At 45.0% G+C, this 72,089-nt stretch overlaps 1 protein-coding gene and 1 long non-coding RNA gene across 12 annotated transcripts; both read left to right on the top strand.

Moving 5' to 3' along the window:
• Positions 1–21,452: 21,452 nt before the first annotated feature.
• Positions 21,453–39,033, top strand: LOC311134279 (uncharacterized protein). 11 transcript variants are annotated; one of them, XM_084167909.1, is made up of 13 exons: positions 21,453–21,508; positions 22,271–22,385; positions 22,702–22,892; positions 25,469–25,555; positions 25,641–25,834; positions 25,982–27,613; positions 27,847–27,912; positions 28,031–28,171; positions 29,237–29,371; positions 29,817–29,918; positions 30,852–31,045; positions 31,198–31,258; positions 38,706–39,033. In XM_084167909.1, exons 6-9 carry the CDS (start codon positions 26,781–26,783, stop codon positions 29,310–29,312), a joined length of 1,116 nt encoding a protein of 371 aa, XP_084024035.1. In that variant the 5' UTR covers positions 21,453–21,508; positions 22,271–22,385; positions 22,702–22,892; positions 25,469–25,555; positions 25,641–25,834; positions 25,982–26,780; the 3' UTR covers positions 29,313–29,371; positions 29,817–29,918; positions 30,852–31,045; positions 31,198–31,258; positions 38,706–39,033. The 11 variants fall into 11 exon arrangements, with proteins under 11 accessions (XP_084024035.1, XP_084024036.1, XP_084024037.1 ...); XM_084167910.1 differs by lacking the exon at positions 38,706–39,033 and adding an exon at positions 31,359–32,178; XM_084167911.1 differs by lacking the exon at positions 31,198–31,258.
• A 66-nt stretch (positions 39,034–39,099) lies between these two features.
• LOC311133221 lies at positions 39,100–40,834 on the top strand. Its single transcript, XR_014613568.1, has 3 exons — positions 39,100–39,765; positions 40,028–40,344; positions 40,588–40,834. It is a non-coding gene; the product is annotated as an uncharacterized lncRNA (long non-coding RNA).
• The last annotated feature ends 31,255 nt before the right edge of the window (positions 40,835–72,089 follow it).

Below are 72,089 nucleotides of genomic sequence, written 5' to 3' on the forward strand. Positions count from 1 at the left end.
ACAGAATGGAACTGACTCAGAAGTTCAAAATGGCCAACTACCTAATGAGACATAAAGATGTCTATGATAAAGTAGTGGCAGCTATACAAGACCACAAAGGTCTTGGCCTAGATGGTAAACTGACAGACAGCATTGCCATGATGAAAAGGAAGCTGAGGCCTGATATGAAACACCCCGAGAAGCTGATCCATATGATGGAGGCCTACCTGAACAATAATGTAGCCTGGGATGTTCTGGTCCACATACTCAAAAGGCACAACCCTGACTTCAAAGTGTCGGATCTCGAGGCTCACGGCCTTGAGAAACTTGTGAAGTATGATATGCGTTGGAACCCGGCGATAAAGACATCATTTCAAGACACAATGTGGATCCTCAGTGATGCTACTGTGAAACGAGTGAAACTGTTGCTGACATGGGAAATCATCAAGGGGTATGAGCCTATTCCCTACGGACGTAGTGAGAGGCTAGACGTTTGTGACCTAGCAGACATGATTGTATCCCATCACCATAAACGCACATTGGTTGTGATGAGTCTGATCTTCACCTATCTCGAGGAAATTGACCTGGTTGTGGAACTAACCTCAGCTGCGGACAGATCAACAACACAGTGATCCCGGGTGACTACACTGATTTTAATGGAGCTGCAACGACACCGCACACTGTTAAAAACATGGACAACACTGAAGGCTATTTGCTTGCAATGCGGTTCCAATGTACTGTCACGATGTATGTGCCACCTGTGTATATTAGAATGAAATAATTCCTTATATACTAATAGTGTGTGGCGAGTGGTCATTGTCAAAGCGGACATAAAATAAACAACTGTCAGTGCAGGTGTGGGGTTGTCTAAACTACTAACAATCGGTGATTGTAAAAAAAAGTATATGTCTAGGGCATGATATTTGGATTCTAGTAAGCTACACAAAGTAGTGGGCTCTCACCTCTTCACAATAGTTGACACAATGGTTGACTACTACGACTACTACAGTACTAAGTCTTGGTGGAGTAACAACAAAGACGGGTGGCTCAAAATCAGCTTGATCGGGGCTCCATTGTTAATTGTTTTTGGGCTGGTGTTGATCACCTACTGGACCCGTAGCAGACGGTCCCGTATTTATAAACCATGTTCGAGTCCACATTCACCTTTGTACCACCCTGTGTACGTTCCCACGACTTGTTCGTTTGGCGATACGAGGTATGATGTGCCAAACATGCAGGAGGACGTACATGTCATCTGCGCTACAGATGTGTCGGTGATCGGAGCTGTGGAAAGGGGTAAGGACATCTTACGTTCGTACATATAAAAGCAGCAACTGTGACGAGTGGTCAGGTTACGGTTGTCTCACTCCCACTCTGTGTTTCACTCTACAGAACCTGAAAAGATCGTGTGACACCGAGACCCGTGGTTAGGAAGACAGCGTTCGGCCTAGCCCTTCTACACCCTGGGACTTTTCTTCTTCTTCTTCTTCTTCTTCTTCTTCTTCTCACCAACACAACTGTCGGATGTACATACAATACACTATATACAACATATATCTGTAATCATCATGTCCTTGCTGTGTTTATATGTGTGAGACAAAATAAATGATGGAATACCTCACTACACATAATGCCTGTGGATGTTTATTAGCCGATGATGCATTGAGTAACCACAAACATTATACAAGTATGCAATTGGCAAAGGTGCTGATATTTCAGCAGAGGTTGGGTACATCCAAGCTCACGGCTCTTGTATCCAAACAGGGGTACCTCTACTAGACCATTCATCCAGACATGGGGTATATATATATGAATGATTAACGCATTACCACATATACATTCACAGTCACACATATGAAGGAGTAACCCCTTTACCACATATACATTCACGGTCACAAAACAACATCAGCCTGTATAATGGAGTATCGTAATACATTGGAGCGGTTCAAGGATGACATAGCAGAGAGGCATACAGTGATCGGAGGTACCGTTGAACAAGTCCTCACACGATACCCGGATGGTGGGGATACACTCAGGTCATATGACAGTAAGACCAATAGGGTCACGACGATGTACAAGTTAATCGACCACTGCCTCAAGACCGAGGAACGGGCATTTGGATTCCTCGAGGTTATACGTGAGAGAGATCGCTACCTATATGATGACCTGTTTATGTGCGGACCAGGGGGAAAATTCGGTGAGTGCAAACAACTGTACTGTGAAGTCAAGGCCTGGATATGTTGATCATGACTCGCTCTTAACTTAAGGTACTCTATGTGTCTGTGTGTCTGTTTCAGTCAGGAGGGATCCTCCCGAATATAACCTCACAACCCAGGTGCGACGCGCACTTGGTGGTAGAGTCAACGATATACTGTCTATGCCTGCGATGTGTTCCTACATCCAGAGGATCACTTGTATCTTGCCCGCAATAGAAGTACTGATTGATCATGGTCAACTGCTTCCTGAAGAAGAATCAGAGTTCCGTGTAAACCGAAAAGATCGAATGGCATTGATTAATACACTGGAACAACTGTTCAGGGGCAATACACCCTTCACTACGGTCCCTGAGCCCAATAGGAGTTTCATCTCCTTGGTAGTGTTTTCGTTTAACATGCATGTGTTTGATGTGCCAACAATGTCTATGGAAGATGTCTTTGTGTTATGTAGTGCCTGACTAGTAGAGCTGAGTCCTTTACCAAACCAACCAAGATCTGTGTACTACAAACGAAATAAACACCTGTGAGTGGAAAGAGTGAAACACCTGTGTCTCCTTGTTCATTTCAAGGCCAGAGGGTTACATCCATACAATTATTCCATTGTCAAAGGCAGTCTAACAGTGGTAAGTGGTCTGATATGCCAGCCTATCTTGGGTCCATCCTCGCTCATATATCCAAGCATGGGTATGTGTGCATCTACTACACCATTCAGACCATTCAGAGAAGATGTTATTGCATGTGCACGTATACCTTAGTGAGTATAGTATATCCTATACATATTGTCATATGTATGTTATCATATGTTGTCCTCATTACTGTCCACATTAGGGCACATGTGGTGCACATTGACAAGGGCCCCGTGATGTTCCAGACCTTATCAAATGACAAGCTTTATAAGTAAGAGACTAGAGTAAGAGACTAGATGTATTTCAGTCAGATAGGTATGATAGAGTTTATTGTATACAGCATAACACACTTCGTACAGACAGACCACAGTCACCTCACATCCTCTGCTGTCCATATAGAACAGCATGTAAAACATCATCATCACTGCCTCAAGGTTCCATTTCATTAGAGGTGTCACAGTCAAAGCGGACTATGCCACCGCCGTCGTGTACAGAGAACCCATAGTTGGGTCCGGGTCTAGGCCTCTCCAGGTTCCACAATTCCCAGACATATTTCATGGTCTTAGCCATTAATCCGCAATTCAACTCTGTCCAGTACCTAGACCGGGTCTTTGTTGGGATCTTTGTGATATCAGCCAGCTTCATACCCATAGTGTGATAGTCACACTCCCGAGGAGATCCTGCTCCCCACAGTAGCATCTTCACCTCTTTGCACCAAGACGAAAATGACTGGTAGTTGGTCACCACTCCGGTCAGCAATCTCTTCATCCCTAGTCCCATAGGAACGATGTTATAATCGGTCCCACATAGAATGATGAAAGCCAGCTTTTCCGTTCGGTCTGTCTCGTCTCGGAGTACATCTCCTTTCACGCGCATGTAAAAGTGGGGCCCTGATCGGTTCAACCTCAAGAAACATCCGTAACTGCCCCTCGGTATCATCCCGTTCATGTACGCTTTACTCAACCGCTTGAGGCAATTCATTACATGTTTCTGTTCTTTCATCAGGACCACCTTATATTCTGCGTCTTTGTCTAGGTAGAGGTCGGGGACTTGGTGTCCCTCGACACAGGAGATCGTCCTCTTCTTGCCGGTAGACGGGGGGTTATCCGATTCGGATCTCGATAGCGGACTCTCGTCAGATGTGGGGCACAGGGTTTCGAAGATATAACAGGCTGTTTCGGCACAGAGACGGCCGTTGTTTACAGCCAGGGCCAAACCGTGCAATCTGTTCCGGGCGGTTGACTCAAAGAACCTATACAGAAAGATGCAGTAGAGAGATCCCCTGATCCCGCCTAGGTAAAGGTACCTAGCTAGTTTCTCTTTAAAGTTGACATTGCCGTGATCATCCAGAATGACCTCCAAAGCGTCGTGTTGTTTTCGAGGCGCCGGGAGCAGGTATTCTTCCTCGGCTGAGATGTCGGAAAGCACTCGGAACCTATTCTCGCTCGAACCCAGCTCCCCAAACGCCATGTTTCTTTGGGTGCTGTGTTCGGGAATGGCAAACAGCAGCTCTCCAAAGGTTGACATGTGCATGTCTCGATCCTCATGGTAGCTCTTGTTGTCTAGCCTCATGGTAATGCCCTCGCGGCCGCAAGCCGTCAGCACGGCCACCACATCTGAATCTCCTGTGCACACGGTCACACTACCCTTCAGAATGTTTGCCAACTCCACGAGCAGCGTGTCGGCCTCTGTGGTGGTACACCGTAGACACGCGTCCCGCAATACAGACACTTGTATAGTCTCGGGGTCCGCGAAGGTCGCCACAAAGACGCCCTCGAGTCCCTCGGGTCTGTCTATCGAGCCGTCTGCGGGATCTACGGCGGAGAGTTGACACTCTGCGGGCATCAGATCTTCGAAACGGTCGAGCATGTTTGCGAATAACATGTCGTCCTGGCACTCCCGGTACTCCAGGTACTTCTGGTGGAAAGACACCAGGTTATCGACCGAGGTTCCCTTTAGGAGCTCGCCCTCGGAGGAGTCTCCCTTGGCACCGGTCACTAGAAACAAGTCGTTTTTCATACCCATGTCGGCCAACAGCTTCATCATGGTGTATTCTATGGCGCACAGATTACGCTTACAGAACTCTATGTGAGGTACAGGGGTTCGGTTGAGTCTGAGCTCCCTCACGGATGGTTTCTGGGCCACGGAGCCGTCCTTTACGAGCACTACACACAGGCTGGCTGCAGTCTCAGAGATGTAGCAAAGTGCCAGAGTTCTGGCCATGTTCACTATGGACGCCTGAGAATCACCCTCGATGTAGTCACTTTCCTTCACTTTGTGGATTACCATGAGATGGTCTATCAGAGTCCAATCCTGTCGCTTGCAGGGTCTGTCGATCAATTCGAACGGTGCCAGGTGAGGGTTTGCGAGCATTGCGTGGATAGCCTTGTGTTTCAACCCCATTTCGGTTCAAAGCGTTATCCGATCGAGTAACAGCCAAATGGAGTAGGTCTATAGTCTGTGCACACGGACAGTCTAACCTGGCCCACATTTAAGCCCAGTGCACACCTTGGTTGGATGTGGTTATGCACCCTTTGACAAATGCTCTAGGCTAGGGGCCCGGGGTTGGTCAAATGAGCCCTAGTTGGGCTACACGCTCTACGTGTGGAGACGTTAGTCCTGGTTCGGTAAGTGTTTTCCTTGGTGCTTGGTTGCTGCTGTGGTGTTGTGGCGTAGGGAGAGTCCTGCTAAAGGACTATACAAAGAGAACATGTAAAATGTACACCGCATGTACGTTTTTTATTCCTCTTAGCCGTGATCTTCCTTGTCGTGATCTTGGTCGATGTCAACACGAGAGACATCATCCGAAACCCAGGTCAATGGCCCATCTACAGTCTTCCTGTTTTTATTTTTTTCCTGGTTGAACATTATGTTCCTATAACACAGGTCTTTAGGGTCTACCCAGGATACCCGTCTACTTGCCGAGGAGGCCAGCTGAGTTTCGACTCTCATGTTCACACACATAGGGGCTAGACAATTAAGCACCTGGGTGCAGAAACAGTTGAGCCACGGGAACTTGCTGCGTATACTTTTAGATATCGTGGGCCTTAAACAACTCCGTATGGTAACCTGGTTGGTCCCCGGTCTGATTATCACAAGGTATGCGGCTGACCGCTCTGCCATGCTCGGGTACGTGAGCGAGAACATCACCCAGGTCAGCCACAGCTGAGTGTTGTATCGCCACAGGGTAGTCTGGTCGATAATGTCGTTGTTCCTGGTCTTGAGCTCCAGCAGCGCTATGTTGTCATTTACTGTGTCGTGGGCAACAAGGTCCACCTCGGTGTAGGAGCCCCATGTGTCACGGATGGCCTTGCAGCCTCGCGTACAGCCGTTGTGATACGTGTAGGATCCGGGTTCACCGAACATATCGGGCGTGGGCAAACCGGCAACCTTGAGGCCTGCGCAAATGGGAGTCAGGCACAGGGCCTCGAGCTGTGTGAGAATGAGGCGAGACACGGGCCCCACGTCACTTGTCTTCTTCTTTCCGTTGAACACGTCCTTGCACTGTGCGTCTACCGCAACGCCTATACCGGTGGACATACGGCTCCTGTCCCACAGGCGTCTGCAGGCATCTGGGGTCAGGGCTTTAGACCTCACCAGTTGCAGCAGGTCTTCCGTGAACTTGGTGCCCTTGGACTCGGGAGCATTCAGGTTTCTTACATACTCAGGCACCCACTGGAGCGAGCTCTCCGGGTTGGCGTTCAGGTCCTTTACAACCCTGGTGAACAGATCCATGCTTATCATGTTGTGACCGGATGACCGCTTCCTGCAGTACACCATGGAGTGTATGGGTTTGGTGATACCCTGAACCTTGTACCAACGGTGGTCGCCTGTAGACTTCGCACATCGTTCACCTCCTGAGCCTAAGAACTCGATCACGGGGTCTTGGAGCTTCATTGTATTAAATGTTCAAGGATTGGTAGGCTGATACTATAACCGGATCCCATTGATAAACAAAACCACAGAAAAGAGGACCGTTCGGGTACTCCCAATCTTGCAACGTGAGTAAATAAGGAAGGACAAAGAGAACCCGGGTAACCTAGGAACCCAGGGAGGAGGCCAGCGATTCCCTAAAACAGATATGAATCGCAAGAAACCAAGCCTTGGAGGCTTCGAGTCATTGATATCCAAGAGCAAAGATCTGTTTAACAGCAGAATGTCAGCGGTACCTAACGGCCCCATGCTGAGCAAGGTCCGTTTCAGGGGCAAGCTGGGAGGTGCCATTGCAGTCATCACCTCTCTCATCGTGGGATTTCTCACCATTCCCAACAACGTTCTCTACTTCATTGACAACAGGCACGTTACCAGGACCACGGGCCGGCTGGACTCAGCCGCAACGCAGTCGCCTCCTTCCGAAGGCAGACCCGAATACCAGCACGCTTACATCCACGCGGGGATAGCCCTCATCACGCTCGGTTGCCTGGCCATGGTGGTGAGCATAGTGCTCAGCTACTTCGCAGCCAAGAGCAAAAGGAAACTGGACGACTCCGAGGGCTCCTACGGGGGTCCGGAGTCTACCAATAGCACCAGGACCGTGCTGACGTGCCTGATCATGATGAACATTGAGCTGTTCATGGCCGTGATCGCAGGCTGCATGGAGTTGCTGTACCGACCTCTGATCAGCAACCAGCAGAGGTTGCATAACATGGAGTGCGCTATCGCCGTGTTCAATATCATAATCTACCTCATGTACGTGGTGACCATGGTGCTGACATCTACCATCCTAAAGGGGAAGCACGAAAGGATCCCGGTTGATTGTCAGAGAGACATCCCGGATGTGGTGACCATACCCTCCTCAGCTCGAGACTACATGAGCAGCAGAAACGTCAACCCTTACAATTCGCAGTCCAGCTTCATGTAAGGACCTCCATCCATCGTCTCTGTAATCTCCACCTCTGTCTGAGCTGAGAACCGAGGGGATGGTAGCGCTAGACCTTACCCAGACCGTTTGGTATGGCTATAGTAGTGATATTGTCATGGAACCCAGAGTATGTTGAGCGTTGTGCACGGTGTTGTACGTTGTGTTTACAGCCCCAGTCCCCGGTGTAAAGATCTGCATCGCCCGAAACACAAAGCTGTCTACAAGACCCGGAGCTTCAGAAGGAATGCAAAAAACAATCTTGACACTGTCCCTCATGGATAGACCCTAGGTCTCCTTACAATGTAAAATCAGTTGTGTAGCTTAACACATGTTGTCCCTATTGTGCCTTTGTTACTTGGTTGTTGGCGATGAACATTACGTGTCCCACTAGTGGACTACCCTCCCGTGTGCATTTCAACCTGAAATATATATGTGATTTTTGTGGTGTGAATGTGAGTAAATGACAGTGAATAAATGACAAGGAACAAATCGTCTTAGCCTCTGGTGTATCCTTTATTGACACAGGTTCATCACTTCAACATAACAATACTATGCATAGGAACATAGACAACATTCACAGGTGTAGGTAGGGATGATATGAAAGCGTACATGAGCTGGGTACATATTACCGACTCACGCCACTTCTTTATTCCAACCGGACAAGCGTGGCAGATAGGATAGTGGTAGACTGTGTAAAGACCTTCACTATAGGGCTATGCGTGCAGTGTGTACGGACATATATATTTACATGCGAATGGCACACATTAATACATCTCACACCACACTACATCACCCATACACACACACACACACACACACACACACACACACACACACACACACACACACGGATCCCATAGACGCTACAGTATAATAATCATAGAACCGAGTCATTAGGTTTCGAACAGCATACATGATGTCTCACGAGGCCAATATCGATACACACAGACCTAAACCCAGACCGATTACCAAGAAACGGTGCTCGGGGCACAACGATCACAACCTCTCTACCGAGACAGCCCAATCCTCCATGACATCCCAATGCAATTCCCTGTGTGACGTGCAAAACGAGTGCTCAAATCACGAAAGTCCTCCACGACGCAGACGCCGAAGCGGACGTTACCAGGTACCGGGCGAGGATGAAGTGGAGACAACCGTGAATGAGAAGAACAACAAGAAGCAACAAGACCAACACCGCAGTGTACATTTCAGCAAGCCCATAGCCCAGGTACAGTTCGTGTCCATGTCGGAAGACTCCAGGGAGGCACGCTCATCATATTGGTGGCGGGTTGCAGTCAATACCAAACGGTTCCGAAGGAGGATACGTCAGTTAGAGCCGTCAATATCTAGATGTCTAGACGAAAATCACCGGGACCGCATGAGGAACTATATACGGGTTAGGCTCGAGAGCGATTGTCACTGAGCGCTCCTCTGGGGAAACCTTATCTGGGCACAGCAAACTCTGCCCAGTCGATCACTGTGACAACAACTCGCTCTGCGCTCTCATCAAACCCACCTCGGATAACCCAAGCAGGCCTCCTATACACTCCTACATCGCCACCAGTAATCTACACCAGGATCACCCACCGAATCGACTAACGCAATGGCCTCGTGGTACAACTGTCTCCTGTTGAAGAACAGGACCCTGACAGATCACGAGAAGGAAACCCTGGACCGTGTCAATGTGAAATCCCTCAGCCATGACGGAGTCAATGCAATGATAGGACCCAAGGACAGTCCCTTCACAAGACCCATGTACCTAGAGTTGACACACTACCACCATCTCGACTCTCTGTTAGCCATGCTTGCGAGCTACGTCGACCCGTCAGTGAAAAGCTTGTCTGACTACCCCGTGAGACACGTGCAATTTGCAGCACCGCAGCAACTCCTAGTCCAACCTTCACAAGACTAAAAGTAAAGAAGATGACAGGGGCAACAGTCATCGTTGGAAACAACCAACACCACAAGATTTCCTGGACCCTGGATTTAGCAAGAGCTGAGGCCGATCGATAATACCAACCCCAGTTCCATACCCTCCTCAGCTCGAGACTACATGAGCAGCAGAAACGTCAACCCTTACAATTCGCAGTCCAGCTTCATGTAAGGACCTCCATCCATCTTCTCTGTAATCTCCACCTCTGTCTGAGCTGAGAACCGAGGGGATGGTAGCGCTAGACCTTACCCAGACCGTTTGGTATGGCTATAGTAGTGATATTTTCATGGAACCCAGAGTATGTTGAGCGTTGTGCACGGTGTTGTGCGTTGTGTTTACAGCCCCAGTCCCCGGTGTAAAGATCTGCATTGCCCGAAACACAAAGCTGTCTACAAGACCCGGAGCTTCAGAAGGAATGCAAAAAACAATCTTGACACTGTCCCTCATGGATAGACCCTAGGTCTCCTTACAATGTAAAATCAGTTGTGTAGCTTAACACATGTTGTCCCTATTGTGCCTTTGTTACTTGGTTGTTGGCGATGAACATTACGTGTCCCACTAGTGGACTACCCTCCCGTGTGCATTTCAACCTTAAATATATATGTGTTTTGTGGTGTAAATGTGAGTAAATGACAGTGAATAAATGACAAGGAACAAATCGTCTTAGCCTCTGTTGTATCCTTTATTGACACAGGTTCATCACTTCAACATAACAATACTATGCATAGGAACATAGACAACAGTCACAGGTGTAGGTAGGGATAATATGAAAGCGTACATGAGCTGGGTACATATTACCGACTCACGCCACTTCTTTATTCCAACCGGACAAGCGTGGCAGATAGGATAGTGATAGACTGTGTAAAGACCTTCACTATAGGGCTATGCGTGCAGTGTGTACGGACATATATATTTACATGCGAATGGCACACATTAATACATCTCACACCACACTACATTACCCATATACACACACACACACGGATCCCATAGACGCTACAGTATAATCATAGAACCGAGTCATTAGGTTTCGAACAGCATACATGATGTCTCACGAGGCCAATATCGATACACACATACCTAAACCCAGACCGATTACCAAGAAACGGTGCTCGGGGCACAACGATCACAACCTCTCTACCGAGACAGCCCAATCCTCCATGACATCCCAATGCAATGCCCTGTGTGACGTGCAAAACGAGTGCTCAAATCACGAAACTCGTCCACGACGCAGACGCAGACGCAGAGGTGGAAGCAGACGCAGACGCGGACGTTACCTGGTACCGGGCGAGGATCAAGTGGAGACAACCGTGAATGAGAAGAACAACAAGAAGCAACAAGACCAACACCGCAGTGTACAGTTCAGCAACCCCATAGCCCAGGTACAGTTCGTGTCCATGTCGGAAGACTCCAGGGAGGCACGCTCATCATATTGGACGCGGGTTGCAGTCAATGCCAAACGGTTCCAAATGAGGTTACTTCAGGTAGAGCCGTCAATATCTAGATGTCTAGACGAAAATCACCGGGACCGCATGAGGAACTATATACGGGTTAGGCTCGAGAGCGATTGTCACTGAGCGCTCCTCTGGGGAAACCTTATCTGGGCACAGCAAACTCTGCCCAGTCGATCACTGTGGCAACAACTCGCTCTGCGCTCTCATCAAACCCACCTCGGATAACCCAAGCAGGCCTCCTATACACTCCTACATCGCCACCAGTAATCTACACCAGGATCACCCACCGAATCGACTAACGCAATGGCCTCGTGGTACAACTGTCTCCTGTTGAAGAACAGGACCCTGACAGATCACGAGAAGGAAACCCTGGACCGTGTCAATGTGGAATCCCTCAGCCATGTCGGAGCACCAGCTGAGGCCGATCACTAATACCAACCCCAGTTCCCCGTACAGCATGTTGTATGTCAATGACACCGAATAAACGTAAACAACTAAACATGTCATTGAACACGTCTGTGTCTCTCATTTCATTGTTTATGTTTATTTATCCTTTAGATCTGTCTCTCCGTTATTGCTATCATATCCGAACTAGCATATTCATTACACTTGTATCAGATCATTGCAGCCGCTATTGCCTATGCCTGAATAGGTAAGGACACTATAGGAACGCTAGGGGGAGACGATGAGAATGCACACACAAGCACACCTAGGTAAATGTGCTCATGATCATTGCAAGGCTCAGTGAAGCCTAATCTAGGTTCCATTCAACTGTCCAAGGACAGCGTGTTAGAGTGAAGATATTAGAAAAGCATCGTTGCAGCCGCTATTGCCTATGCCTGAATAGATAAAGACACTATAGGAACGCTAGGGGGAGACAATGAGAATGCACACACACACAAGCACACCTAGGTAAATGTGCTCATGATCATTGCAAGGCTCAGTGAAGCCTAATCTAGGTTCCATTCAACTGTCCAAGGACAGCGTGTTAGAAAAGCTATTAGTTATTAGAAAAGCACAGTCCACAAGCCGGTGAAGCCCCCCTTGCGGTTATGCGTTGTGTTTGCATGTGTTTTCGTTCACCCTGTATGTTGTATGACCACTAGATGTCGGCATTGTACCGCTGTAAAATGATAGGTCTTTGATAACCCTCCCGTTGTCCTGTCCGGGTCAAAAAGACCCAGGCTACGTGTTAGAGTGAGTGGCTGTGTAACCCCTAGCGTTGCCCTGTCTTGTCCGGGGTCAAAAAGACCCAGGCTACGTGTCAGTGCCTATGTGTTAGAGGGAGTGGCTGTATATCCCGTGCCGCTGTCCTGTCCTGTCCTGTCCTGTCCTGTCCTGTCCTTTCTTGTCCGGGGTCAAAACGACCCAGCCTACGTGTCAGTGCCTATGTGTTAGAGCGTGTGGCTGTATATCTCCTCCCGCTGTCCTGTCCGGGTCAAACAAAAATAAAAATTAAAATAAAAAGACCCAGGCTACGTGTCAGTGCCTATGTGTTAGAGCGAGTGGCTGTATGACCCCTAGCGTTGTCCTCTCGTGTCCTGGCTGGGGTGAAAACGACCCAGGCTACGTGTTAGAGTGTTAGAGCGAGTGTGTGCTGTGCTGTGAACGGGACCCTTGCAAATGAAATTAAATCAACTTTTATTGGTCACATTGTAGGTACAGACATTACAGTGAAAAGTTGTACTTGGTAAAGAATCTGGTGATTCCCTTGTAATATTGTAGGTGTGTGTGTGTGTGTCACTAGTCGAGGACAATGCTGGAAACCCAAGATAACCATTTCCTCGACAAGTGAATATATGTCATCTGCTCTTCGGCTTGCTGACAATTGAACATCTCCGCACGTGTTTCATTCTGACAGTCTGTCAACTTGTAGACTTGCGGTACAACATTTTGGGTTTTCGTGAAATCACAAGGTATGCCTAGGCTCGCACGGATCCCCATCATGGCGTGTTGTTTGGGGCCAACAGAAAAGCCTTGAAATATCCAGGCGACTTTCTTCATCAGAAGTGTCTGTTCCTCATCTGAGAGATCTGTCATGTGGACACCGCTACACACGGATGAGATGTCGCATGGCATTTGCCGATATGTCCGATAATATGTCAACAAATGGTCTCGGACGTGGCTGTGACGAACGTCCATGTCCCACATGTCGTAGTACAAAGCACAAGTACAAGACTCGCTGTCGTCGAAACCGGTCAACGTTGCAGCACAGGGACACCATCCCACAGCTTCACGGTGTATCTTCTGCACATGGTCCCGGTGTGTCACCATGATGTGTGACACTGCACCGTGGTAAAACCACAAGAGCAGAGCCTGTCCTACGACCCGAACGAGCCACAGCTCATACCTCAACAGACTATATTTGGGTTCGACAAATAGTCTCACCTCCAGTTTGTTGTTGGGCATGACCGAGAGGCTTTTCACCGTGTAGCCGAGAAGTATGGGTATGTTGTTCACTACTCGATTGAACGCAGAATAGATGTCGTTGAAGTTGATGGTGCTCAGATTCAGTCGAGTCGACCCTCCGATGCCCAGACCGATCACGGTGCCGACGACGGTGGTATTGTCGGTAGTAGTAGTAGTAGTAGTAGTAGTAGTAGTAGTAGTTACGTGACTGGAGTCCGACGTGTGTATGTCAAACACTGCAGTGATGCAGCGAGAATCGCCCTTTGCCTTTTCTGTGTTCTGGAAAGTCGACATAGCTTCGATGGATGGATGTTGTTTGTCTGTGAGACACGAACCTGTTATATTGTGGATTCAATGACCACTCCCATAAAAATAATACATTATATTATATTCATTTATTTAATTTTTGTTTGGTTAATGTTAGAGCCTAGGTGTTACAGCGAGTGGCTCGCTGTATATCTCCTCCCGCTGTCCTGTCCTGTCCTGTCCTGTCCTGTCCTGTCCTGTCCTGTCCGGGTCAAAAGGACCCAGGCTACGTGTCAGAGCCTAGGTGTTAGAGCGAGTGGCTGTATATCTCCTCCTGCTGTCCTGACCGGGTCAAAAAGACCCAGGCTACGTGTTAGAGCCTAGGTGTTAGAGCGAGTGGCTGTACATCTCCTCCTGCTGTCCTGACCGGGTCAAAAAGACCCAGGCTACGTGTTAGAGCCTAGGTGTTAGAGCGAGTTGCTCTATGTCTCCACCTGCTGTCCTGACCGGGTCAAAAAGACCCAGGCTACGTGTTAGAGCCTAGGTGTTAGAGCGAGTTGCTCTATGTCTCCACCTGCTGTCCTGACCGGGTCAAAAAAGACCCAGGCTACGTGTCAGTGGCCTAGGTGTTTGAGCTAGTGGCTGTATAACCCCTAGTGTTGTCCTGTCCTGTCCTGTCCGGGTCAAAAAGACCCAGGCTACGTGTCAGTGCCTACGTGTTAGAGCTAGTGGCTGTATATCCCCTCCCGCTGTCCTGACCGGGTCAAAAAGACCCAGGCTACGTGTTAGAGCCTAGGTGTTTGAGCTAGTGGCTGTATAACCCCTAGCGTTGTCCTGTCCTGTCCTGTCCGGGTCAAAAAGACCCAGGCTACGTGTTAGAGCCTAGGTGTTAGAGCGAGTTGCTCTATGTCTCCACCTGCTGTCCTGACCGGGTCAAAAAGACCCAGACTACGTGTCAGAGCCTATGTGTTTGAGCTAGTGGCTGTATAAGCCCTAGCGTTGTCCTGTCCTGGCTGGGGTCAAACGGACCCAGGCTACACGTTAGAGGCATAAGCTCTGAGCCAGAGGTACTAGGTAAGCCGTAAACAAAAAAAAAACAGCAACACCAAGAACAACAACTAGAACTACTACTACTACTACTACTACTACTACTACTACTACTACTACTACTACTACTACTACTACTACTACTACTACTACTACTACTACTACTAATATTGCCTCTGTGGCATGTCCGGACACGTGCCGAAGAGAGAGGTCTTGGGGACTTCCCCAGCCTGGGTGCCGAAGCTATTATGAGTGCTGTGCGATTCACGGCCAAACAGGTCCTAGAACAGATATTTTCCAATGACTCTGACTGCGACGAGGATGCGGACGAGGAAGCCTCCGAAGAAGAAGACGGGGAGGAATACAACCCAGAGGACGAGGAGACCACAGAGGACGACGACGACGACGACAACGACTACGACGCCGCAGCCGCTGCCGCTGCCGATGACGAGGACAATGTCCAAGTAGAACAAGGTCAAGGCATAGAAGACGAACGAGACGATGACGACGACGACGACGACGACGACCAACAAGAAGAAGAAGAAGAAGAAGAAGAAGAAGAAGAAGAAGAACAAGAAGAACAAGGGGAAGAACAAGGGGAAGAACAAGGGGAAGGTGAAGGAGAGCGAAGAGAGCGAGGAGACCTCCGCAGCTGCCGCAGCCGCCGCCGCCGCAGCATCAGCCCCAGAACACAACACGATATCCCTCGAGTGGAAAGAGAGACATTCGTGTCGAGAAACGGCCAAATCCAATGGTGCTCGGTGCCCTGTGACAACAATCGGGGCGTCGGAGGGGCCGCAGCAGCGGCAAAAAGTAACAGGCCGGTTGCTGAGGTAACGGAGGACATGAGGCCCGGGCCTACTAGGCAGGCCGTAGGCCAAGCCCGCGACATCCTCTCCACGTTTCGCTTGTTTTTCACACCCGAGATAGAAGACATCATCCTGGAGATGACCAATCTGGAGGGCGTTCGAAAATACGGAGCCCGAGGCGACGGCGACGACGACGACGACGACGACCACCGCGACTACGCCGATGACCACGAAAACCACGAAGACCGTGACCGTGACCGCGGCGGCGGCGGCGGCCGCTGGAAAGCGATGGACTCCACAGACCTGAGAGCCTACGTAGGGCTGCTCATCCTAGCCGGCGTGTACAGGTCCCGAGGCGAAGCGGCCTCTAGTCTCTGGGACGCCGAGAGCGGAAGGACCATTTTCCGCGCAACCATGCCGCTCAAAGTCTTTCACGCTTACTCGAGACTCCTTCGCTTCGACGACCGCCAGACCAGAGCCGAGAGACGCGCAGCAGGCGGCGGTGACAAACTTGCGGCCGTGAGAGAGGTCTGGGACAAGTGGGTCGAGAGGCTGCCGCTCCTCTACAACCCCGGGCCCGACGTGACGGTGGACGAGCAACTGGTCCCTTTCAGAGGTGTGCCGGGGCCAACAACACCGTACAAGAGCACAACAACAACACTGAACACAACACTGAACACAACACTGAACACAACACAACACAACACGCTAAAGCTAATCTCTTGTCTTTCCTCTCTCTCTCTCTCTCTCTCTCTCTCTCTCTCTCTCTCTCTCTCTCTCTCTCTCTCTCTCTGTCTCTCTCTCTCTCTCTCTCTCTCTCCTCCAGGCCGATGTCCTTTCCGCCAGTATATCCCAAGCAAGCCGGCCAAATACGGCATCAAGACATGGGTGGCCTGCGACTCCAAATCCAGCTACGCCTGGAAGATGCAGGTCTACACCGGCAAGGCCACATGCGGAGGCCCCGAGAAGAACCAGGGGATGAGGGTCGTGCTCGATTTGACGCAGGGACTCAGGGGTCACAACGTCACCTGCGACAATTTCTTCACCTCATACGAGCTCGCGCGCCAGCTCCTGACCAGGAACGTCACCGTGGTCGGCACGGTCAGAAAGAACAAGCCAGAGCTCCCGCAGGCGCTGCTCGCCTCAAAGGACAGGCTCCTCTTCTCCTCCAAGTTCGCCTTCACTTCCACCACCGCTCTGGTGTCCTACCTGGCAAAGAAAAACAAGAACGTCTTACTCCTGAGCACGCTGCACACCGAGGCTCACGTTAGCCGTCGCCAGGACAAGAAGCCGGCCATCGTCCTAGACTACAACAGCAACAAGGGAGGTGTGGACAACCTAGACAAGGTGATTGGAACCTACAGCTGCAGGAGGATGACCGCGCGCTGGCCCCTGGTCATCTTCCACAACATCCTTGACGTGTCCTCTTACAACGCTTTTGTCATATGGCGAGAGCTCAACCCCACTTGGATGCCTGGCAAGCGAAACAAGAGGAGGGTGTTCCTCGAGCAGCTGGGAAAGGCACTAGTGACTCCGTTCATACAAAGAAGGGCCCGTCTCCCTCGCACCGAAGCCTCTGCGGCGCTCGTCAAAGCTGTTCAGAGGGCTACGTATCGTGATCAGCCCAGGCGGGATCACGCCCCAGCAGCACCGGACCACGCAGCACCGGCCCAAGCACCCAACCCCGCACAACCCAGTAAGAGGAAGAGGTGTCAGGTCTGCCCCACAAGGAAGGACTGTAAAACACACACGGTGTGCACCAGGTGTAACAAATACATCTGCAAAGGCTGTTCGCACCCATACTGTCCCACATGTTCCAACTGGGCCTTTAGTGAGAGGGGGACAGTTCGACCCGGAGGGCACGGCGTGTGTACAGAATACCAGGACAACGGGAGGGTTAAAGGCTAATATAAAATAAAGTGATGTTAAATTCAAAATGAAAAGACGACTGCATCTGAAACTCTGTCAGTGATTTATATAACAGCCGCAGCCAGAAAATGTCTGCTTCCTGTTTTCTCCCGTTGCCATGGTGAATAACCGTATCGGAGCTCCATTGATGATGGCTTTTTACTAGTCGTCAGGCACAAGCTCAACTCCGAGTTAACGTACTCTGAGTCAACTTACCTAACTCAGATCAGCTGTTCTGTAACTGAAAACTCAGTTTCACTTCACAGGGTAAGTCAACTCTGAGTTCAGGGTTAGGCTCAGTTTGTTGAACCTCCTTTCTGGAATAGCCCCCAGGACCTGTTTATGAAGTTTCCTTGAGTTGTTATTCTGTAAACTGACATGTAGAAATTACATAAATGAAAAGGTAAGTATAAAGAATTCCACTAAACAAAAAGTATGCTTACAGGTAGGTGTGAAAATAACATAAAATAATAAGCATGTGTAAAGAAAATAGTTTAAACATGTAGCTTAGTTGCAGTCTGACCGTAATGTCTAGACATCATTAGCATGATTTGTATCCTTGAGGGGCTGAACTCATTTTTGTATTATTTGTGTTTTATAGTGAGCAGATGGTCCAGACCTCACTGACACTCCGGTGGCTCTCCTGACAGTTGTCACTGATGATACTACTGATGCGGCCCTCTTCAGCCCTGAGAGCATCTGTATTGTCGTGGAAGATGAAATACTTGTGAGTGGTCCCACAAACCTGGCTGACTCATTTCTCCTGCTCTTTGGGTATGTCTATGCACTAGACCTACAGTACCCAACGAATCTTGAGCTTACATTCACATTTATCCAAAAAGTTGTGATGTGTCTTGAGGACAACAAACCACTGAAAGGCCGTCTACTGACACTGAAGAATGATTTGTTCAATGAGTGAATCACTCAGAATGGACTATTTGTTGAGCTGAGTATTGAGGATGTTTTTAGTTTTTTTCCCCTCTTTACAAATGTAATAATTTGCCTCTTCTACCTCATGTTTAATATGTTACACTGTTTGCCTCTTCTACCTCAGATTTAATACATTGATTGTTAATAGATAAATATCACAACATTGACGTATTGCCAAGCCCAAGTTTTTGTACTGTACTTGTGGGAAACGACTGTTGAATTCATGCACTATACATGTTTAATGTTGTGTGACCTAATGCTTACCTTGATGTTGCCAGTTGAAGTACGGCACAGTAGAAACCAGTACTTTTATTTGAATGTTTTATTTAAAAAAAAGTGAGTTGCAGCCTTCAAGGTACAGTAAGTGCCAAAACGTTTTAAATGGCTCCACATTCTAATAGTTGTCATTGCTGTTGAGGATGGATTATAATTATAATCTTATTGAATTTTATCATGAAGCCTTTGTGAGTTTTTATCATAATGTTTACTGAATAGTGTGATATGGAGACCCAAAATACTGAATCTACCCTCTGTAGCAATGACCACTATCAGAATATGGAACTATTAACACTTAATGTACTTTAAAACACATTTTTGTTTTTATGGAGTCATTTCCTTTTCCTTTTTTGTTTTAATTTATAACAAGCACTTTGTTTTGACTGAGCTCCTTTTGATTCGTGCCTTTTTAAAAGCACATTGTGTTGAATAAAAAAAAAGTTAAATTGTCACTGTGGTGTCACTTTCATGTTTTCTAACATTATTCGCTGATTATAATTGTGTAATGGACCGACATCAGTATTTCAGTTTAGAATTAATTTTGATTGCATGTCCCACATTATGAGTTGAAGAATATTGAAAATTTTGAGTGTATTTAACACATTATATGAGTTGAAGAATATTTAATATTTTGAGTGTATTTCCCACATTTATTAGTTGAAAAATATTGAAAATTTTGAGTGTATTTCCCACATTATATGAGTTGAAAAATATTGAAAATGTTGAGTGAATTACTCCCTAATTATAAGTTGAGGAATATCAATATTTATAAGATAACATTGAGATAATTTAAGGCAACTGTAAATGTAATTTGTATTTTGTGTAAACTTAAAACATTTAAAAACATCACTAAAATATTTTTGTGTAATCTGTTACAAAATAATTTTGGAGTTATGTGAACTTATTAGGGTTTACAGTGTGGCACTATATCATGTTCCCATATGAGGCCATGAATGAACAATAACACCTACTAGGCCTCGTTTGCCATAGCAGGCAAGCATTAGATTAGAACACAAGATTTCACTCTGGACTTTGGAGACTAATATTCCGCATAAAGGGCCGTCAGTGTGCTGTTGCGCGCGCACAGTGTGCTTTTGCCGGCGCGCAGTGTGTAGTTGTGTGCAGGCAGTGTACCATTGGCCTCGTTTGCCATAACAGGCTAGCATTAAAATATAACATAAGATTTCACTCTTGACTTTGACGACTATTATTGCGCGCAAAGGGCCAGCAGTGTGCTATTGTACGCACGCGCTTAGTGGACTATTGTTTTGGGCGCCCAGTGTATTGTGTTGGGCGCGCTGTCCTAAAAAAAAGACGCAAAGCATCCCTTCCAGTAACCGACAGAGGAGTCCTCCGCAACGGGCCAATCGGGGTGGTGGGGAGATGGTGTCCAATCAGCAGATGCCACTGCCGTCTTTATACATTTCACATGGGCATTTCGAGGCTATACTCCGACTGCAAATCCACCCTTGACAAAGCCTACAGGAAGCAGCTCAACGCCAAGTCTGCGCGCAGGAGCGCCTCCTAGTTATAGGCCCGGCACCGTGTCTCAGAGAGATCCGTCGGCCACTGAGATGCTCGTCCGCATTGTGCCCTTCCAGCGCCTGTGGAGAAAAATCGCCGACCTGCGCTTCCAGAGCTCCGCCGTGATGGCCCTGCAGGAGGCTAGCGAGACTTACCTGGTCGGTCTGTTCGAGGACACCAAACTGTGTGCCATCCACGCAAAGAGGGTGACCATCGTGTCCTAGGACATCCAGCTGGCCCGCCTTATTGGCAGAGAGCGAGCTATAAGGAATAAGTCAACTCATCATTCAAGTAATATAGGGAGGGATCTTAGCACCACCTGCTGGATCAGAAGTACTCTTTACCGTAGGCTCAGAGAGCCATCATCTCTCAACCGGTGCAATTTTCATAAGTATGTGGTAAAAAAATAAATACAACAGCTCATCATATAGGCAGTGGTTTCAAAACTCTAAGCACATGTTCAAGTAGAGCACACCAAATCATACAGGTACTTGTTCACCACACTGAATCAGTGTTTAATCTAGAAATACATGCTTCGCATTGCAATACATGTTCTTGTAAAGTCATTGCTTTCCACAATGCAATGCTCACATCACTTTCCATGTGATATTGTTGTTCATTTGTTCAAATGTATTTGACTATGACCTAATCCGACTGCTCTGAATTCATAATCACTTCACGGTTTGGTGTTAACCTACCGATTTTCAACTGCTTTGCCTACTACAGATTAGGAACACTGTCATGAAAATGTATGGTTGGGAAGTCTAAAATGAGGGTAACTCCCCTTAAGGTAAATGTCTGTGTTCTGAGTGGCAAAAAAATAAATAATGTTTTATAACATTTAGATATGTGCATACTGGCTTTCCTTAGGCAAACGCATTTAGAAGGGAAAGAAGTGGAACCAATTAATACTTTTCTTGCTCTTCAATCAAAACAAAACCTTCACAAAGTGGTGCGTTTTGTCCCAAAATGACCCCTGAGGATTAGTGTGTTCTCATTTGTCAGTAATTGACCCTGACATACTCCCTTTAAATTGTACTATTTTACTAAAATATATACTGTAATGTACTACTATTATGATGATGACTATTATGATTTTACTTCACGGTAAGTAGAGCAAAATGTTCCTTTTTCAAACTCCCCGACGGTAGATGGCGCTGATGAGCGCCACTGAACCATATGCGCTGCACCCCGAAGTTAGTGACAGAAGAAGAGATACTATTGCTGCGAAATACAAAAACGTCACTACCTCAAGAAGTCTGGTAATAAATTGATCTGAGACGAGACTAGGTATGTAACAATGAAATGTCGTCCAATTGAGTACTCACTCTCTTAAACTTTAAATCTTGAAGTAAATTATTTGTTTGTGCGTGTGAACATGATTTAGTGTGGTGAATGTATTCCAAATAATTTAACATAAATACAGGAAATGATGCGCAAAAATCAGCCACTTTTGCAAGTCAAATCTATGCTGGACAAATGCACATTATTTTAATGACAGTTTTTTGATTACATGTTTTGTCTGCGCATTTGTTGGGTCGTATGTGACCGATGGTTAGCGAGCTCTCGTTTGGCCATGTGTTACTAGCTAACGTAGCCTAGACTAGCTAGCTAGCTAGACATTTGCATGCCAAAAGACAGGAAGTGATCAACCTTTTGCTAATATAGGATACTTGGATCGGTGATTTCATAGATTTCACATGCACAGATTGAATCCTATGAGATCAATGATTTTATTCTATATCAGGGTCATGATGTGAGTTCAGTGAGGAAATATTGTTCAGCTTTACTGGAGGTGGCCTCATTAAAGACTACCATGTGGGGCCAATAAAGCATTTTCATCCATGAATATTCCATCACGTGTGTGTGTGTGTGTGTGTGTGTGTGTGTGTGTGTGTGTGTGTGTGTGTGTGTGTGTGTGTGTGTGTGTGAGAGGGAGAGAATGTTCACTGCAATCTGATAACGAATAAGGGCATGTCGTAATCCAGGTGGAATAAACTGTGTCCCCCACATTGACAGAATGTCTGTATTTTTGTGTTATTTATTTTACAGGAAGCTGAGGGGGGTCATTTCCTGCGAGACCTTGCGCAACATGTAAAGGAAATGTATGCGATCAACGAGGAGGGTGCCGTGGCGAGTGATGGTCCAGAGGAGGTAGGCGTCATCCGTAAGTGATCACCGGTCGGAGTTTTGCAAAGGCTTCTGCAATTCTTCTTGGCGTGACATATGCTCTGAATCTCAGCCACCCCTAAAAGGCGGAGTACACGTTCAAGACATTCCAGAAAGTGTTTGTGGAGCTGGACTGCTCAAAGCACACAGTCAAGATGACAGGCCTCAAGAACAAATGACTGTCTTAAGCAGAATGCCAGGCCAGAGGACAATTGTCATAGACTGAATGTCAGGGTTAGTTTGTAACACCTTCGTAGTTAAACGCTGAGGTGCCTTTTGGAACTCTTCTATTCCTTCATTTTTTCTGGTAGCAGGTCAGGAACGGTGTCCTCTACCGCAGGCCCGCTTGTTGTTGGTGAAGCCGCCTGGCCCACAGAATCTGTGCTGGGACCAATCTCTGCCTACCGGGGGATGGTCACCGAGAGGCGGGACTCGAGCACATTGCGGTCTGGGACCCCGTCCCCGATGGGCCCGTGGCGGTCATCTACGCTAAAGAAGTTAGAGGGTAAGGAAGACACGTTTATTCTGCAAGGTGTGTTTTAAAGGGTCACTGCCACTGTATTTTCCATTGCGTTTTTGTATACGAAAGATACAAAAGAGGTGTTTTTAATGAAGGATGTCATTGTGAAATGTAATGTCCATTTTGTTCCCGTACAGTTGCGGTTTGAAATTTCCTTTTTGGAATCCGTTGTATCATTTTGAGGTTTCATCAAGGTCACACACCTTTTACCACTGGTATTTTGACAATTCTACCATCAATCAATTAAGTGGATCTATAAAGCCCTTTTTACATCAACAGATGTCACAAAGTGCTATACAGAAACCCGGCCTAAAACCCCAAACGGCAAGCGATGCAGATGTAGAAACGCGGTGGCTAGGAAAAACTCCTTAGAAAGGCACAAACCTAGATAACAACCAGGCTCTGAGGGGTGGCCAGTGCCCTTCTGCCTGTGCCGGGTGGAGATTATAACAGTATACGTGGCCATTAAGGGCACATTTTTCTCCAAGATGTTCAAACGTTCATAGATGACCAGCAGGGTCAAATAATAAGCACAGTGGTTGTAGAGGTTGCAACAGGTCAGTCAGTACATCAGGAGTAAATGTCACTTGTTGTTAGTGTTGTAGTTCCTATTTCTACGGTGTTGCCTACCTGCAGCAATCAGGATTTACCTGCAGTGTTGATAGCAATTCAGTAATTTGTCAACTCATAATAACAGATGTTTTGCAAACCGTTGATGTTTAAATAAATGGATTCCCGGTGTCCGGATACCTTTTCTCTTAAGGGATGTGATTGAGTGAATCCAAAGTAAGTTGGTCTAAATACATAATAGGATGAATCATTCAGGTAAAATAACACAATGTCTATTTGAGTCGAATCAACGTAATATAATCATTTTTACGTCTCTATCATCTTTACTCAATGTATTGGACCACATCAACTCAACTTACTCAAGCTTATCTACTCATAAAAACAAGCAAAAAGATCTACTCAACAATATGACGTGTGCTTTTGTTGACTGTAATAGCTTGAGTACATTCCACAAAGTCATTTTTTACAGTGTATCTAAAGACACGTTTGTTGTGGTGATGCACTTTTTCTTTGACGTTGAACTTGCATTGAACAGACAAATCCATTTCGTTACAACCCTTTTGTAGTATGACTTAGGAATATTTGTTGATGATCCTAATGTCTATGCGTGAATAGTGATTGGTTGTTGGTGAAATATTGCTGAGAACCCATCGTTTCCTGGCCTTTTTTCACTATTGAGCAATTTTGAAACATTTGTTTTGCTATTGGATTCATAATGGTGACCTGGGACAAGTAATTAGTGAAAACCAGAGTTCAGCAGTTGCCATTAAAGCGATCGAACCAAGTCATCCTAATAGGCTAGTATTAGCCTAAAGCAGGGTTTCCCAAACTCGGGCCACGTTTTGGGAGTTTTTGCCCTAGCACTACACAGCTGATTCAAATAATAAACTCATCATCATCAAGCTGGAGTATTAGAATCAGTTGTGGAGTGCTAGGGCAAAACGCAAAACGCGCACCCCTTGGGGACCCCAGGACCGCGTTTGGGAAACGCTGGCCTAAAGAGCAAATGCTGAAAGGGAATCACCATGAGGTGCAGTACCCACATTTAACCACAAGATGGCCTCCGTGCTCCACTGTAAAGTTTGGGCCTCTGCATGACAGTTTTTTGGATGACATGTTTTGTCTGCACATTTGTTGGGTCGTATGTGACCGATGGTTAGCGAGCTCTCGTTTGGTCATGTGTTACTAGCTAACGTAGCCTAGCCTAGACTAGCTAGCTAACTTGTAGCTAATTTTCCCCAAACCTCTGACACTCTCTAGCGGTAGGATGACTAAATCGCTGCGAGGTCAACGTTTAAATTCAACGGTACGTTTTGCTTCTAACGACACCCTTCTAGCTAGCTGACCACCCATTTTCAGTGCAATTTGAGAAACTGAAGGCAGGTTTTGAGCGTTTTCAAATAAGTTATATGTACACATTTAGTGGAACACGCTGCGTATTCTAAAATTCGACTGCGCGACAGACCACACATCATGTAATATCCATCTGTTTACCTCTGAAAAATAGCTAACGGATTTTCTAATGTTACTAGCTTAGTTGCTAAATGTTGATAGAAGTGCTAAGACAGCAAAAAGGGAAAACATTTAAAGCGTTAGATAATACATATCACGAAAACAGCGGAATGTGGTCAAGCTTTATCGTATCAGACGGAGGCGTTTTGCACAATCTGCAAAAATGTATTTGGAACTTTGACCCGTGAACTGTTTGACATCTATCACTGTTGGGTATGTTTCGTCTTACAACAGCTACATCGAGGTAGTATTTAGTCAAATTGTACAATGTATCCATCAATATTAAACTCATTGGGACACTAATTGTCATTACAGATAACATCACACAAAAAACTTGGGTACACTTTTAGTTATTGTGTAAACGTTCATCACCTTTCAATGCCTTGGCTGTGAAATGTAAATGTGTATACATATTCAGATATCTTTCCAAAATGTGTATAGTATGCCAAGTTATTTAGGTACATGTATTAACACCACAGCGTGGAGAAAGTCAAGAGGAAGCAGTGGACGTGTTCCGTGCCATGGAGGACTGCTGGGCAGGGATGGCTATCCCCCAGGCTGCCAAGGTTAGGCTTATTTTGTTATTAGGAGAGTACCGTGTGTATGTGATGTTTATCTGCTAGTAACAGTTTGGTTTTCTTATCTACCAAGGTGCGTGGTGTACCTCGGCAGACCCTGGCGGACAGGCTGAGCGGCCTGGTGACCCGTGGTTGTCGCAGTGGACCGCCCACGTTGCTTGCACCAGAGGATGAAAATTCTCTGGTGCAGTACTGTATCTACTGCGTCGGCCGTGGGATCCCCTTCACCAGACAGAGGCTGATGAAATACGCCGACAAAATATGCAGGTATTTGGTGTTCTCTGTATTTATGTATGTAGACTGGTGGACTGACTGTTCTCAATGTGTGTGATGTAAATGTGGATGTGTATGGGGATGCCAAAACAAACATTTTCATCCTGGATGGACACTTATATGTATTCTATTCTATTGTAGGTTTCGGCACCCAGGGGAAACAATCCCACCACTGGGGAAGCGGTGGTGGGAAATGTTCAGGAGGAGCCACGAGAACCTGCGCGTGAGGAGGCCGGACACCCAGGACAGGGGGAGTGCTGAGTGTGGCACGCGTCTGACGATGGACACCTTCTTCGCTTCTTATGAGAAGCACTTGAAGGAGAGTGGGTTGAGGGAGAAACCCAGACAAATCTATAACTGCGATGAGTCTGGGTTTCGTAGCGACCAGAGCAGGCACAAAGTGCTTGCTCCCCGGCCCGCAAAACACGTGTACCAGCAGGCTCCTGGGACCAAGGAGCACATCACAGTGCTGGCCTGCGTCAACGCAGCTGGGGAGGATGCCCCCCCCCCCCCCCCCCAATCCTCCCCCCTCCCCCTTTATCATCTACCCCAAGTGTTTCCCCGGTGGCCACTACACACTTGGATGCCCCCCCCCCAAGCCTTGGCTAGCGGTGGCTACATTGACGGGGACCATGTTCAGGAAGTGGTTTCTGCACTTCATTAAGCATGCAGTGAAGGAGCGCCCTCTCCTTCTCCTCTTCGATGGGCACAATAGCCACATGGACCCGGAGGTGCTCGCGGCGGCACTAAGGGAAGGGGTTCTACTTCTTTGTCTTCCACCACACTGCACCCGTGTCCTGCAGCCGCTGGACGTGGCATACTTTGGCCCTTTAAAGGCTGAGTTCTCCAAGGTAGCTGGAGACCTTAGCCATTTTGACCACTCCTATATGGTAAACAAATCAGAATTTGCCAGAGTATTCCGCTACTCGTACCATGCGCTATGTGGTGGAAGGGTTTAATAAGTGTGGCCTCTTCCCTTTTTGACCCTTCAGCCATTGAAGGGTCCCGTTTAATGTTGTCTCTGTCCCTACTGTGTCCCACCACCGTCTCTCCTGGAACCAGCAGCACTGTGCCATCTGTCAGCGCCTCCTCCCCAGCGACCACAGGAGGACCCTCAGCCCCATCTCCAGTCCCAGTCCCAGGCCTAGCTCTAGAAGAGCACCCCCTAATAGAGGGTGGGCTGATAGCGAAGGACCTGGCGCACATCCTTACTGTCCTGAAGTATCGGATGGACCGATACAGAAGAGTCGCTGTGGTCGCCACGTGCCTCACCGGGGAGGAATACACGCGCCGGTGGCAGGAGAGGGGTGAGAAGGAGAGGGCCGAGACAGAGGAGAAAGAGCGTCGGGCAGCCCTCAGAACACAGAGGGCACAGGAGAGGCCTGCCGTGGATGAGACCATTGGCGCCATCGCCTCTGCGGGACCCCCTGCCGGAACCACTCCTGACAGCTGTATCACCACTGCCAGTGCCTCCCGGTGTGCAACACCTGTAGGAGCCGCCGGAGTCCCCAGCTGCAGAAGGCCACGTGCCTACTCTCCCGGCCACACCGTCGTCGGCCCCTCAACCCCACCGTTACAAACACCGGCTCCTCCAAGCCATCGTCGGCGGTTTTGTCCACCGCCACCGCGATGCACACCACCCACCCTGTCTGTCACCACCAACACGGCCTCCTCTGGACCAACTGCCTCCTCAGACTCCCCTGGTCACACCACCGTAGCGGCCTCATCTGGTGTCCCTGGCCCCCTGCAATTTGAATACCGCCACCTCCACAGGTAAACGTGTGTTAAATTACATAAAAATGACTGTTTGTTATCTGTTTTATACAACAGCAATGTAAACAACAGAATATCTCTTTACATATCTACAGTGCATAGCACCAGCCCTCAAGTCATCTCCACCTCCTCCAAAACCTCTGCGGCTTCCTCCAGAGGTGTTGGTGTAAAAAAGTGGAAAAGGGTTTTCATGAAACATGCTCTGTCTAACAGTACTTTTTCTCAAACTGCAGCACAGAAAAGGAAGAGAAAAGCTCCACCGGTCACGTCGGTCACGCCACCCATGGCACCGCTCTCAGGTACTTCATCTGTTTTTCTCTCTCTCTCTCTCTCTCAGTTGTATCAATTACTATTGTTGCTGAAGAACTTCTACATTTTGTAAAACCATATTAATCCATCTATTATTTGTTATAAAAGAAGACCACCTGCTGTGCTCGCTGCGGGGAGCGTGATCCGCCTGCAAGCTCCTCTCAGGAGTGTAGATCCGAGGTGCCATGGTTGTGCTGTGACTTCTGCCAGCACTGGTTCCACTGCAGGTGTGTGCAGTGGGATCAAGAGGTAGCGGTGGAGCTGGAATATTATTGTGATTTTTGTGACAATATAAGGATGGAGGTCGAGATTTAATTGTTTGTGTTCATAAGAAATTATTTGTACAATTTGTACAAAAAAATAAGTCTAAAATGCTATTATAAAGTCTAAAATTATATTATATGGAACCACTCTTGTGTAGTTCTTCCTTTACTTTCCAAGTGCATCTCTGCAACAAACTCCAAGTGTTTTCATTGTTTATGTCAATGCACATCACTGAAAATAAAGGTTTATTTGATGTAAATTATTAATACTCATATTTTAGATTTAAACTGTTATCTACTTTCTCAAAACATAAGATGAATCTATAAGACAAATGATGAGACATTGTAGCTGATGGACCATTTTTTAATCGTCCTCAAGAGGGCGCACCGGGCCACGCAATGAAAACTGGACAGGAAATTCAATATTTTTTACCGGAAGCCTAGCCAACTAGTCAAACACTTCCGGTACGCGGGCCGTGTGTCTCTTGAACAAAATTGAACGGATATATCTTGTAATGGAACTGAATAGTAAGGTGGCCAACAACTGGGGCCCGAATGGCGATAATACGTGAGTTTTTTTTTCTCAAAACCGCTCATCAAAAAGCTGAAAATAGTATTTTCACTGAAATTTCAAACTTGCTAATTGCTAACATTTTGACATCACCAAAAATCACCTAACATTGATGGCTTGATCACAAGATAACATTGTTGAAGGTAATGCATTATTTAAACGCTGTTGAATATGCCGAGAATACGGCGTCCCACGCTACGTTTCCGCGTCCCCTTATTTGTGTCATACTACCTTTAGCTAGTAGGTAGCTAGCTAGGTTACTTTCTAAGCTAAGCTAACGTTAGCTAATTTAGGTTTGTCTGTATTAGCGCGAACTAGCTAGTAGCGTATCAACCGTGTTGAGACAGATAGCCTGCTCTGTTTAGAAGCCTCTCAGGTGAGTCGGCAGGCAAAAAAAGAAAATGCCAAATGATGTCTTCACTATGACAAACCTCTTTGTTATGAGCCTTGCTTGATGATATTTCAGTATTTGTCTTTCAGATCAATGAACAATTCCACAGGCTCACCGCAAAGCATCTTGAGGCAAGGTTTATGCAGGACACCCCTAAGCCCCTAAGTCCTTATTCCATTCCAAGGGAGGAGTACTTTCAGACAGATTGCGGGTCATGCTGGATGGTAAAGTATCCTCAGGAAAAATGCACTGTTTTGTATTTAGCTGGCTGATGTTCGGTGCTGCAATTTAAGCCACGGGCCCCACTGTGCTATTGTACACCTTTTGCTAAAATAGGATACTTGGGTCAGTGATTTCATATATTTCACATGCACAGATTGAATCCAATGAGATCAGTGATTTTATTCTATATCAGGGTCATGATGTGAGTTCAGTGAGGAATTATTGTTCAGCTTTACTGGAGGTGGCCTCATTAAAGACTACCGTGTGGGGGGCAATAAAGCATTTTCATCCATGAATATTCGATCACGTGTGTGTGTGTGTGTGAGAGAGGGAGAGAATGTTCACTGCAATCTGATAACAAATAAGGGCATGTCGTAATCCAGGTGGAATAAAATGTGTTCCCCACATTGACAGAATGTCTGTATTTGTGTGTTATTTATTCTACAGGAAGCTGAGGGGGGTCATTTCCTGCAAGACCTTGCGCAACATGTAAAGCAAATCTATGCGATCAACGAGGAGGGTGCCGTGGCGAGTGATGGTCCAGAGGAGGTAGGCGTCATCCTTAAGTGATCACCGGTCTGAGTTTTGCAAAGGCTTCTGCCATTCTTCTTGGCATGACATACAGTGAGGGGAAAACAGTATTTGATCCCCTGCTGATTCTGTACGTTTGCCCACTGACAAAGAAATGATCAGTCTATAATTTGAATGGTAGGTTTATTTGAACAGTGAAAGACAGAATAACAGCAAAAACTTCCAGAAAAAAACGCATGTCCAAAATGTTATGAATTGATTAGCATTTTAATGAGGGAAATAAGTAGTTGACCCCCTCTCAATCAGAAAGATGTCTGGCTTCCAGGTGTCTTTTATACAGGTAACGAGCTGAGATTAGGAGCACACTCATAAAGGGAATGCTCCTAATCTCAGCGTGTTACCTGTATAAAAGACACCGGTCCACAGAAGCAATCAATCAATCAGATTCCATACTCTCCGCCGTGGCCAAGACCAAAGACCTCTCCAAGGATGTCAGGGACAAGATACTTATTTCCCTCATTAAAATGCAAATGAATTTATAACATTTTTGACATGCGTTTTTCTGGATTGTTTTGTTGTTATTCTGTCTCTCACTGTTCAAATAAACCTACCATTACAATTATAGACTGATCATGTCTTTGTCAGTGGGCAAACGTACAAAGTCAGCAGGGGATCAAATACTTTTTCCCCTCACTGTATGCTCTGAATCTCAGCCACCCCCAAAAGCCGGAGTACACGTTCAAGGCATTCAAGAAAGTGTTTGTGGAGCTGGACTGCTCAAAGCTCACAGTCAAGATGACAGGCCTCAAGAACAAATGACTGGCTTAAGCAGAATGCCAGGCCAGAGGACAATTGTCATAGACTGAATGTCAGGGTTACTTTGTAACACCTTCGTAGTTAAACGCTGAGGTGCCTTTTGGAACTCTTCTATCCCTTCATTTTTTCTGGTAGCAGGTCAGGAACGGTGTCCTCTACCGCAGGCCCGCTTGTTGTTGGTGAAGCCGCCTGGCCCACAGAATCTGTGCTGGGACCAATCTCTGTCTACCGGGGGATGGTCACCGAGAGGCGGGACTCGAGCACATTGCGGTCTGGGACCCCGTCCCCGATGGGCCTGTGGCGGTCATCTAGGCTAAAGAGGTTAGAGGGTAAGGAAGACACGTTTATTCTGCAAGGTGTGTTTTAAAGGGTCACTGCCACAGTATTTTCCATTGTGTTTTTGTATACAAGAGATACCAAATAGGTGTTTTTAATGAAGGATGTCATTGTAAAATGTAATGTCCATTTTGTTCCCATACAGTTGCGGTTTGAAATGTCCATTTTTGAATCCGTTGTACGTACCATTTTGAGGTTTCATCAAGGTACACACCTTTTACCACTGGTATTTTGACAATTCTACCATCAATCAATCAATCAATCAATCAATGAAGTGGATCTATAAAGCCCTTTTTACATCAACAGATGTCACAAAGTGCTATGCAGAAACCCAGCCTAAAACCCCAAACGGCAAGCGATGCAGATGTAGAAACGCGGTGGCTAGGAAAAACTCCCTAGAAAGGCACAAACCTAGAGAACAACCAGGCTCTGAGGGGTGCCCAGTGCCCTTCTGCCTGTGCCGGGTGGAGATTACAACAGTACGTGGCCATTAAGGGCACATTTCTCTCCAAGATGTTCAAACGTTCATAGAAGACCAGCAGGGTCAAATAATAAGCACAGTGGTTGTAGAGGTTGCAACAGGTCAGTCGGTACAGTCGGTACATCAGGAGTAAATGTCACTTGGCTTTTCATAGGCGGCCATTTAGAGGTTGAAATAGCAGCAGGTGCGGTACAGATTTCTATTGGGAACTGTTGAAAAAAGGCGCACCTACAACATTAATGGGTTAAAGGAAAAATGACCAAAGTAATATACAGTGGGGAAAAAAAGTATTTAGTCAGCCACCAATTGTGCAAGTTCTCCCACTTAAAAAGATGAGAGTGTCAGCTTCCTGCCTCCTGTTTGTCTCCGGGCCTCTAGAGGTCATCTGTGTTCCCCTCTGCCTTAGTTCTTCCTCGTGTGTCCTTATTAGCTTAATCCAGGTCACCTGTGCCTTGTTTCCCCTAGTGTATTTTAGCTGTGTGTTTTCCCCTTGTTCCTCACTTGGTTTTTGAGTCCTGGCTATGTGTCTCCTGCTTTGTCCCACCGTGTCTTTCCAAGTAAGCTTTTCTAAGTTATCTTTAGTTAGTTTTTCTCCCCTCGTGGAGTTATTTTGTTTTGCCTCCTGTTTTGTTACTCTACCTCTGTTAATATACCTCATTCTGAGAAGAACTTTTGTTGGACTATTTTTGAAGTGCAAATAACTTTTTTTTACATTAAATCTACTTACCTGGAGTATTGCCTTGGGTGTTTCATTTGGGTCCAACTATACCTCCTCTGTGGCTAAGGGGTAGAACACCCAACTCTCCACATCTGAGACCTGAGTTCTAGCCCAGCTTGTGACAGAAAAACCAAGTCAATCATGGACCCAGAAACACTCAGTTCCCAGGACCTGTTGGCGGTGAGCACTCGACATGAGGCATCTTTCCAGCGCCATGAAGCCGTTCTCAGCCGACAAGAAGAGCTGATGGCTAGTCATTCTCAACTCCTGGCCGAAATGATGAGTTCCCTCCGCCAGCTCTTTGAACGCCTCCCTGGTCCTCTCCCTTCCTCCAGGTCACCCCCCAGTGACGACAGGCCTTCTCCAGTGGCGGAGCCCCGACTACCACCTCCCAAGCCCTTTTCTGGGGATCCAAGCTCTTGCCAGGGTTTCCTCACCCAATGCTCCCTCACCTTCGAGCTCCAACCCTCAAGTTTTCCCGCAGACCGTTCCAAGGTTGCCTACATCATTACCCTTCTTTCAGACAAGGCGCTCGCCTGGGCCTCTGCGGTGTGGCAGTCCCAGGAGGCCTGTTGTGACTCCTACGCTGCATTTGTAGAAGAGTTCAAGCGGGTGTTCGATCATCCTGTCAGTGGGCGGGAGGCTTCCAAGCGCCTACTGTCTCTCCGTCAGGGTCCCCGAAGCACGGCAGATTTTGCCATTGAATTCCGGACCATAGCAGCAAGGAGCGGATGGAATGATGAAGCGCTGAGGGTCTGTTTTCAGGGAGGGTTATCTGAACCACTTCAAGATGAGTTAGCCACCCGAGAACCAGCTGGAGATCTCGAGTCCCTCATAGCCTTGGCCATCCGCCTGGACAATCGTCTAAGAGAGCGGAGAACGGCTCGCCGCCAGGTGTCTCAGTCCCAGGTTCCTCTGAGCAGCTCTGTTTCTCCTGTTTGGACTCCGTCATTCAGAGCTTCCCCTGCTCCTGAACTGCTCCAGGATTCCCCGGAGAGCATGCAGTTAGGCCGTTCCAGGCTTTCTCCCAACGAAAGGGAACGTCGCATGAGGGAGCGTCGGTGCCTCTACTGCGGGGTTGCCGGCCACTTCCGCTCCACTTGCCCCGAGCTTTCGGGAAACGCCTGTCCCCGCCCAGCTACAGGAGGGCTGTGATGGGGAAAATTGGAGCTCCTCCTACTAACGCTGTCCTAGCTATTCCAGCCACTCTGTCCTGGGAGGGCCACCAGCATCGGGTCCAGGCTATGATCGATTCCGGTGCCGCAGGTGATTTCCTGGATGTAACCTTGGCTAAGGAACTTAAGATCCCTACCCAACTACTTCCTCAACCCCAGGCAGTTACAGCCTTAGATGGCAGACCTCTGGAACCAGGAAAGGTTACAGAGGCGACTCAGTCCCTGCGACTTACCATCTCTCAACACCAGCAGGAGGAGACCTTCTATCTCATTGATTCTCCCGAGTATCCTATTATCCTGGGTCACCCTTGGCTATGCAGACATAATCCCCAGATCGACTGGCCTACTGGCACCATTCTTAGCTGGGGTCCCACTTGCCAACTCACCTGCATGCTTCAGAGTCCCTCAGCCCCTAGTACCCAGTTTCAAGAGTCTGTTGACGTCTCCCGAGTCCCCAGTGTTTACCATCGGTTCAAGGCAGTGTTCAGCAAGGCCTGGGCTACTTCCTTACCGCCTCATCGCACGTATGACTGTGCCATTGATCTACTCCCTGGTTGCTGCCCTCCTAGAGGTCGGATCTTTTCCTTATCCTCCCCCGAGCACGCAGCTATGGACACCTACATTAAGGAGGCCTTGGCAGCCGGCCTCATCTGTGCCTCTACTTCCCCGGCTGGGGCGGGCTTCTTTTTTGTTGAAAAGAAAGACGGGGGTCTTAGGCCGTGTGTTGATTACCGGGGACTCAACAAGATCACGGTTCGGAATCGATACCCCCTTCCTCTCATGGCCACTGCTTTTGAGCTGCTTCCAGGGGCTTCCATTTTTACTAAACTGGATCTCCGCAATGCTTACCATCTCGTGCGGATCCGGCAAGGAGACGAATGGAAGACGGCGTTCAACACGCCCACGGGGCACTATGAATATCGGGTGATGCCGTTCGGGCTCACCAATGCCCCCGCAGTATTCCAAGCCCTGATTAATGATGTTCTCCGGGATATGCTTAATCTGTTCGTCTTCGTGTACCTGGACGATATCCTCATCTTCTCGAGGTCACTGAAGGAGCATGAGGAGCATGTTAGCAGGGTTCTCCAGAGGCTCCTTGACAATCACCTCTACGTTAAACCTGAGAAGTGTGAATTTCATGTTTCTCAGACTCAGTTTCTCGGGTTTATTGTCACTCCCGGGCACCTAGAGATGGATCCCAAGAAGGTCAAAGCGGTCCACTGCTGGCCCACACCTGCCACGGTCAAGGAGGTTCAACGGTTCATTGGCTTTTCTAACTTCTATCGGAAGTTCATTAAGAATTTCAGCTCGGTGGTAGCCCCCTTGACGACGCTTACCAAGGGAGGAGGGACCAAGATTCACTGGGGTCCGGAAGCAGCAGGGGCCTTCGAGGATCTCAAGCGCCGCTTCACTTCTGCTCCGATTCTGGTGATCCCTGACCCAGAAAGACCTTTCGTGGTGGAGGTGGACGCCTCAGAGGTGGGGGTGGGAGCCGTCCTGTCACAGAGGGGTGAGGATGGGAGATTACACCCTTGTGCCTTCATGTCTCGCCGCCTGTCTGAGGCCGAACGCAACTACCACGTGGGGGATCGAGAGTTGCTTGCGGTAAAACTGGCCTTGGAAGAGTGGCGCCATTGGCTTGAGGGGGCTCAGCATCCCTTCCAGGTTCTCACAGACCACAAGAACCTGGAATATCTCCAACAGGCTAAGCGGATGAACCCTCGGCAAGCACGATGGTCCCTTTTCTTTAATCGATTCCAGTTCCTCCTGTCTTACCGATCTGGCACCAAGAACGTCAAGCCGGATGCCCTGTCTCGAGCCTACTCTCCCGAGGTACAAGAGAAGCTCTTGGCATCGATTATTCCGAGGTCTAGGATCGTCGCACCTCTTCAGTGGGAACTAGAAAGAGGGGTACGAGAGGCCCTTGTCCATGAGCCCGATCCAGGCGGTGGTCCTGCCGGTCGCCTGTACGTTCCTCTCTCTGTTCGGGCCCGCGTCTTGCAGTGGGGTCATGAGTCGCCCTTGACATGCCATCCAGGCAGTGCTCGCACACTGGAATTCCTCCGACGGCGGTTTTGGTGGCCGTCCATCAAGAAGGACGTGCAGGTCTATGTTGAGGCCTGCCCTGTGTGCAACCAGGGAAAGTCGACACGCCAGCGACCCCAGGGACTGCTCCATCCCTTACCTGTTCCTCGAAGGCCATGGTCACACCTTTCTCTGGACTTTGTTACGGGACTTCCTCCATCCCAGGGCAACACCGTCATCCTAGTGGTGGTAGACCGGTTCTCTAAGGCTGCCCGGTTTATTCCCCTGCCCAAGCTGCCCTCGGCTAAGGAGACTGCTGAGCTCCTCATGAACCATGTCTTCCGGATATTTGGAGTTCCCCTGGACGTGGTCTCCGACCGAGGTCCCCAATTCTCGTCCCGGTTTTGGGGGGCCTTCTGCAGGCTTATTGGGGCCACAGCCAGCCTATCGTCGGGGTTCCATCCAGAGTCTAATGGCCAAACGGAACGGATTAATCAGGATCTGGAGACCACCCTGCGGTGTATGGCGGCCAGTAATCCCACGTCTTGGGCCACCTATATCATTTGGGCTGAATATGCCCACAACACCCTCCAGTCCTCAGCCACCGGATTGTCCCCCTTCGAATGCCAGTTCGATTACACCCCTCCATTATTTCCAGAGGAAGAGGCGCAAGTTGGTGTTCCCTCGGCCCAGCGCTTTGTCCAACGCTGTAGGCGGACCTGGAAGAAGGCCAGGCGTACCCTCCTTCGGACCTCCCAGAGATACCAAAGTCAGGCCAATCGCCGCCGCCGGACGGCCCCTAGTTTCCGAGCTGGTCAGAGAGTTTGGTTGGCCACTAAGAACCTGCCCCTCCGGGTCGAATCCAAGAAGCTTTCCCAGAGATACATCGGCCCTTTCCGCATTGCAAGAAAAGTTAACCCTGTTTCTTATCGTTTGGTTCTCCCTCGCTCCCTTAGAATTAACCCCACTTTCCATGTTTCACTACTTAAACCTGTCTTGTCTTCTCCCTTTGCCCCCCCACGCAGAACCCCGCCACCTCCCAGGATCATTGACGGCCAGCCTGCCTACACAGTCCGCCGGATACTGGACTCCCGGAGGGTCCAGAACTCTCTGCAGTATCTGGTGGACTGGGAGGGCTACGGGCCAGAGGAGCGCTCCTGGGTTCCAGCCAAGGACATCCTGGACCCAGGTTTGATCCGAGATTTTCGCACCCTGAGGCCAGGGTGTTCTGGAAGGAACGTCAGGAGTCGTTCCTAGAGGAGGGGGTCCTGTCAGCTTCCTGCCTCCTGTTTGTCTCCGGGCCTCTAGAGGTCATCTGTGTTCCCCTCTGCCTTAGTTCTTCCTCGTGTGTCCTTATTAGCTTAATCCAGGTCACCTGTGCCTTGTTTCCCCTAGTGTATTTTAGCTGTGTGTTTTCCCCTTGTTCCTCACTTGGTTTTTGAGTCCTGGCTATGTGTCTCCTGCTTTGTCCCACCGTGTCTTTCCAAGTAAGCTTTTCTAAGTTATCTTTAGTTTGTTTTTCTCCCCTCGTGGAGTTATTTTGTTTTGCCTCCTGTTTTGTTACTCTACCTCTGTTAATATACCTCATTCTGAGAAGAACTTTTGTTGGACTATTTTTGAAGTGCAAAGAACTTTTTTTTACATTAAATCTACTTACCTGGAGTATTGCCTTGGGTGTTTCATTTGGGTCCAACTATACCTCCTCTGTGGCTAAGGGGTAGAACACCCAACTCTCCACATCTGAGACCTGAGTTCTAGCCCAGCTTGTGACAGAGAGAGGCCTGTAATTTTCATCATAGGAACACGTCAACTATGACAGACAAAATGAGATTTTTTTTCTCCAGATAATCACATTGTAGGATTTTTAATAAATTTATTTGCAAATTATGGTGGAAAATAAGTATTTGGTCAATAACAAAAGTTTCTCAATACTTTGTTATATACCCTTTGTTGGCAATGACACAGGTCAAACATTTTCTGTAAGTCTTCACAAGGTTTTCACACACTGTTGCTGGTATTTTGGCCCATTCCTCCATGCAGATCTCCTCTAGAGCAGTGATGTTTTGGGGCTGTCGCTGGGCAACACGGACTTTCAACTCCCTCCAAAGATTTTCTATGGGGTTGAGATCTGGAGACTGGCTAGGCCACTCCAGGACCTTGAAATGCTTTTTACGAAGCCACTCCTTCGTTGCCCGGGCGGTGTGTTTGGGATCATTGTCATGCTGAAAGACCCAGCCACGTTTCATCTTCAATGCCCTTGCTGATGGAAGGAGGTTTTCCCTCAAAATCTCACGATACATGGCCCCATTCATTCTTTCCTTTACACGGATCAGTCGTCCTGGTCCCTTTGCAGAAAAACAGCCCCAAAGCATGATGTTTCCACCCCCATGTTTCACAGTAGGTATGGTGTTCTTTGGATGCAACTCAGCATTCTTTGTCCTCCAAACACGACAAGTTGAGTTTTTACCAAAAAGTTATATTTTGGTTTCATCTGACCATATGACATTCTCCCAATCCTCTTCTGGATCATCCAAATGCACTCTAGCAAACTTCAGACGGGCCTGGACATGTACTGTCTTAAGCAGGGGGACACGTCTGGCACTGCAGGATTTGAGTCCCCGGCGGCGTAGTGTGTTACTGATGGTAGGCTTTTACTTTGGTCCCAGCTCTCTGCAGGTCATTCACTAGGTCCCCCCGTGTGGTTCTGGGATTTTTGCTCACCGTTCTTGTGATCAGTTTGACCCCACGGGGTGAGATCTTGCGTGGAGCCCCAGATCGAGGGAGATTATCAGTGGTCTTGTATGTCTTCCATTTCATAATAATTGCTCCCACAGTTGATTTCTTCAAACCAAGCTGCTTACCTATTGCAGATTCAGTCTTCCCAGCCTGGTGCAGGTCTACAATTTTGTTTCTGGTTCCTTTGACAGCTCTTTGGTCTTGGCCATAGTGGAGTTTGGAGTGTGACTGTTTGAGGTTGTGGACAGGTGTCTTTTATACTGATAACAAGTTCAAACAGGTGCCATTAATACAGGTAACGAGTGGAGGACAGGGGAGCCTCTTAAAGAAAAAGTTACAGGTCTGTGAGAGCCAGAAATCTTGCTTGTTTGTAGGTGACCAAATACTTATTTTCCACCATAATTTGCAAATAAATTCATAAAGAATCCTACAATGTGATTTTCTGGAAACAAATTTGTCAATTTGTCTGTCATAGTTGACGTGTATGATGAAAATTACAGATTTTTTTTTATCCACAGAGGGTTCTCCCCAACAAACTGGCAAAGTACACAGACTTACTAGAGAACCACAGAAAGCGTAAGTCCTCCTCTTCCAGTGATACTCTTGTGAAAAATGCAAAAATCACAGCCTTCGCTGCCCCAGGACGGGTAACACAAGCAACGCTTGACAAGCTGGTGCTAAATTTTGTATGTGAGGCCAACCAACCATTTTCTGTGGTTGAGACGCCATCCTTCAAGACTTTGATAGAAACCTTGCAACCTCAAACAGTAATGACAAGGAAAACGTTATGCACAAGAATACAAGAAGCTGCAAAACACAAGAAGAGCATAATCATCAAAAAGCTGAGTGCTGTGAACTATGTTGCTACCACAACAGACTGCTGGTCTGCCAGACAACGTAGCTACTTAGGTGTCACCTGTCACTGGATAGACAACACCTCACTGGAGAGGCACTCCGCTGCATTGGCTTGTAGACCTGTCAAAGGCTCGCACACGTTTGATGTCCGTGCTGCTGCATTAGAGGAAATACATTCTGAGTACCACATCAGGGAAAAAGTGACCATGGCGACAACAGACAGTGGCTCAAACTTCCTGAAGGCCTTTCGATTATATGGTGAGGAGAAAAAGGAGGAAGCCTTCAATGTACAAGAGGAGAGTGACTCCACCCTTGATGATGCAACAGAAGATCAGAGTGAGTCAGAGGTGGAGTGTCAAGATGTGTCTGCTATTCTGGATGACAACACAGGCCTTGAGTACCAACTTCCAAGGCACCAAAAGTGTGCATGCCATCTCCTCAATCTTATATCCACAGTTGATGCCACTGCTGCAGGAGGAGCTGCAAACGAAACCTACAAGAGGCTGTCTCGGTCTGCTTTTGCAAAGTGTCATGCTCTTTGGAATAAAACCAGCAGGTCAACCATGGCTCATGAAACAGTGGAACGTGAATGCAAGCTGCTGTTTCTCCGACCCAATCAGACACGCTGGAGCTCCCTGTTCCTCGCTGTAGAAAGGATTGTGCGCATTCACCGAGAGCAAGGAGAACAATTCACAATGTCTGCACAGCATTAAAGATAAAGATGTAAGTTGACAAAATGTATATTTTGTTTTAAAAGAATAATAAAAATAAATAAGCCTTGCTGATTAATGGGTGATTCCACTTGTCTCAAGTAACTAAGTTTTCTTTGCATGGTGGTGTGACAATTGTGGATGACTTGAATGAAATCATTTAACTAATTTATTTTATTTTTATTTATTTGTGCATTTAACATGTACAATGCATAATAAACACATTGTACCAGAAATAGCTATAAGTAATTTTTTTATCGTTACATCTTTTATAGGTACAATCCAGCTGAAATTGGGTTTTTGGTCGAGTATGCTGCTGTGATGAAGCCTGTTGCCATGGTCCTTAATATCCTCCAAGGGGAATCATCTGTGCATATGGGCCTCCTGCTGCCAACACCTTACCAGTTGCGGGACAAGATGAAGAGGTTGAAGTCAACTTGCAAAATGTGTACACCTCTTGTTCACGCCCTGCAGCAAGGGATCCAGAAACGTTTTGGAGACGTCATGAAAGAGCCTGAGCTGATTGCAGCAGCAATACTCCTACCAAGATTCAGAACATCCTGGACCACAGAGGAGAACATCTTAAATGCTGGTAAATATAATTGTTTATCAATTCAAATGTGAACCAGTAGACATTGACCTATATAACTCTGTATAATATTACTGTAATTTAGGATTATAGTGTGTCAGTGACAAACCACAGGGTGGCAATATAGTTAGAAGCTCAGGTAGCTTTTAATGTCAAACATCAGCAGCTTGACAGCCTATAGAGTAGAAGGGTAAGAATAATGTGCAGACTTAATTCGTTTGAAAAACGATTTATCTTGCCCTAAAGCCCACAGGCCTTGACTACATCAGAAATCACCTCAACACCGACTTGGATGATGTCACCAGCGCAAACAGCGGCCTCTCTGATGAAGACGACTTCTTTGCATCCATGGAGTTGGGAAAATCACAAGTAGGAGAGCTGGAGAGGTACCTTTCATGTCTGTCCCATGCAGGTATGGATCTACTCCACACCTTTCCTCGCATCAAGAAGCTGTCACTCAAAGTCAACACAGGTCTTCCTGCATCTGCAGCCTGTGAGAGACTTTTCAGTCATGCAGGACTCCTGTTCACTGCTAAACGATCACAGCTTCACAGCAAGAACCTTGAGAGCCAGCTACTGTTGAAGCTTAATAGTGACATCACTGAGCGATTCTTTGGTGAAATAGTTTGTTTCTGCATGTTTTGACACACACACACAGACTCCCAGTGGGGCCTTCAATATAAAAGGGTTTTCATGTTACTGTGCCAAAGAGTTCCTGGATTGTTGACTGAAGTCAACCAGTCAAAGGGCCAGTGTCAGCCTAAAGGTTAGAATATTGCCAAATCTGTTGTCTGTCTGTGGGAGTCTAGATGGGGGAAGCTGCTCCTCTCTCAGCTGCTTTTGAGCAAAGCGTGTAATCCCCTTAACTGTGTAATGGTTGTGCTAGAGAGCACAGAGCTATTAATGTATAACTCCATTGTAAAGACACATCATACATGCTTTATGCTGCTTATCTTGGGGGGGTGGGGACAAGTGTGACTTTTTTTTTGCTGACTTTTCTTGTTAGATATTGGAGCTGGAAGTAAACATAATGCCCCATCTACAACTACATCACTCTCCTCTGATGCCTTTTAGAGAACATGCATTCAGCTTAATTTGTGTTCTGGGATCAGTGGCGGCTCCTGAAAAAATTCTCAGGGGGGGCAATTTTTCTGATGATTTAGGTGACCTACACACATTTTAAAAAAGATATGTCCAGCAACAACATGAAGACAGGGGCAGCATATAAGTCAATGCCAGAAGCATTTATTGACTGATCTCAAAAGTGTTGGCTTACAAAAGCAAAATAAGTTATCACAGTAAAAATAATCAAGGGTGTTCTTTCACATTCCTCAACACTGCATAAACAATATGCATTTCCATAAACAAATGAAATATCAGCTGAAAATACAGCATCTTGGTATTTGTTCAGATTGCAGGATCAACAAGAGCTTTTACCACATTTTTTGCCTCATGGTTGAATTGGAAATATGTGCACCTGAGCATAATTCACAACAAGCAAGCAGGAGCTTTTGATAGAGGCTACTGAAAACATTGATGCAAGTTATTGGTAATAAGAATTTTTTATAGACTTCCATATTCTGCCCTCTTGTATAGATTTGTGAAAATGAACAGTGATAGACATTTTGCCTGAAAACAGAATTTGAAAATAATTTCTAGAAAAGGTAAACACAGCTATCTGTATGGCTTTGTAAAAATGAACAACCATATTCTGGCCAATTGTATAGATTTGTAAATATGAACAACCATATTCTGGCCAATTGTATAGATTTGTAAAAATGAACATGAACAGATTATTATTTATTTTTTACTTTTTTTTTAATGAAAAATAACTATTTTAAACAACATCAACTGTGAACTGATTTGGGTGTGTGTGTGTTAAAGAGACAGACAGGGAGGGACAAAGAGAGAGAGGCTACATTACTTGTACTGAAACTGTTCTCTTCTCTCTTTCAATGCAGCAAAGCGGTCAATGACTTTCTCATTGAAATCAGGCATGCTGAGGACTAGTTCACTCTCCATGGAAAGCATGGCCAGTGCATTCAGACGTTCCTGGCCCATTGAATTTCGCAGGAATGTCTTAACCCGTGTCAAAGTTGAGAAACATCTCTCAGCTTCAGCTGTTGTCATGGGAGTAGTTATGAGGATGTTCAACAGAGTCACAGTCTCAGAGAACGTCTCCTGGAGGTTGTAGCTCATGAGAACCTGGTACAGTGCCAGTGCACTACAGTTTGACTTTCACGTCATCGGCAAAAAGACCGTTCAGTCTCTCCAAAAGCACACTGGCGATTGAGACTGAGGTTGATTCCGAGATGGGAAGGAACTCAAAAAAGCGCTCCTGCACTTTGTGGTTGCTATCTATGTACCTCAGCACAAGCACCAGCTGTGTCTGTGTAGAAACGTCCGTGGTCTCGTCAGCTTGGATAGCTACGAAGTTCGCCGACTTCACCTCCTCCACAATATGTTCCCTCATGACCGCTAGCATACACTCCAGTAGCTCGTTTTGAATGGTCTTTGATGTGAACTTCTTTCAAAGAGACAATCGAGTTGCACTGAACGCTAGCCATGTTGATAGTAGTACGTGAATTGATTGACGCTGCTACCCGCTCTTTTCTTAGTTACGTTCATGGTTATGTTACGTATGACGAAAGCGCGTAAGTGCAAGCCCTCAGAAACCCATAGAGATTGTATTGAAAGCTCTGATATTTGAAAAAAATAGATTTTACATGATAGTCTATGAGAGACCCCTGGGCGATTTTCAACCTGACTGAAATCGCCCCAAAAGGGGCGGGGCCATTTGAAGCACGACTTTAGCCTGATTGGACATTTAGTGGCAGATCAGACGTCTAGATTAGAACACTGATAACTACTGTTGCCGTGATATAATTGATTAGAAAAAAAATCCCTTCCTTTTCCCGTTTGGCAGTGCGTCGCCCATATCGCCCTAATGAACACACCGCCCCTGTCTGGGATACTAGGCCTGCAATATTGTTTTATTTGGCCATCTATCATGGACTGGTGCTTTTTCAGTTGATGTGTATTGCTGCTCTTTTCCTCTGCTCAGTGAGATGTGCAGTGTGGCCTAATCACAGATCAGAGTATTAATTTCTAGGCACACAGAAAAAGGGCTGTTGCTTGCCATGCAATACAAAGGTACTGAGTAGGCCTAATCAACACCTATTGATTATTTTATGTTGACCGCTTCCTTCTGGTGTGCAGTTTTCTGTTCAGCATACCTGGTATGAAATGTTTGTTTCCTTCTGTTGTTCTGTCACTGTGGAGACACACACATACACCGTTTATGAGAGTTTATGGGCTGCCTCATTCTAGTTCTGCCTGGTAAAAAATAGTATAAAGGTTTGGAAATGTGTGTTACTTGTGCTTATTTTTTTATTATTATTATTTTATTTGATAAGTACTTGAATTTACCGGAATTATTTTAATTTAAGCTATTTTGTAATTCATTTTAATTTATTTTATTGTTGGATGAACTATAATTTGCCTAAAGATGATTATTTTGTATTTTTGTCTGTCTGATTGTTGCCTTGTGTTAAAGAATAAACTCAAGTAACTCAACAGTTACTCAGTACTTGAGTAGTTTTTTCACCAAGTACTTTTTTACTCTTACTCAAGTAATTATTTGGATGACTAATTTTTACTTTTACTTGAGTCATATTTGTTATATCTAGCCTAGCTGTAGAAGAACGGACATCTGCACAGTTTCACATTGTACATCACTCTGTCGTTTAATGACATGTGCCACACATTCTGACAACCCATTCATCCGTAAAGCAGCACACTATCGTAAACCATAACAACGTACAGTACGACGTACAGCACGTCGTACCATACATAACATTTTTTCCCCTTTCCAAAACCAGGGACTGGTACCATATATAAAATGTCCATAGGGCAAGAACCTAGAGTGATACCTGTAAGAAATAAACATTAACCCTTAAACGGATGGACTCTCCAAACTAGCCAGTTCAGTCCATTAACCTGGAGGTTGACTAAGACACCTAACGGAGCCTAAGAATGAAAAGAGGTTAAGTAGTCCCCCAGATAAGCAGGGCGAGTTCGTGCCCGCATAGGCCTTTCTTCATCCGCCACCGCTTGTGGATCTGGCCCTTGGGGAGCCCACAGAGGCTGGGGCTCGGGTGGTAGTGGTGGAGGAGGTCCATCCGGTGGCGTCTCTGGCCTGCATGTCTGTTTTGTGTGCCTTCGTGTTCCTCGAGGGGCAGGGACTTTTATGAGGCGGCTAGCGAGCCAGCGTGATCCATTGCTCATCATGAAATATGGCGGGCCCCAGTTGTCGACTGACCTGCAAGGGGTCCGACCAGAATGAGGGCATTTTGTTGCACTGCTGAGGCCGTCGGGCTCGGACCCAGTCTGACACTTGGATGATCGACAACTTCGAGCTAGTAGCAGGGGCCGAACGACACACTCACTTTCGCAAAGTGATTGTATTTTGAACAGTTCTTGCATATTTTCCCACGGGCTGGGCAGTTTGAAGCCCTTGAATTGTGAGAGCTAGCCCCACAGTTGCCACAGCTACTTCTGTTGGTTTGTCTGTGTGCCTGCTGCACGGGCATGCCGGTGTCTGTGTCCATGCAGCTATCGACGTGGGAGGGCGTGCGCAGCGCGTGATCGTTGTAGTGCGCCTGCTCGGGCTGAAGCTGCTGTGTGAGAATGGCTGGGGGCCGAGTGTATGCTGCAGAGCTGTCTGTTAGCATTGAAGAGCATTCCAACGCCGCTTCAACCTGGAGTGCTATTTTAATAGCTCCATCTAGTTGTAAATTATCCGATTCCAAAAGCAGTTTCTCCCATGTCTTTTCACATAACGTCCCCTCTATCAACTGATCCCTGATGATCTCGTCCTGAAGTGTCCCGTAGTTACAAGAGCTAGCCAAATCCCTCAGATTAGCCACGTAGCTTTGAATGGACTCACCCGGCCGTTGGTGTCTCTTCCGTAGCCGGTAGCGCCGCTCTTTCCCGGCGAAGTGGTTGGAAATGTAGACGTGCGCGTATATAATAATAATATGCCATTTAGCAGACGCTTTTATCCAAAGCGATTTACAGTCATGTGCGCATACATGTTTACGTATGGGTGGTCCCAGGGATGGAACCCACTACCCTGGCGTTACAAGCGCCATGCTCTACCAATTGAGCTACAGAGGACCACGTATAAATAGATCAATTATGCCTTTTTGATGGAAATATTGAGGTGGGATTTTGGAGATCAGTTCATAATTTACGCGCGCTCTCTGCAAATAAGGCGGGCCAGCTCGATGTCCTAGGGCACGATATGCACCCTCTTTGCGTGGATGGCACACAGTTTGGTGTCCTCAAACAGACCGACCAGGTAAGCCTCGCTGGCCTCCTGCAGGGCCATCACGGCGGAGCTCTGGAAGCGCAGGTCGGTCTTGAAGAACAGGGCGATTTTTCTCCCCAGGCGCTGGAAGGGCACATTGCGGATGAGCAGCTCAGTGGAGCTTTGGTAACGACGGATCTCTCTGAGACACGGTGCCGGGCCTGTAACGGGGAGGCTCTCCTGCGCGCAGCCTTGGCGGCGAGCTGTATCCTGTAGGCTTTGCCACGGGTGGATTTGCGAGCGGTTTGCTTGGTTCTGGCCATGGCGCTAGCTTCCTTCTTAGACAGTCGGAGTATAGCCTCGAAATGCCCATGTGAAATGTATAAAGCCGGCAGTGGCATCTGCTGATTGGACACCATCTCCCCACCACCCCGATTGGCCCGTTACGGAGGCCTCCTCTGTCGGGTATCGGAAGGGATGCTTTGCTTCTCTCTTTTTTTGACCGCGCACCCAAAACAGTACACTGCGCACCCAAAACAATACACTGCGCGCCCATAAAACACACTGTACGCCAAAAAACAATACACTTTGCGTGCGCCCGCAATAATTAACTGCGCGCCCAAAACAATAGATCACTGCTGGTCTTTACACGCAATAATAGTCGCCATAGTCAAGAGTGAAATCTTGTGTTATAATTTAATGCTAGCCTGCTATGGCAAACGAGGCCAATAGTAAACTGCGCGGATGCAACTGCACACTGCGCGCAGGCAAAAGCACAATGTGCGCGCAAAAGTACACTGCCGGCCCTTTATGCGCAATAATAGTCGCTGAAGTCAAGAGTGAAATCTTGTGTTATAATTTAATGCTAGCCTGCTATGGCAAACGAGGCCAATAGTACACTGCGCGGATGCAACTGCACACTGCGCGTAGGCAAAAGCACAATGTGCGCGCAAAAGTACACTGCCGGCCCTTTATGCGCAATAATAGTCGCTGAAGTCAAGAGTGAAATCTTATGTTCTAATCTAATGCCAGCCTGCTATGGCGAACGATGCCAATAGTCCACTGCGCGCAGGCATTAGGACACTGCCGCGCGATAATATTCGCCAAAGTCAAGAGTAAAATATTTTGTTCTAATCACCACATGTTCAGTAATGGCATTTCCCCCCTTTATTCAAATTACAACCTCTCACTTTCAGTTATTTGAAATGAAATAATCTCTCAAATATCACTATATCTAAAACAAGCCATAGAAAGTTGGTTGCAATTTCAATTAAATCATCCAGAAACGACAGAACAAACTCAAATACACTAATAGGAGAAAATATATATTTATTGATATTGTATGTTGTATAGCCTTACTTGTTGGTATCTCAGACGACCAGAACCTTAATAATAATCACCATACTTACTTCACATAGCACGGACATATAGTAGACTACTGACACTCACTCCTATGGAATGGGTATGGGGACTGGACACGCCGGGACCCAGACCCTACTGTTGTCGATCACACATATTAATGTCGTGTTCAGGGTGCTATCAGAGTTATCGGAAATACCCAGTTCCGACTGGGAAGTTTCACTTGAATGACCCTCCAAGTAGGAATTACAAGTGAGAAATAGTGAAAATGTTGTTGCCAATCTTATTGGTTTAAGAATTGTTCCGACTTCAAAACCACTTGAACACAATCATGTGGGAGTTACAACTTCCCATTTTCCACGAGAATGTGAAGTTGGCATAATACAGCATTCAAGTGCTAGTCGGTACTAGGAAACGGACATTTCTGACTTGCTAACTGGTTGAACGCGTTACAATAGCCTAAGTATATAATATGATTGACATAACCACAATAGAAAGGCCTTGGAAGTGCCATAAGTGAAAGCCGACATATTTCATTATTTTTACATTAACCTCTTTAACATGTATTAAATGAATAATGAAGAAAATGGTGTAATTTAGACTCTACGAAATATGAAATGCATTATGAAGAAAATCGTGTACTGTTGCCTACACGGAAAAGGGGGCTTTCTGACCAAAAGTGCACCAGTGTCCCAAAGTATTAATCGAAATCAAGCATAGAAAACAGCGTTAGCATTAATAAAACAATTTTTCCCACGAATTAAGTTGCACGTAAATGTGTGTATTTTCTCACAAATGATGTTCAGAAAATCTCAAACAGTACATAGGCATACAACTACAATGTTTGAAACATTAATAAATAAAGACAACATTTCTGTATATTCATAACGTTTAATTAGCCATAATAAAGAAAATAAAGAAAAATAGGCTATCCGTTTATGGTTGTTGTGTGTTAAATTGCTGTCTTTTCGCACGAATTAAGTAGCACATAAATTCGTGTCTTTTCACATAGAAACGCACGAAATCTGATGAAATACATTATGCTACCTGTGGTTTTCTCGAGCACGGTTATATGTCAGACATTTAAACGGCGACGGATAGCGTAAAGCAAACCCCGTATTGAGTCAATACTGTCATCGATTGGTAAACATAATCCTTAACGTAAATATCCCAGGTTCGTACACAACGATTTTCCTTACATGTTGACTTTGCGCGCAGCCTTGGCGGCGAGCTGCATCCTGTAGGCTTTGCCACGGGTGGATTTGCGAGCGGTTTGCTTGGTTCTGGCCATGGCGCTAGCTTCCTTCTTAGACAGTCGGAGTATAGCCTCGAAATGCCCATGTGAAATGTATAAAGCCGGCAGTGGCATCTGCTGATTGGACACCATCTCCCCACCACCCCGATTGGCCCGTTACGGAGGCCTCCTCTGTCGGGTATCGGAAGGGATGCTTTGCTTCTCTTTTTTTTTGACCGCGCACCCAAAACAGTACACTGCGCACCCAAAACAATACACTGCGCGCCCATAAAACACACTGTTCGCCAAAAAACAATAAACTTTGCGTGCGCCCGCAATAATACACTGCGCGCCAAAAACAATAGATCACTGCTGGCCTTTACACGCAATAATAGTCGCCATAGTCAAGAGTGAAATCTTGTGTTATAATTTAATGCTAGCCTGCTATGGCAAACGAGGCCAATAGTACACTGCGCGGATGCAACTGCACACTGCGCGCAGGCAAAAGCACAATGTGCACGCAAAAGTACACTGCCGGCCCTTTATGCGCAATAATAGTCGCTGAAGTCAAGAGTGAAATCTTATGTTCTAATCTAATGCCAGCCTGCTATGGCGAACGATGCCAATAGTCCACTGCGCGCAGGCATGAGATCACTGCCGCGCGATAATATTCGCCAAAGTCAAGAGTGAAATATTTTGTTCTAATCACCACATGTTCAGTAATGGCATTTCCCCCCTTTATTCAAATTACAACCTCTCACTTTCAGTTATTTGAAATGAAATAATCTCTCAAATATCACTATATCTAAAACAAGCCATAGAAAGTTGGTTGCAATTTCAATTAAATCATCCAGAAACGACAGAACAAACTCAAATACACTAATAGGAGAAAATATATATTTATTGATATTGTATGTTGTATAGCCTTACTTGTTGGTATCTCAGACGACCAGAACCTTAATAATAATCACCATACTTACTTCACATAGCACGGACATATAGTAGACTACTGACACTCACTCCTATGGAATGGGTATGGGGACTGGACACGCCGGGACCCAGACCCTACTGTTGTCGATCACACATATTAATGTCGTGTTCAGGGTGCTATCAGAGTTATCGGAAATACCTAGTTCCGACTGGGACGTTTCACTTGAATGACCCTCCAAGTAGAAATTACAAGTGAGAAATAGTGAAAATGTTGTTGCCAATCTTATTGGTTTAAGAATTGTTCCGACTTCAAAACCACTTGAACACAATCATGTGGGAGTTACAACTTCCCATTTTCCACGAGAATGTGAAGTTGGCATAATACAGCATTCAAGTGCTAGTCGGTACTAGGAAACGGACATTTCTGACTTGCTAACTGGTTGAACGCGTTACAATAGCCTAAGTATATAATATGATTGACATAACCACAATAGAAAGGCCTTGGAAGTGCCATAAGTGAAAGCCGACATATTTCATTATTTTTACATTAACCTCTTTAACATGTATTAAATGAATAATGAAGAAAATGGTGTAATTTAGACTCTACGAAATATGAAATGCATTATGAAGAAAATCGTGTACTGTTGCCTACACGGAAAAGGGGCCTTTCTGACCAAAAGTGCACCAGTATCCCAAAGTATTAATCGAAATCAAGCATAGAAAACAGCGTTAACATTAATAAGGGTGGCAGGTAGGTTAGTGGGTTAGAGCGTTGTGCCAGTAACCGAAAGGTCGCTGGTTCTAGTCCCCGGGCCGACTAGGTGAAAAATCTGTCGATGTGCCCTTAAGCAAGGCACTTAACCCTAAATGCTCCTGTAAGTCGCTCTGGATAAGAGCATCTGCTAAATGACTAAAATGTAATAAAACAATTTTTCCCACGTAAATGTGTGTATTTTCTCACAAATTATGTTCAGAAAATCTCAAACAGTACATAGGCATACAACTACAATGTTTGAAACATTATTAAATAAAGACAACATTTATGTATATTCATAACGTTTAATTAGCCATAATAAAGAAAATAAAGAAAAATAGGCTATCCGTTTATGGTTGTTGTGTGTTAAATTGCTGTCTTTTCGCACGAATTAAGTAGCACATAAATTCGTGTCTTTTCACACAGAAACGCACGAAATCTTATGAAATACATTATGCTACCTGTGGTTTTCTCGAGCACGGTTATATGTCAGACATTTAAACGGCGACGGATAGCGGAAAGCAAACCCCGTATTGAGTCAATACTGTCATCGATTGGTAAACATAATCCTTAACGTAAATATCCCAGGTTCGTACACAACGATTTTCCTTACATGTTGACTTTGCGCGCAGCCTTGGCGGCGAGCTGCATCCTGTAGGCTTTGCCACGGGTGGATTTGCGAGCGGTTTGCTTGGTTCTGGCCATGGCGCTAGCTTCCTTCTTAGACAGTCGGAGTATAGCCTCGAAATGCCCATGTGAAATGTATAAAGCCGGCAGTGGCATCTGCTGATTGGACACCATCTCCCCACCACCCCGATTGGCCCGTTACGGAGGCCTCCTCTGTCGGCTATCGGAAGGGATGCTTTGCTTCTCTTTTTTTTTGACCGCGCACCCAAAACAGTACACTGCGCACCCAAAACAATACACTGCGCGCCCATAAAACACACTGTACGCCAAAAAACAATACACTTTGCGTGCGCCCGCAATAATACACTGCGCGCCCAAAACAATAGATCACTGCTGGCCTTTACACGCAATAATAGTCGCCATAGTCAAGAGTGAAATCTTGTGTTATAATTTTATGCTAGCCTGCTATGGCAAACGAGGCCAATAGTACACTGCGCGGATGCAACTGCACACTGCGCGCAGGCAAAAGCACAATGTGCGCGCAAAAGTACACTGCCGGCCCTTTATGTGCAATAATAGTCGCTGAAGTCAAGAGTGAAATCTTGTGTTATAATTTAATGCTAGCCTGCTATGGCAAACGAGGCCAATAGTACACTGCGCGGATGCAACTGCACACTGCGCGCAGGCAAAAGCACAATGTGCGCGCAAAAGTACACTGCCGGCCCTTTATGCGCAATAATAGTCGCTGAAGTCAAGAGTGAAATCTTATGTTCTAATCTAATGCCAGCCTGCTATGGCGAACGATGCCAATAGTCCACTGCGCGCAGGCATTAGGACACTGCCGCGCGATAATATTCGCCAAAGTCAAGAGTAAAATCTTTTGTTCTAATCACCACATGTTCAGTAATGGCATTTCCCCCCTTTATTCAAATTACAACCTCTCACTTTCAGTTATTTGAAATGAAATAATCTCTCAAATATCACTATATCTAAAACAAGCCATAGAAAGTTGGTTGCAATTTCAATTAAATCATCCAGAAACGACAGAACAAACTCAAATACACTAATAGGAGAAAATATATATTTATTGATATTGTATGTTGTATAGCCTTACTTGTTGGTATCTCAGACGACCAGAACCTTAATAATAATCACCATACTTACTTCACATAGCACGGACATATAGTAGACTACTGACACTCACTCCTATGGAATGGGTATGGGGACTGGACACGCCGGGACCCAGACCCTACTGTTGTCGATCACACATATTAATGTCGTGTTCAGGGTGCTATCAGAGTTATCGGAAATACCCAGTTCCGACTGGGAAGTTTCACTTGAATGACCCTCCAAGTAGGAATTACAAGTGAGAAATAGTGAAAATGTTGTTGCCAATCTTATTGGTTTAAGAATTGTTCCGACTTCAAAACCACTTGAACACAATCATGTGGGAGTTACAACTTCCCATTTTCCACGAGAATGTGAAGTTGGCATAATACAGCATTCAAGTGCTAGTCGGTACTAGGAAACGGACATTTCTGACTTGCTAACTGGTTGAACGCGTTACAATAGCCTAAGTATATAATATGATTGACATAACCACAATAGAAAGGCCTTGGAAGTGCCATAAGTGAAAGCCGACATATTTCATTATTTTTACATTAACCTCTTTAACATGTATTAAATGAATAATGAAGAAAATGGTGTAATTTAGACTCTACGAAATATGAAATGCATTATGAAGAAAATCGTGTACTGTTGCCTACACGGAAAAGGGGGCTTTCTGACCAAAAGTGCACCAGTGTCCCAAAGTATTAATCGAAATCAAGCATAGAAAACAGCGTTAGCATTAATAAAACAATTTTTCCCACGAATTAAGTTGCACGTAAATGTGTGTATTTTCTCACAAATGATGTTCAGAAAATCTCAAACAGTACATAGGCATACAACTACAATGTTTGAAACATTAATAAATAAAGACAACATTTCTGTATATTCATAACGTTTAATTAGCCATAATAAAGAAAATAAAGAAAAATAGGCTATCCGTTTATGGTTGTTGTGTGTTAAATTGCTGTCTTTTCGCACGAATTAAGTAGCACATAAATTCGTGTCTTTTCACATAGAAACGCACGAAATCTGATGAAATACATTATGCTACCTGTGGTTTTCTCGAGCACGGTTATATGTCAGACATTTAAACGGCGACGGATAGCGTAAAGCAAACCCCGTATTGAGTCAATACTGTCATCGATTGGTAAACATAATCCTTAACGTAAATATCCCAGGTTCGTACACAACGATTTTCCTTACATGTTGACTTTGCGCGCAGCCTTGGCGGCGAGCTGCATCCTGTAGGCTTTGCCACGGGTGGATTTGCGAGCGGTTTGCTTGGTTCTGGCCATGGCGCTAGCTTCCTTCTTAGACAGTCGGAGTATAGCCTCGAAATGCCCATGTGAAATGTATAAAGCCGGCAGTGGCATCTGCTGATTGGACACCATCTCCCCACCACCCCGATTGGCCCGTTACGGAGGCCTCCTCTGTCGGGTATCGGAAGGGATGCTTTGCTTCTCTTTTTTTTTGACCGCGCACCCAAAACAGTACACTGCGCACCCAAAACAATACACTGCGCGCCCATAAAACACACTGTTCGCCAAAAAACAATAAACTTTGCGTGCGCCCGCAATAATACACTGCGCGCCAAAAACAATAGATCACTGCTGGCCTTTACACGCAATAATAGTCGCCATAGTCAAGAGTGAAATCTTGTGTTATAATTTAATGCTAGCCTGCTATGGCAAACGAGGCCAATAGTACACTGCGCGGATGCAACTGCACACTGCGCGCAGGCAAAAGCACAATGTGCACGCAAAAGTACACTGCCGGCCCTTTATGCGCAATAATAGTCGCTGAAGTCAAGAGTGAAATCTTATGTTCTAATCTAATGCCAGCCTGCTATGGCGAACGATGCCAATAGTCCACTGCGCGCAGGCATGAGATCACTGCCGCGCGATAATATTCGCCAAAGTCAAGAGTGAAATATTTTGTTCTAATCACCACATGTTCAGTAATGGCATTTCCCCCCTTTATTCAAATTACAACCTCTCACTTTCAGTTATTTGAAATGAAATAATCTCTCAAATATCACTATATCTAAAACAAGCCATAGAAAGTTGGTTGCAATTTCAATTAAATCATCCAGAAACGACAGAACAAACTCAAATACACTAATAGGAGAAAATATATATTTATTGATATTGTATGTTGTATAGCCTTACTTGTTGGTATCTCAGACGACCAGAACCTTAATAATAATCACCATACTTACTTCACATAGCACGGACATATAGTAGACTACTGACACTCACTCCTATGGAATGGGTATGGGGACTGGACACGCCGGGACCCAGACCCTACTGTTGTCGATCACACATATTAATGTCGTGTTCAGGGTGCTATCAGAGTTATCGGAAATACCTAGTTCCGACTGGGACGTTTCACTTGAATGACCCTCCAAGTAGAAATTACAAGTGAGAAATAGTGAAAATGTTGTTGCCAATCTTATTGGTTTAAGAATTGTTCCGACTTCAAAACCACTTGAACACAATCATGTGGGAGTTACAACTTCCCATTTTCCACGAGAATGTGAAGTTGGCATAATACAGCATTCAAGTGCTAGTCGGTACTAGGAAACGGACATTTCTGACTTGCTAACTGGTTGAACGCGTTACAATAGCCTAAGTATATAATATGATTGACATAACCACAATAGAAAGGCCTTGGAAGTGCCATAAGTGAAAGCCGACATATTTCATTATTTTTACATTAACCTCTTTAACATGTATTAAATGAATAATGAAGAAAATGGTGTAATTTAGACTCTACGAAATATGAAATGCATTATGAAGAAAATCGTGTACTGTTGCCTACACGGAAAAGGGGCCTTTCTGACCAAAAGTGCACCAGTATCCCAAAGTATTAATCGAAATCAAGCATAGAAAACAGCGTTAACATTAATAAGGGTGGCAGGTAGGTTAGTGGGTTAGAGCGTTGTGCCAGTAACCGAAAGGTCGCTGGTTCTAGTCCCCGGGCCGACTAGGTGAAAAATCTGTCGATGTGCCCTTAAGCAAGGCACTTAACCCTAAATGCTCCTGTAAGTCGCTCTGGATAAGAGCATCTGCTAAATGACTAAAATGTAATAAAACAATTTTTCCCACGTAAATGTGTGTATTTTCTCACAAATTATGTTCAGAAAATCTCAAACAGTACATAGGCATACAACTACAATGTTTGAAACATTATTAAATAAAGACAACATTTATGTATATTCATAACGTTTAATTAGCCATAATAAAGAAAATAAAGAAAAATAGGCTATCCGTTTATGGTTGTTGTGTGTTAAATTGCTGTCTTTTCGCACGAATTAAGTAGCACATAAATTCGTGTCTTTTCACACAGAAACGCACGAAATCTTATGAAATACATTATGCTACCTGTGGTTTTCTCGAGCACGGTTATATGTCAGACATTTAAACGGCGACGGATAGCGGAAAGCAAACCCCGTATTGAGTCAATACTGTCATCGATTGGTAAACATAATCCTTAACGTAAATATCCCAGGTTCGTACACAACGATTTTCCTTACATGTTGACTTTGCGCGCAGCCTTGGCGGCGAGCTGCATCCTGTAGGCTTTGCCACGGGTGGATTTGCGAGCGGTTTGCTTGGTTCTGGCCATGGCGCTAGCTTCCTTCTTAGACAGTCGGAGTATAGCCTCGAAATGCCCATGTGAAATGTATAAAGCCGGCAGTGGCATCTGCTGATTGGACACCATCTCCCCACCACCCCGATTGGCCCGTTACGGAGGCCTCCTCTGTCGGCTATCGGAAGGGATGCTTTGCTTCTCTTTTTTTTTGACCGCGCACCCAAAACAGTACACTGCGCACCCAAAACAATACACTGCGCGCCCATAAAACACACTGTACGCCAAAAAACAATACACTTTGCGTGCGCCCGCAATAATACACTGCGCGCCCAAAACAATAGATCACTGCTGGCCTTTACACGCAATAATAGTCGCCATAGTCAAGAGTGAAATCTTGTGTTATAATTTTATGCTAGCCTGCTATGGCAAACGAGGCCAATAGTACACTGCGCGGATGCAACTGCACACTGCGCGCAGGCAAAAGCACAATGTGCGCGCAAAAGTACACTGCCGGCCCTTTATGTGCAATAATAGTCGCTGAAGTCAAGAGTGAAATCTTGTGTTATAATTTAATGCTAGCCTGCTATGGCAAACGAGGCCAATAGTACACTGCGCGGATGCAACTGCACACTGCGCGCAGGCAAAAGCACAATGTGCGCGCAAAAGTACACTGCCGGCCCTTTATGCGCAATAATAGTCGCTGAAGTCAAGAGTGAAATCTTATGTTCTAATCTAATGCCAGCCTGCTATGGCGAACGATGCCAATAGTCCACTGCGCGCAGGCATTAGGACACTGCCGCGCGATAATATTCGCCAAAGTCAAGAGTAAAATCTTTTGTTCTAATCACCACATGTTCAGTAATGGCATTTCCCCCCTTTATTCAAATTACAACCTCTCACTTTCAGTTATTTGAAATGAAATAATCTCTCAAATATCACTATATCTAAAACAAGCCATAGAAAGTTGGTTGCAATTTCAATTAAATCATCCAGAAACGACAGAACAAACTCAAATACACTAATAGGAGAAAATATATATTTATTGATATTGTATGTTGTATAGCCTTACTTGTTGGTATCTCAGACGACCAGAACCTTAATAATAATCACCATACTTACTTCACATAGCACGGACATATAGTAGACTACTGACACTCACTCCTATGGAATGGGTATGGGGACTGGACACGCCGGGACCCAGACCCTACTGTTGTCGATCACACATATTAATGTCGTGTTCAGGGTGCTATCAGAGTTATCGGAAATACCTAGTTCCGACTGGGAAGTTTCACTTGAATGACCCTCCAAGTAGGAATTACAAGTGAGAAATAGTGAAAATGTTGTTGCCAATCTTATTGGTTTAAGAATTGTTCCGACTTCAAAACCACTTGAACACAATCATGTGGGAGTTACAACTTCCCATTTTCCACGAGAATGTGAAGTTGGCATAATACAGCATTCAAGTGCTAGTCGGTACTAGGAAACGGACATTTCTGACTTGCTAACTGGTTGAACGCGTTACAATAGCCTAAGTATATAATATGATTGACATAACCACAATAGAAAGGCCTTGGAAGTGCCATAAGTGAAAGCCGACATATTTCATTATTTTTACATTAACCTCTTTAACATGTATTAAATGAATAATGAAGAAAATGGTGTAATTTAGACTCTACGAAATATGAAATGCATTATGAAGAAAATCGTGTACTGTTGCCTACACGGAAAAGGGGGCTTTCTGACCAAAAGTGCACCAGTGTCCCAAAGTATTAATCGAAATCAAGCATAGAAAACAGCGTTAGCATTAATAAAACAATTTTTCCCACGAATTAAGTTGCACGTAAATGTGTGTATTTTCTCACAAATGATGTTCAGAAAATCTCAAACAGTACATAGGCATACAACTACAATGTTTGAAACATTATTAAATAAAGACAACATTTCTGTATATTCATAACGTTTAATTAGCCATAATAAAGAAAATAAAGAAAAATAGGCTATCCGTTTATGGTTGTTGTGTGTTAAATTGCTGTCTTTTCGCACGAATTAAGTAGCACATAAATTCGTGTCTTTTCACACAGAAACGCACGAAATCTGATGAAATACATTATGCTACCTGTGGTTTTCTCGAGCACGGTTATATGTCAGACATTTAAACGGCGACGGATAGCGGAAAGCAAACCCCGTATTGAGTCAATACTGTCATCGATTGGTAAACATAATCCTTAACGTAAATATCCCAGGTTCGTACACAACGATTTTCCTTACATGTTGATTTTGCGCGCAGCCTTGGCGGCGAGCTGCATCCTGTAGGCTTTGCCACGGGTGGATTTGCGAGCGGTTTGCTTGGTTCTGGCCATGGCGCTAGCTTCCTTCTTAGACAGTCGGAGTATAGCCTCGAAATGCCCATGTGAAATGTATAAAGCCGGCAGTGGCATCTGCTGATTGGACACCATCTCCCCACCACCCCGATTGGCCCTTTACGGAGGCCTCCTCTGTCGGCTATCGGAAGGGATGCTTTGCTTCTCTTTTTTTTTGACCGCGCACCCAAAACAGTACACTGCGCACCCAAAACAATACACTGCGCGCCCATAAAACACACTGTACGCCAAAAAACAATACACTTTGCGTGCGCCCGCAATAATACACTGCGCGCCCAAAACAATAGATCACTGCTGGCCTTTACACGCAATAATAGTCGCCATAGTCAAGAGTGAAATCTTGTGTTATAATTTAATGCTAGCCTGCTATGGCAAACGAGGCCAATAGTACACTGCGCGGATGCAACTGCACACTGCGCGCAGGCAAAAGCACAATGTGCGCGCAAAAGTACACTGCCGGCCCTTTATGCGCAATAATAGTCGCTGAAGTCAAGAGTGAAATCTTGTGTTATAATTTAATGCTAGCCTGCTATGGCAAACGAGGCCAATAGTACACTGCGCGGATGCAACTGCACACTGCGCGCAGGCAAAAGCACAATGTGCGCGCAAAAGTACACTGCCGGCCCTTTATGCGCAATAATAGTCGCTGAAGTCAAGAGTGAAATCTTATGTTCTAATCTAATGCCAGCCTGCTATGGCGAACGATGCCAATAGTCCACTGCGCGCAGGCATTAGGACACTGCCGCGCGATAATATTCGCCAAAGTCAAGAGTAAAATCTTTTGTTCTAATCACCACATGTTCAGTAATGGCATTTCCCCCCTTTATTCAAATTACAACCTCTCACTTTCAGTTATTTGAAATGAAATAATCTCTCAAATATCACTATATCTAAAACAAGCCATAGAAAGTTGGTTGCAATTTCAATTAAATCATCCAGAAACGACAGAACAAACTCAAATACACTAATAGGAGAAAATATATATTTATTGATATTGTATGTTGTATAGCCTTACTTGTTGGTATCTCAGACGACCAGAACCTTAATAATAATCACCATACTTACTTCACATAGCACGGACATATAGTAGAATACTGACACTCACTCCTATGGAATGGGTATGGGGACTGGACACGCCGGGACCCAGACCCTACTGTTGTCGATCACACATATTAATGTCGTGTTCAAGGTGCTATCAGAGTTATCGGAAATACCTAGTTCCGACTGGGAAGTTTCACTTGAATGACCCTCCAAGTAGGAATTACAAGTGAGAAATAGTGAAAATGTTGTTGCCAATCTTATTGGTTTAAGAATTGTTCCGACTTCAAAACCACTTGAACACAATCATGTGGGAGTTACAACTTCCCATTTTCCACGAGAATGTGAAGTTGGCATAATACAGCATTCAAGTGCTAGTCGGTAATAGGAAACGGACATTTCTGAATTGCTAACTGGTTGAACGCGTTACAATAGCCTAAGTATATAATATGATTGACATAACCACAATAGAAAGGCCTTGGAAGTGCCATAAGTGAAAGCCGACATATTTCATTATTTTTACATTAACCTCTTTAACATGTATTAAATGAATAATGAAGAAAATTGTGTAATTTAGACTCTACGAAATATGAAATGCATTATGAAGAAAATCGTGTACTGTTGCCTACACGGAAAAGGGGGCTTTCTGACCAAAAGTGCACCAGTGTCCCAAAGTATTAATCGAAATCAAGCATAGAAAACAGCGTTAGCATTAATAAAACAATTTTTCCCACGAATTAAGTTGCACGTAAATGTGTGTATTTTCTCACAAATGATGTTCAGAAAATCTCAAACAGTACATAGGCATACAACTACAATGTTTGAAACATTATTAAATAAAGACAACATTTCTGTATATTCATAACGTTTAATTAGCCATAATAAAGAAAATAAAGAAAAATAGGCTATCCGTTTATGGTTGTTGTGTGTTAAATTGCTGTCTTTTCGCACGAATTAAGTAGCACATAAATTCGTGTCTTTTCACACAGAAACGCACGAAATCTGATGAAATACATTATGCTACCTGTGGTTTTCTCGAGCACGGTTATATGTCAGACATTTAAACGGCGACGGATAGCGGAAAGCAAACCCCGTATTGAGTCAATACTGTCATCGATTGGTAAACATAATCCTTAACGTAAATATCCCAGGTTCGTACACAACGATTTTCCTTACATGTTGACTTTGCGCGCAGCCTTGGCGGCGAGCTGCATCCTGTAGGCTTTGCCACGGGTGGATTTGCGAGCGGTTTGCTTGGTTCTGGCCATGGCGCTAGCTTCCTTCTTAGACATTCGGAGTATAGCCTCGAAATGCCCATGTGAAATGTATAAAGTCGGCAGTGGCATCTGCTGATTGGACACCATCTCCCCACCACCCCGATTGGCCCGTTACGGAGGCCTCCTCTGTCGGCAATCGGAAGGGATGCTTTGCTTCTCTTTTTTTTTTACCGCGCACCCAAAACAGTACACTGCGCACCCAAAACAATACACTGCGTGCCCATAAAACACACTGTACGCCAAAAAACAATACACTTTGCGTGCGCCCGCAATAATACACTGCGCGCCCAAAACAATAGATCACTGCTGGCCTTTACACGCAATAATAGTCGCCATAGTCAAGAGTGAAATCTTGTGTTATAATTTAATGCTAGCCTGCTATGGCAAACGAGGCCAATAGTACACTGCGCGGATGCAACTGCACACTGCGCGCAGGCAAAAGCACAATGTGCGCGCAAAAGTACACTGCCGGCCCTTTATGCGCAATAATAGTCGCTGAAGTCAAGAGTGAAATCTTATGTTCTAATCTAATGCCAGCCTGCTATGGCGAACGATGCCAATAGTACACTGCGCGCAGGCATGAGGACACTGCCGCGCGATAATATTCGCCAAAGTCAAGAGTGAAATATTTTGTTCTAATCACCACATGTTCAGTAATGGCATTTCCCCCCTTAATTCAAATTACAACCTCTCACTTTCAGTTATTTGAAATGAAATAATCTCTCAAATATCACTATATCTAAAACAAGCCATAGAAAGTTGGTTGCAATTTCAATTAAATCATCCAGAAACGACAGAACAAACTCAAATACACTAATAGGAGAAAATATATATTTATTGATATTGTATGTTGTATAGCCTTACTTGTTGGTATCTCAGACGACCAGAACCTTAATAATAATCACCATACTTACTTCACATAGCACGGACATATAGTAGACTACTGACACTCACTCCTATGGAATGGGTATGGGGACTGGACACGCCGGGACCCAGACCCTACTGTTGTCGATCACACATATTAATGTCGTGTTCAGGGTGCTATCAGAGTTATCGGAAATACCTAGTTCCGACTGGGAAGTTTCACTTGAATGACCCTCCAAGTAGGAATTACAAGTGAGAAATAGTGAAAATGTTGTTGCCAATCTTATTGGTTTAAGAATTGTTCCGACTTCAAAACCACTTGAACACAATCATGTGGGAGTTACAACTTCCCATTTTCCACGAGAATGTGAAGTTGGCATAATACAGCATTCAAGTGCTAGTCGGTACTAGGAAACGGACATTTCTGACTTGCTAACTGGTTGAACGCGTTACAATAGCCTAAGTATATAATATGATTGACATAACCACAATAGAAAGGCCTTGGAAGTGCCATAAGTGAAAGCCGACATATTGCATTATTTTTACATTAACCTCTTTAACATGTATTAAATGAATAATGAAGAAAATGGTGTAATTTAGACTCTACGAAATATGAAATGCATTATGAAGAAAATCGTGTACTGTTGCCTACACGGAAAAGGGGCCTTTCTGACCAAAAGTGCACCAGTATCCCAAAGTATTAATCGAAATCAAGCATAGAAAACAGCGTTAACATTAATAAGGGTGGCAGGTAGGTTAGTGGGTTAGAGCGTTGTGCCAGTAACCGAAAGGTCGCTGGTTCTAGTCCCCGGGCCGACTAGGTGAAAAATCTGTCGATGTGCCCTTAAGCAAGGCACTTAACCCTAAATGCTCCTGTAAGTTGCTCTGGATAAGAGCATCTGCTAAATGACTAAAATGTAATAAAACAATTTTTCCCAAGTAAATGTGTGTATTTTCTCACAAATGATGTTCAGAAAATCTCAAACAGTACATAGGCATACAACTACAATGTTTGAAACATTATTAAATAAAGACAACATTTCTGTATATTCATAACGTTTAATTAGCCATTATAAAGAAAATAAAGAAAAATAGGCTATCCGTTTATGGTTGTTGTGTGTTAAATTGCTGTCTTTTCGCACAAATTAAGTAGCACATAAATTCGTGTCTTTTCACACAGAAACGCACGAAATCTGATGAAATACATTATGCTACCTGTGGTTTTCTCGAGCACTGTTATATGTCAGACATTTAAACGGCGACGGATAGCGGAAAGCAAACCCCGTATTGAGTCAATACTGTCATCGATTGGTAAACATAATCCTTAACGTAAATATCCCAGGTTCGTACACAACGATTTTCCTTACATGTTGACTTTGCGCGCAGCCTTGGCGGCGAGCTGCATCCTGTAGGCTTTGCCACGGGTGGATTTGCGAGCGGTTTGCTTGGTTCTGGCCATGGCGCTAGCTTCCTTCTTAGACAGTCGGAGTATAGCCTCGAAATGCTCATGTGAAATGTATAAAGCCGGCAGTGGCATCTGCTGATTGGACACCATCTCCCCACCACCCCGATTGGCCCGTTACGGAGGCCTCCTCTGTCGGCTATCGGAAGGGATGCTTTGCTTCTCTTTTTTTTTGACCGCGCACCCAAAACAGTACACTGCGCACCCAAAACAATACACTGCGCGCCCATAAAACACACTGTACGCCAAAAAACAATACACTTTGCGTGCGCCCGCAATAATACACTGCGCGCCCAAAACAATAGATCACTGCTGGCCTTTACACGCAATAATAGTCGCCATAGTCAAGAGTGAAATCTTGTGTTATAATTTAATGCTAGCCTGCTATGGCAAACGAGGCCAATAGTACACTGCGCGGATGCAACTGCACACTGCGCGCAGGCAAAAGCACAATGTGCGCGCAAAAGTACACTGCCGGCCCTTTATGCGCAATAATAGTCGCTGAAGTCAAGAGTGAAATCTTGTGTTATAATTTAATGCTAGCCTGCTATGGCAAACGAGGCCAATAGTACACTGCGCGGATGCAACTGCACACTGCGCGCAGGCAAAAGCACAATGTGCGCGCAAAAGTACACTGCCGGCCCTTTATGCGCAATAATAGTCGCTGAAGTCAAGAGTGAAATCTTATGTTCTAATCTAATGCCAGCCTGCTATGGCGAACGATGCCAATAGTCCACTGCGCGCAGGCATTAGGACACTGCCGCGCGATAATATTCGCCAAAGTCAAGAGTAAAATATTTTGTTCTAATCACCACATGTTCAGTAATGGCATTTCCCCCCTTTATTCAAATTACAACCTCTCACTTTCAGTTATTTGAAATGAAATAATCTCTCAAATATCACTATATCTAAAACAAGCCATAGAAAGTTGGTTGCAATTTCAATTAAATCATCCAGAAACGACAGAACAAACTCAAATACACTAATAGGAGAAAATATATATTTATTGATATTGTATGTTGTATAGCCTTACTTGTTGGTATCTCAGACGACCAGAACCTTAATAATAATCACCATACTTACTTCACATAGCACGGACATATAGTAGAATACTGACACTCACTCCTATGGAATGGGTATGGGGACTGGACACGCCGGGACCCAGACCCTACTGTTGTCGATCACACATATTAATGTCGTGTTCAGGGTGCTATCAGAGTTATCGGAAATACCTAGTTCCGACTGGGAAGTTTCACTTGAATGACCCTCCAAGTAGGAATTACAAGTGAGAAATAGTGAAAATGTTGTTGCCAATCTTATTGGTTTAAGAATTGTTCCGACTTCAAAACCACTTGAACACAATCATGTGGGAGTTACAACTTCCCATTTTCCACGAGAATGTGAAGTTGGCATAATACAGCATTCAAGTGCTAGTCGGTACTAGGAAACGGACATTTCTGACTTGCTAACTGGTTGAACGCGTTACAATAGCCTAAGTATATAATATGATTGACATAACCACAATAGAAAGGCCTTGGAAGTGCCATAAGTGAAAGCCGACATATTTCATTATTTTTATATTAACCTCTTTAACATGTATTAAATGAATAATGAAGAAAATTGTGTAATTTAGACTCTACGAAATATGAAATGCATTATGAAGAAAATCGTGTACTGTTGACTACACGGAAAAGGGGGCTTTCTGACCAAAAGTGCACCAGTATCCCAAAGTATTAATCGAAATCAAGCATAGAAAACAGCGTTAGCATTAATAAAACAATTTTTCCCACGAATTAAGTTGCACGTAAATGTGTGTATTTTCTCACAAATGATGTTCAGAAAATCTCAAACTGTACATAGGCATACAACTACAATGTTTGAAACATTATTAAATAAAGACAACATTTCTGTATATTCATAACGTTTAATTAGCCATAATAAAGAAAATAAAGAAAAATAGGCTATCCGTTTATGGTTGTTGTGTGTTAAATTGCTGTCTTTTCACACGAATTAAGTAGCACATAATTCGTGTCTTTTCACACTGAAACGCACGAAATCTGATGAAATACATTATGCTACCTGTGGTTTTCTCGAACACGGTTATATGTCAGACATTTAAACGGCGACGGATAGCGGAATGCAAACCCCGTATTGAGTCAATACTGTCATCGATTGGTAAACATAATCCTTAACGTAAATATCCCAGGTTCGTACACAACGATTTTCCTTACATGTTGACTTTGCGCGCAGCCTTGGCGGCGAGCTGCATCCTGTAGGCTTTGCACCGGGTGGATTTGCGAGCGGTTTGCTTGGTTCTGGCCATGGCGCTAGCTTCCTTCTTAGACAGTCGGAGTATAGCCTCGAAATGCCCATGTGAAATGTATAAAGCCGGCAGTGGCATCTGCTGATTGGACACCATCTCCCCACCACGCCGATTGGCCCGTTACGGAGGCCTCCTCTGTCGGCTATCGGAAGGGATGCTTTGCTTCTCTTTTTTTTTGACCGCGCACCCAAAACAGTACACTGCGCACCCAAAACAATACACTGCGCGCCCATAAAACACACTGTACGCCAAAAAACAATACACTTTGCGTGCGCCCGCAATAATACACTGCGCGCCCAAAACAATAGATCACTGCTGGCCTTTACACGCAATAATAGTCGCCATAGTCAAGAGTGAAATCTTGTGTTATAATTTAATGCTAGCCTGCTATGGCAAAGGAGGCCAATAGTACACTGCGCGGATGCAACTGCACACTGCGCGCAGGCAAAAGCACAATGTGCGCGCAAAAGTACACTGCCGGCCCTATATGCGCAATAATAGTCGCTGAAGTCAAGAGTGAAATCTTATGTTCTAATCTAATGCCAGCCTGCTATGGCGAACGATGCCAATAGTCCACTGCGCGCAGGCATTAGGACACTGCCGCGCGATAATATTCGCCAAAGTCAAGAGTAAAATCTTTTGTTCTAATCACCACATGTTCAGTAATGGCATTTCCCCCCTTTATTCAAATTACAACCTCTCACTTTCAGTTATTTGAAATGAAATAATCTCTCAAATATCACTATATCTAAAACAAGCCATAGAAAGTTGGTTGCAATTTCAATTAAATCATCCAGAAACGACAGTACAAACTCAAATACACTAATAGGAAAAATATATATTTATTGATATTGTATGTTGTATAGCCTTACTTGTTGGTATCTCAGACGACCAGAACCTTAATAATAATCACCATACTTACTTCACATAGCACGGACATATAGTAGACTACTGACACTCACTCCTATGGAATGGGTATGGGGACTGGACACGCCGGGACCCAGACCCTACTGTTGTCGATCACACATATTAATGTCGTGTTCAGAGTGCTATCAGAGTTATCGGAAATAACTAGATCCGACTGGGAAGTTTCACTTGAATGACCCTCCAAGTAGGAATTACAAGTGAGAAATAGTGAAAATGTTGTTGCCAATCTTATTGGTTTAAGAATTGTTCCGACTTCAAAACCACTTGAACACAATCATGTGGGAGTTACAACTTCCCATTTTCCACGAGAATGTGAAGTTGGCATAATACAGCATTCAAGTGCTAGTCGGTACTAGGAAACGGACATTTCTGACTTGCTAACTGGTTGAACGCGTTACAATAGCCTAAGTATATAATATGATTGACATAACCACAATAGAAAGGCCTTGGAAGTGCCATAAGTGAAAGCCGACATATTTCATTATTTTTACATTAACCTCTTTAACATGTATTAAATGAATAATGAAGAAAATTGTGTAATTTAGACTCTACGAAATATGAAATGCATTATGAAGAAAATCGTGTACTGTTGCCTACACGGAAAAGGGGGCTTTCTGACCAAAAGTGCACCAGTGTCCCAAAGTATTAATCGAAATCAAGCATAGAAAACAGCGTTAGCATTAATAAAACAATTTTTCCCACGAATTAAGTTGCACGTAAATGTGTGTATTTTCTCACAAATGATGTTCAGAAAATCTCAAACAGTACATAGGCATACAACTACAATGTTTGAAACATTATTAAATAAAGACAACATTTCTGTATATTCATAACGTTTAATTAGCCATAATAAAGAAAATAAAGAAAAATAGGCTATCCGTTTATGGTTGTTGTGTGTTAAATTGCTGTCTTTTCGCACGAATTAAGTAGCACATAAATTTGTGTCTTTTCACACAGAAACGCACGAAATCTGATGAAATACATTATGCTACCTGTGGTTTTCTCGAGCACGGTTATATGTCAGACATTTAAACGGCGACGGATAGCGGAAAGCAAACCCCGTATTGAGTCAATACTGTCATCGATTGGTAAACATAATCCTTAACGTAAATATCCCAGGTTCGTACACAACGATTTTCCTTACATGTTGACTTTGCGCGCAGCCTTGGCGGCGAGCTGCATCCTGTAGGCTTTGCCACGGGTGGATTTGCGAGCGGTTTGCTTGGTTCTGGCCATGGCGCTAGCTTCCTTCTTAGACAGTCGGAGTATAGCCTCGAAATGCCCATGTGAAATGTATAAAGCCGGCAGTGGCATCTGCTGATTGGACACCATCTCCCCACCACCCCGATTGGCCCGTTACGGAGGCCTCCTCTGTCGGCTATCGGAAGGGATGCTTTGCTTCTCTTTTTTTTTGACCGCGCACCCAAAACAGTACACTGCGCACCCAAAACAATACACTGCGCGCCCATAAAACACACTGTACGCCAAAAAACAATACACTTTGCGTGCGCCCGCAATAATACACTGCGCGCCCAAAACAATAGATCACTGCTGGCCTTTACACGCAATAATAGTCGCCATAGTCAAGAGTGAAATCTTGTGTTATAATTTAATGCTAGCCTGCTATGGCAAACGAGGCCAATAGTACACTGCGCGGATGCAACTGCACACTGCGCGCAGGCAAAAGCACAATGTGCGCACAAAAGTACACTGCCGGCCCTTTATGTGCAATAATAGTCGCTGAAGTCAAGAGTGAAATCTTGTGTTATAATTTAATGCTAGCCTGCTATGGCAAACGAGGCCAATAGTACACTGCGCGGATGCAACTGCACACTGCGCGCAGGCAAAAGCACAATGTGCGCGCAAAAGTACACTGCCGGCCCTTTATGCGCAATAATAGTCGCTGAAGTCAAGAGTGAAATCTTATGTTCTAATCTAATGCCAGCCTGCTATGGCGAACGATGCCAATAGTCCACTGCGCGCAGGCATTAGGACACTGCCGCGCGATAATATTCGCCAAAGTCAAGAGTAAAATCTTTTGTTCTAATCACCACATGTTCAGTAATGGCATTTCCCCCCTTTATTCAAATTACAACCTCTCACTTTCAGTTATTTGAAATGAAATAATCTCTCAAATATCACTATATCTAAAACAAGCCATAGAAAGTTGGTTGCAATTTCAATTAAATCATCCAGAAACGACAGAACAAACTCAAATACACTAATAGGAGAAAATATATATTTATTGATATTTTATGTTGTATAGCCTTACTTGTTGGTATCTCAGACGACCAGAACCTTAATAATAATCACCATACTTACTTCACATAGCACGGACATATAGTAGACTACTGACACTCACTCCTATGGAATGGGTATGGGGACTGGACACGCCGGGACCCAGACCCTACTGTTGTCGATCACACATATTAATGTCGTGTTCAGGGTGCTATCAGAGTTATCGGAAATACCTAGTTCCGACTGGGAAGTTTCACTTGAATGACCCTCCAAGTAGGAATTACAAGTGAGAAATAGTGAAAATGTTGTTGCCAATCTTATTGGTTTAAGAATTGTTCCGACTTCAAAACCACTTGAACACAATCATGTGGGAGTTACAACTTCCCATTTTCCACGAGAATGTGAAGTTGGCATAATACAGCATTCAAGTGCTAGTCGGTACTAGGAAACGGACATTTCTGACTTGCTAACTGGTTGAACGCGTTACAATAGCCTAAGTATATAATATGATTGACATAACCACAATAGAAAGGCCTTGGAAGTGCCATAAGTGAAAGCCGACATATTTCATTATTTTTACATTAACCTCTTTAACATGTATTAAATGAATAATGAAGAAAATTGTGTAATTTAGACTCTACGAAATATGAAATGCATTATGAAGAAAATCGTGTACTGTTGCCTACACGGAAAAGGGGGCTTTCTGACCAAAAGTGCACCAGTGTCCCAAAGTATTAATCGAAATCAAGCATAGAAAACAGCGTTAGCATTAATAAAACAATTTTTCCCACGAATTAAGTTGCACGTAAATGTGTGTATTTTCTCACAAATGATGTTCAGAAAATCTCAAACAGTACATAGGCATACAACTACAATGTTTGAAACATTATTAAATAAAGACAACATTTCTGTATATTCATAACGTTTAATTAGCCATAATAAAGAAAATAAAGAAAAATAGGCTATCCGTTTATGGTTGTTGTGTGTTAAATTGCTGTCTTTTCGCACGAATTAAGTAGCATATAAATTCGTGTCTTTTCACACAGAAACGCACGAAATCTGATGAAATACATTATGCTACCTGTGGTTTTCTCGAGCACGGTTATATGTCAGACATTTAAACGGCGACGGATAGCGGAAAGCAAACCCCGTATTGAGTCAATACTGTCATCGATTGGTAAACATAATCCTTAACGTAAATATCCCAGGTTCGTACACAACGATTTTCCTTACATGTTGACTTTGCGCGCAGCCTTGGCGGCGAGCTGCATCCTGTAGGCTTTGCCACGGGTGGATTTGCGAGCGGTTTGCTTGGTTCTGGCCATGGCGCTAGCTTCCTTCTTAGACAGTCGGAGTATAGCCTCGAAATGCCCATGTGAAATGTATAAAGCCGGCAGTGGCATCTGCTGATTGGACACCATCTCCCCACCACCTCGATTGGCCCGTTACGGAGGCCTCCTCTGTCGGCTATCGGAAGGGATGCTTTGCTTCTCTTTTTTTTTGACCGCGCACCCAAAACAGTACACTGCGCACCCAAAACAATACACTGCGCGCCCATAAAACACACTGTACGCCAAAAAACAATACACTTTGCGTGCGCCCGCAATAATACACTGCGCGCCCAAAACAATAGATCACTGCTGGCCTTTACACTCAATAATAGTCGCCATAGTCAAGAGTGAAATCTTGTGTTATAATTTAATGCTAGCCTGCTATGGCAAACGAGGCCAATAGTACACTGCGCGGATGCAACTGCACACTGCGCGCAGGCAAAAGCACAATGTGCGCGCAAAAGTACACTGCCGGCCCTTTATGTGCAATAATATTCGCTGAAGTCAAGAGTGAAATCTTGTGTTATAATTTAATGCTAGCCTGCTATGGCAAACGAGGCCAATAGTACACTGCGCGGATGCAACTGCACACTGCGCGCAGGCAAAAGCACAATGTGCGCGCAAAAGTACACTGCCGGCCCTTTATGCGCAATAATAGTCGCTGAAGTCAAGAGTGAAATCTTATGTTCTAATCTAATGCCAGCCTGCTATGGCGAACGATGCCAATAGTCCACTGCGCGCAGGCATTAGGACACTGCCGCGCGATAATATTCGCCAAAGTCAAGAGTAAAATCTTTTGTTCTAATCACCACATGTTCAGTAATGGCATTTCCCCCCTTTATTCAAATTACAACCTCTCACTTTCAGTTATTTGAAATGAAATAATCTCTCAAATATCACTATATCTAAAACAAGCCATAGAAAGTTGGTTGCAATTTCAATAAAATCATCCAGAAACGACAGAACAAACTCAAATACACTAATAGGAGAAAATATATATTTATTGTTATTGTATGTTGTATAGCCTTACTTGTTGGTATCTCAGACGACCAGAACCTTAATAATAATCACCATACTTACTTCACATAGCACGGACATATAGTAGACTACTGACACTCACTCCTATGGAATGGGTATGGGGACTGGACACGCCGGGACCCAGACCCTACTGTTGTCGATCACACATATTAATGTCGTGTTCAGAGTGCTATCAGAGTTATCGGAAATAACTAGATCCGACTGGGAAGTTTCACTTGAATGACCCTCCAAGTAGGAATTACAAGTGAGAAATAGTGAAAATGTTGTTGCCAATCTTATTGGTTTAAGAATTGTTCCGACTTCAAAACCACTTGAACACAATCATGTGGGAGTTACAACTTCCCATTTTCCACGAGAATGTGAAGTTGGCATAATACAGCATTCAAGTGCTAGTCGGTACCAAGAAACGGACATTTGTGACTTGCTAACTGGTTGAACGCGTTACAATAGCCTAAGTATATAATATGATTGACATAACCACAATAGAAAGGCCTTGGAAGTGCCATAAGTGAAAGCCGACATATTTCATTATTTTTACATTAACCTCTTTAACATGTATTAAATGAATAATGAAGAAAATTGTGTAATTTAGACTCTACGAAATATGAAATGCATTATGAAGAAAATCGTGTACTGTTGCCTACACGGAAAAGGGGGCTTTCTGACCAAAAGTGCACCAGTATCCCAAAGTATTAATCGAAATCAAGCATAGAAAACAGCGTTAGCATTAATAAAACAATTTTTCCCACGAATTAAGTTGCACGTAAATGTGTGTATTTTCTCACAAATGATGTTCAGAAAATCTCAAACAGTACATAGGCATACAACTACAATGTTTGAAACATTATTAAATAAAGACAACATTTCTGTATATTCATAACGTTTAATTAGCCATAATAAAGAAAATAAAGAAAAATAGGCTATCCGTTTATGGTTGTTGTGTGTTAAATTGCTGTCTTTTCGCACGAATTAAGTAGCACATAAATTCGTGTCTTTTCACACAGAAACGCACGAAATCTGATGAAATACATTATGCTACCTGTGGTTTTCTCGAGCACGGTTATATGTCAGACATTTAAACGGCGACGGATAGCGGAAAGCAAACCCCGTATTGAGTCAATACTGTCATCGATTGGTAAACATAATCCTTAACGTAAATATCCCAGGTTCGTACACAACGATTTTCCTTACATGTTGACTTTGCGCGCAGCCTTGGCGGCGAGCTGCATCCTGTAGGCTTTGCCACGGGTGGATTTGCGAGCGGTTTGCTTGGTTCTGGCCATGGCGCTAGCTTCCTTCTTAGACAGTCGGAGTATAGCCTCGAAATGCCCATGTGAAATGTATAAAGCCGGCAGTGGCATCTGCTGATTGGACACCATCTCCCCACCACCCCGATTGGCCCGTTACGGAGGCCTCCTCTGTCGGCTATCGGAAGGGATGCTTTGCTTCTCTTTTTTTTTGACCGCGCACCCAAAACAGTACACTGCGCACCCAAAACAATACACTGCGCGCCCATAAAACACACTGTACGCCAAAAAACAATACACTTTGCGTGCGCCCGCAATAATACACTGCGCGCCCAAAACAATAGATCACTGCTGGCCTTTACACGCAATAATAGTCGCCATAGTCAAGAGTGAAATCTTGTGTTATAATTTAATGCTAGCCTGCTATGGCAAACGAGGCCAATAGTACACTGCGCGGATGCAACTGCACACTGCGCGCAGGCAAACGCACAATGTGCGCGCAAAAGTACACTGCCGGCCCTTTATGCGCAATAATAGTCGCTGAAGTCAATAGTGAAATCTTGTGTTATAATTTAATGCTAGCCTGCTATGGCAAACGAGGCCAATAGTCCACTGCGCGCAGGCATTAGGACACTGCCGCGCGATAATATTCGCCAAAGTCAAGAGTAAAATCTTTTGTTCTAATCACCACATGTTCAGTAAT

Source organism: Coregonus lavaretus, assembly GCF_964263955.1.
Source record: "Coregonus lavaretus genome assembly, chromosome: 8".
Lineage (NCBI taxonomy): Eukaryota > Metazoa > Chordata > Actinopteri > Salmoniformes > Salmonidae > Coregonus > Coregonus lavaretus.

Excerpts from the sequence above, each read along its gene's own strand:
- LOC311134279 (XM_084167909.1), top strand. The coding sequence starts at position 26,781 with ATGTGGTGGAAGGGTTTAATAAGTGTGGCCTCTTCCCTTTTTGACCCT. Across the intron at positions 27,614-27,846 it reads GAATACCGCCACCTCCACAG|CACAGAAAAGGAAGAGAAAA; the intron begins GTAAACGTGTGT and ends CTCAAACTGCAG. Across the intron at positions 28,172-29,236 it reads GTGTGCAGTGGGATCAAGAG|ATCAATGAACAATTCCACAG; the intron begins GTAGCGGTGGAG and ends TTTGTCTTTCAG.